At 34.2% G+C, this 72,089-nt stretch overlaps 2 protein-coding genes and 2 long non-coding RNA genes across 6 annotated transcripts; 3 read left to right on the forward strand and 1 right to left on the reverse strand.

Annotated features, from left to right (window-relative positions):
* Positions 1-9,241: 9,241 nt before the first annotated feature.
* Positions 9,242-11,842, reverse strand: LOC138123853 (inositol monophosphatase 1-like). Of its 3 annotated transcripts, none has more exons than XM_069038688.1 (4): positions 11,740-11,842; positions 10,688-10,818; positions 10,064-10,566; positions 9,242-9,642 (listed from the first exon to the last, which is right to left on the reverse strand). In XM_069038688.1, the coding sequence occupies exons 2-4, from the start codon at positions 10,748-10,750 to the stop codon at positions 9,381-9,383; spliced, it is 828 nt and encodes a 275-aa protein (XP_068894789.1). In that variant the 5' UTR covers positions 10,751-10,818; positions 11,740-11,842; the 3' UTR covers positions 9,242-9,380. The 3 variants fall into 3 exon arrangements, with proteins under 3 accessions (XP_068894789.1, XP_068894786.1, XP_068894788.1); XM_069038685.1 differs by lacking the exon at positions 11,740-11,842 and adding an exon at positions 10,876-11,014; XM_069038687.1 differs by lacking the exon at positions 11,740-11,842 and adding an exon at positions 10,872-11,001.
* Positions 11,843-16,011: 4,169 nt separating this feature from the next.
* On the forward strand, positions 16,012-17,360 carry LOC138124990 (uncharacterized). The gene is made up of 2 exons (XR_011157319.1): positions 16,012-16,948; positions 17,003-17,360. It is a non-coding gene; the product is annotated as an uncharacterized lncRNA (long non-coding RNA).
* An 8,786-nt stretch (positions 17,361-26,146) lies between these two features.
* LOC138124044 (uncharacterized) lies at positions 26,147-29,850 on the forward strand. Its single transcript, XR_011156987.1, has 3 exons — positions 26,147-26,323; positions 28,194-28,402; positions 28,466-29,850. It is a non-coding gene; the product is annotated as an uncharacterized lncRNA (long non-coding RNA).
* Positions 29,851-49,662: 19,812 nt separating this feature from the next.
* QIL1 (MICOS complex subunit MIC13 homolog QIL1) lies at positions 49,663-51,833 on the forward strand. The gene is made up of 3 exons (XM_069039420.1): positions 49,663-49,935; positions 50,192-50,520; positions 51,528-51,833. Exons 1-3 carry the CDS (start codon positions 49,797-49,799, stop codon positions 51,762-51,764), a joined length of 705 nt encoding a protein of 234 aa, XP_068895521.1. The 5' UTR covers positions 49,663-49,796; the 3' UTR covers positions 51,765-51,833.
* The last annotated feature ends 20,256 nt before the right edge of the window (positions 51,834-72,089 follow it).

The following is a 72,089-nucleotide window of genomic DNA, read 5'->3' on the forward strand; positions in this document are numbered from 1 at the left end:
TTTGCAATGATTAAAATTTTAAATCAATTCATTTTATCTAAATTTGTAAATAACACTACAAGTTTTAAAACATTACACAGTATCATATACAATGAGCGGCAAAAGTATGGAATAAATTCATTAAAAATTAAACAAATTTTTTTTCAAAAAAATCTTTGGACAGGTCGATTTTAGTTTATAAAAATACATATTTTAATATAAAATAGAAAATTCCAAGCAGTCATTTGTTTTCGAGTTATGACGTCATCGATAGTTTTTTTAAATAGAAACCCCCTATTTTTTTTTCTTGATTCTGATAGCCTTTTTAACTGTCTAAATGACAGTATAAAAATTTTATTATCTTACACAAGGAAATTTTTGAGAAAAAAAAAAAAAGTTACGTTTTGGAAATGCATGAGAATAAAATTTCCGGATATTAATCAATGCACGAGGGCATATTCGGTAAGAAAATCGCAACGACACGGACATTATGCTTCTTAAATTATAAATTTTTAAATCGTACGTCACTCATTAAAGACCAATAGAAAAATTAGTTCACGAGCCATAACCAAGACAACAACAAAATAAATGATTTTGATTGGCTGAAAAAATTTCCACTTATTAATTTCATGTTGGGTTAGTTAGGTGCAAAAAATTTCCAGGAAATCTCAATATTGTTATAGAAACGACACCGAATTCTGTTTTTCTATTGGCTATTTTAAGTGTCGTGCGATTTTCATTTTAATTGGATGCGACAGATAAAACTGAAACGGGGAATTTCTTCATAAACTTGCTTATTGTCAACAAGCTGGGGGATGGCAATTCGAACATTTAATTCCATAATTTTAAGTACTTAACACAGTTTTTGACTTGTTTTTGTTCGTTATAAAATTTATTTTTTCCAACTTTATTTTTTTTTCTCAAAAATTTCCTTATGTAAGGTAACAAAATTTTTATACTGGCGTTTAGACAATTAAAAGAATGAAGAAAAAAAAAATAGGGGGTTTCCATTTAAAAAAACCGTCGATGACGTTATAACTCGAAAACAAATGACTGCTTGGAATTTTATTTTGTATTAAAATATGTATTTTTATAAACTAAAATTGACCTGTCCAAAGATTTTTTTGAAATAAATTTTGTTTAATTTTCAGAATTTCAGAATTTTCTCCTATGTGAACGGATTTTGATAAATGTCACAACTTGTCAAAACGAAACGTCAAGCTAATTTTAAAGGAGCCTTTAAAGGACTCGTCGAACAAAAAAACGTTGTATTCAACTCGTTCGTGTGTAAATTGGGCCTTTTTTGGCACTCGTGGGCCTTTAAAACGCTCGTTTTACTCGCGTTTTAAAATGGCCCACGCGTACCAAAAAAGGCCCAATTTACACACAAACTCGTCAAATAAACTACTATTAGAGAACCATTCCGTCAGTTTCTCTAAACGTCAACTTTGACAACGATTTTTAGTGCAAAAAGTGCCTACTTTTTACGCGATCGTAGATAATAGAAATTAAAGACACTTTATTACAAAAATTGAATTTTTATTCTAAACGATTAAAAAGATATAAAAATAATAAACAACGGAAATTTGAAAACAAACTATTTAGAAATAATGAGAAGTTGTTTTACAAAAATTTAGCAGATAATAAAACTCAAAATAACAATGGTATACCAAATATAAATGAAATTAAAGAATTCTGGTCAAACATATGGTCAAATGAAGTTCAATTTAATAATCAGGCAGAATGGATTCCTAATTTAGAAAATGAGACAACAGATAGTAATAATCGACATAATATTCAAATTCGCCTTGAAATTTTAGTTAAAAATATTAATAGTTAACATAATTGGAAATCCCCTGGAGGTGACCAAATTCATAACTTTTGGTTAAAAAAATTTACTTGTATTGATAAATGCTTACTTGATCACTTTAACGGATTTATTAGGGAACCTAACACATATCCAGAGTTTTTGGCCCATGGTATAACATATCTGAAACCAAAAGATTCCGATACTAAAAATCCATCAAAATATAGGCCAATCACATGTCTGCCTACAATTTATAAAATTATGACATCTTGCATTAAAGTAATAATTTACGACCATTGTCAAAAATTAAATATACTTAATGAAGAACAAAAAGGTCGTGTTAAGGAGTGTTTTGGTTGTAAGGAACAACTCATAATAGATACAGTAATAATGGAACAAGCTAGAAAAAATAATAGAAATATTTATACCGCATTCATAGACTACAAAAAAGCCTATGATTCAGTACCACATTCATGGTTAATTAAAATTCTTAAAATTTATAAAATTAATTTGGATTTGTTTAACTTTTTATCCCATGTTATGACATTTTGGAGAACTACTTTAAATTTATCAATAAACAATACTAAGTTAAAATCCGAGCCTATTCAAATTAAACGGGGGATTTATCAAGGAGATTCTTTAAGTCCTTTATGGTTTTGTCTAGCCATTAATCCTTTGACAAATCTATTAAATAGCACTGGATATGGTTTCAATATTAGACGTAATAATACCACACTATCCAAATTAAATCACCTTCTTTATATGGATGACATACTCGTAAAACTTTATGCATCTAAAAAGAATCACATTTTATCTTTACTAACAATAACTGAAAATTTCTCAAATAATATTGGCATGAGTTTTGGTATTGATAAGTGTAAAACGCAATCAATATGTCGCGGTCATTACGAAAATTTAGAATATACAGGGTAACTGACGAAAAACCTTTGACGCTGTATCTTACTTATTCTTCATCCGATTTGAATAAATGACACATCAAATGAAATAGTTCGAAAAGCACTTCGTTATTATCCTATTCGATATTTTTTTCGACATCTATTTTTTGACTGTCGATAGCCAACTTTTTTTTTCAAATTACACTCTGTATATTTTTTTATTCGTTCTTATAAAGAATGTTCTTCTGAATATTCGTGCATTAAAAGAAAAAACAAAAAATGTATTTTAATTGAAAAAAATTGAAAATCAAAAATCAAGTAATCAGATTTGTAAACAATACAAAATCTATTCTAGTTGCTCAAAATTTCCTCAATGCTGTTGCAGACACTGTCCATACCTTCTAGAAATACCCACCTTTGCATTCAGTCAAAAATTTCGGGGTTTTTCCTGACATACTCGCACTATCCATTTTCTTAACTCTTTGTGGGTACCTGGTGGGGTCAAATAAACATTGTCCGAAAGTTTCGAATGAAGATAAAGAAATCCAATGGATTCAAATCTGGGGATGTAGCGGGCCATCGAATAGCTCTATGAGCACCCATTCATCGTTCACCAAAATGATTTAAATGATTTAAAAATACAAAATGCATGCGTGCATTATGTGGTATGGCGCCGTCCTGATGAAACAGGACTCTATTCAACACTGCTAATGGTATCTCATCCAGAAAGTTGCTTATTTCGTTTGATAATAAATAATATGATATTTTGTTTGATCGAGACTGCTATCAATAAAAAAGGGACCCACTAGTCCATTCTATCCTATCTCCAAAAATGCCACACCACACGTTAACACTAAATCGTCTTTGGAAATTTTCTTCCTCAGCAACATTATTATTATTATTATCAAACTGTTTTGACAAATGAATATTCAGAGCTTACTTAGTCATTTCGAGCATTTAGAACAAACTTCTCTCTTGTTTATTTTGGTCACTTGATTTTTAAATTTTGTACATTTATTCTTTAATTTCTCGACTTCTGTTTAATGAATGGGTCTAGTTCTTTGCATTTTTATATTCAGAAGACAAATCTCTATAATACTGAATAGAAAAAAATGTACAGTGCTATTTGAAAAAAAGAAGCTGATGTTCATCTGTCAAAAACTGGACGCAAGATTTTTTTTTATTAAGTTGGTATTGAAGTGTTTTTAAAATTATTTCATTTGACGTGTCATTTATTCAAATCGGATAAAAAATAAGCAAGATACAGCATCAAAGGTTTTTCGTCAGTCACCCTGTATAACTAAAGAAGGAGAAATCATTAAAACTTTAAATAAAGGAGAATTTTATAAATATTTAGGTATTAATCAATCAAATCATATTCAACATTCAATTATAAAAGAAAATTTAGAAAAATAATTTTATTTAAGAATTAAATCTATTTTAAAATCAAAATTAAACGGTAATAATTTAATAAAAGCAGTTACATATGCTGTTCCATTGTTGACCTATTCTTTTGGTGTTATAAAATGGTCCAAAACTAATTTAAAGAATATAAACATTCAAACTAGAGTTCTCTTTACAAAATTTTGTAAACATCACACCAAATCTGCTATTGAAAGATTTAATTTACCACGCGAAAATGGTGGTAGGGGTTTTTCAAATCTAGAAATTCTACAACACAATCAAATTGCTTCACTAGAAAATTATTTTCTCAATAGAGCTCGTGATAACACTTTTTTTAATGCTTTGGTTTCAGCGGATAATGGTTACACACCTTTAAATTTAAGTGATAATATAATTTCAGATATTGTTGAGCCAAATATACCTGACACTATAGTAAATATAAAACAGAAGTCATTACATGGGAGATATTTTAAAGAACTGGAGCAACCAGAAATTAATATTCCGGCTTCTCATGCATGGCTTAAGAAATCAAATATTCACCCTGAGACTGAGGGTTTTATATTTGCAATACAAGATCGTGCTATCAATACAAGAAATTATAAAAAACACATATGCGGTTACAATCGATCATCGATAAATGTAGGATTTGCGGAACTCAAGGGGAAACAATTGAACACATAATTTCTTCTTGCACCGTTTTGGCTCAAAGCGAATATAAGAAACGTCATAATATATTCGTTAAAATTATACACATGAATTTAGCTGTGAAATTCAATTTATTAAAGGATACACAACCAAATTACATTTATAAACCAGAAAGTTGTTTGGAAAATGACAATTACAAATTATATTTTGATCGCACAGTTTTAACTGACATTCACATTCAGCATAACAGACCAGACATTATTATTTTAAATAAACAACAAAAGCAAGCATATCTTTTAGATATAGCTGTTCCAAATTCCCATAATATAACAATGACATATAACACAAAAATTAATAAATATTTAGAGCTCTCCGTTGCTATGAGAAATCTTTGGAGTTTATAAAAAATTTCTATTTTACCATTTATAATTTCAGCAACGGGAATAGTACCGCAATCTCTTTTTAAAAATTTAAAAATTCTGGATTTAGGGAACACATTGGTAGTTGAAATTCAAAAAGGTATATTATTGTACTCATGTCATATCGTGAGGAAATTCCTTAACATTGACACAGAACATAATACGCAACAAAGTCAAAATGCGGAGGCGAGACGCCGGTAATTATGTTGATAAGCACTGCACTATTACTTGATAGTAATATCCGTAATAGTGTATGTACTCCAGCAAAATTGCCGTGCCGCCGGGTGGCGGAGGGATAGTTCACAACCGCAAAAACTTTGAACAATACTGTTGCATAATAGAAAAAAATTGGTTTGATGTAAAAGCTCACCCAACATTACGATATTTTACAATAAAATTCTGATAACCTCAGTATGGCTGACATTCGTATAGTATTATACAGGGTATTTCACGAATGATAATGAGCCCGACGGAATTAAAAATGCAACCCACAATACCTACATTTTACACAATAGCCAGCTTTTTTCAAAAATGTAGTGTGGGTTGCATTTTTAATTCCGTCGGGCTCATTATCACTCGTGAAATACCCTGTATTTATTTTGCTTGTAACGGCTGGGCTTTGGTACTCTGAAACTTTTTGTTCCAACTATTTTGTGTGATCGATTTCAGACACATGACTAGGACAGAAAATTGACACTTTCACTTATTTATACATGCGTTATAATAACACACACGTCTCTTATACTGACTTTCTACAAGTTTTGTTTTTTTTTTTTTTAAATTGCCATTCCCGTTTTTAGCCATACGGCTTTTTACGGTACCTTTTCGGTCGGCCGCTTTTTCCTTTGCAATTTCCTTTTTTTTGCCTTTCTCAGGTGATGCGACGAGGCTCCGGGGCACTTTCCCCGGCCACCCACGCCCATTCCACCTCACATTCACAGACATACACAACAACATTTATACACCCATGGGCGCCTTTTCCCGACGGGACTCGAACCCGTGCTGACCTCGCGGTGGTGGCCGAAAGAGTGTTGATCTTCCTTCCACCACCCTACCGTCAGCCCCGAGGAGACATACACACACATCCATGGCCCGGCGGAGGTTCCTTCCTTTGAAAAAATCCTCCCCCTTCGGTGGGATTCGAACCCACTAGCATCGGGACCGCGACCTCGGAGTACTTTCTCCGACAGCCATGCGGCCACCGAGCCACCTTTCTACAAGTAAAGATTACTGGCGCCACAGTTTTCCAATCGGTTTTACAACTGGCACAGAATACGACATGGCCTCCGCTATTACCATTCGTGCTAGCATTGGTATCGTAATGCAAACTTTGTCTTTAGAGCTTCAAAGAACTTAAAAAAGAACGAAGCGAAAGCATAGACGAAAAATTCGTAAATTTATATGCAATAAAATCACAGCATTCAAATATTCACTTAAATATGCATTTATGCATACATAACATATGTACATACACATGTACGATGTACGATATGCAAAGTTTTTTAATTATACAGTGCAAGCGGAGAGTAAGGTATAGGTTTTCTTAATAAAATTTTTTTTGGGAAAAAATCCTCAGACTGGTAAATTTTTAGTTGTAAATTGTCATCCTTTGGCATAGATTACACTTATCTATTCTACACAGTAGCGGCGCAAAAAGGAGAAATTCACAAATTTTAAATAACAACACAAGAATTTTTTAAATGAGCAATGGTCTTATTTCTTTACTACAAATCCACATTAACTACAATATTAACTTTCTTAAGTTTTCAGTTAGTGAAAGCTACATTTTAAACGATCTGTACTAACAGGTCCTCTGATGCTGGCATTAGTTTTATTAATATATCTCTTTCAAGTCTTTCCCTAAACTGAATACCTGGAAAATCTCTATTCCTTCGTATTCACGTTAAAAAGCGGCCATTACTTGGCGATTTAGCTTTTGATCGTCCTGACTTCGCTACATAACAGCGAGTTCCATGAAATCTTTGTACTTCTCTTTGAATATTCGAGTGGCTTGATTCGAAATGTCTGTTCGAATGCTGACCTGCATCCACAGACTGAATATAAGGGTATTTGTAGCAATTAGTATTTAAAAGATCTCTTTTGAAGCGATGGGAATATAAATAGTTGAGTCGCCTATTAATATAACTGACTAATGATAACTTGTTATGTATGACGTTTTATCTGCAATAACACTGTGACAATTTAGCTTATTATGTATGTTCGAAGTCGTCTAGTTTTCACTCAATTGGACCCTTTAATATCCTAGAAATATTATATTGTAAATTACTCAGTTTAGTTTAGTTTTAGTTTGCCTTACCTTTGATGAACTAGAAATACTTAAATTTTGAAGAAAAAACGAAAGTGTTTTTTAATTTTTGTTAGTTTATTGGACTCAGCTGCATTCTGTGTGTGAATCAAGTCATTCGACAAGTTCTAGGTGGAATTTTGACGAAAATGTGTGCAGTTGCAAGTCGGAAAACTTCAGACTTGATGTAGACGTATTTGATGGAGAATTTAGATGTCCCATTGTCTGACATAAATCGTAAATTCCTGTACAAGTTGGAATACATCGATCGGTATAAAATGAATAATCTCCATTTACGCCCGTACCAATTTATATAAAGCAGTTTCAATCATATTCAAATTACAATTAGTGGCAAGGCTACAAACAACTCGCATAAGAAGACAAATGTTATTTAGCATAAACTAAGATAAAATAATAAAGCGACGATACTATTCTCAAAAAATTAATTACTGTTGTCGTTAGTTGCTGTACTCGTATGTTATAGAAAAATCTGTTTGATTACAACCATTCTAAAAGCAAAAAAGTGTGTCACTTAGGCTTGATTGTGCGTAACTAGAGTATACATATATGTTTTTTTTGTAGATCATATTGTATTTCAATATTTAGAGATGTTGGTAGAAATCTACTGCAGGGTTCGCAATATTTTGGATTCCATCGTTCTGTATTCCCAAGTCATTATTATTGACCTGTCGTTCAATTTAAAAAAAAATGACAACTGGAATGAAATAGATTTATTAACTTTTTAATTTTGAGTTTTCTAACATTAATGCATTAATTCATATCAATCATACGGGGATAAGTACAGGGTTATTATAAATGATTGACTCATCACAGTTGGCGTTGGTGACGTAGTTGAATATGCCGCAAGCCTCATAACATGAGTGAGACTAGTATCGCCGATAGGTGGCGATACTGGCGGTAGTGGAAATCTGTCTACTAGTTTGTCTTTTTGTCTAACGTTGCGAAGCTGGCGGCACATCCAAAATTTGTATGATTTCAACTCCAACTGCGATGGGACAATCATTTATAATTACCCTGTATTAGAAATGAAGCTGTAATAAACAAACTTAAATTGTTTTTGAGAGGAAATTTAAAATGCATAGATTTAGTCTAACAATAAGACTAAAAAGATGCGATAAAAAATAATTCTTGAAATGTAGAGATCATTAATTATTTGAACATGACAAAAAAATTGTTGAAATACAGGGTTATTCACGAGAGGAGTACTTCTGAATTTTAATTTTGCCGCAACCAACAATACCAATGGCAGTAACTACTAAATCAATGTGTTATTTCTTTTAAATTAAAAATCAAAGTAAGTTGGCCAGATTTGTGAGAAATGTCAGATTGACAGATAACCTGTATTTAATCAAAATTCAACAAATAAATTAAAAAATAAAGTTAATGTAAAAGGTGTTCGAAGTGTCTACCATCGGCTTCCAAACATCCGCAGCGGTGAAAGAATTCTTTCCACACTCCATAAATGGGGAGCATGTCAGTCTTTTCGTCGTTATTGTAAAAACAAATTTTTCGAATTGACAAAGATTTTTTGCTTTAACGTCAAAGAGACAGGACTAAGAGCCGTCGTGGATTCAGTTATAATTATTTTCAAAATTTGAAATCAAGATATTGGTGCAATTTGTACAATGGGTTGCAGCAAAATGAAGTTCAGAAATACCCCACTAGTGAATAACCCTGTACAACAGAAAGTGGTCCTAATATTTATAAATATCCAACTAGATTAATCTAAAATAAAAAACATTGCTTTTTAAGTAATATAAATACATTACATTAAAACTTTTATTACCATTTACTTATTTATTAATTACATAAATCTGTATAATTCAATATTTAAACCAATTACAACTGGTAAGTTCCAACCATTTACGATTAGTTATGTTATAAGTAATTTTGTATGCGAGTACTTAGTCTCGCGGCATTGGATAATACAGAACTAACTTTTCTGATAATTGTTTAGCTAGTACTTGAGAACTTGCAACTAGTACTCTACGCGAAAAACGGTCAATAGGACTACCCGAAGGATCCATAATAACTCCACCAGCTTCTGTGACTAACAATTCTCCTGCCGCTATATCCCATATGTGAATTCCAAAATCAAAATATACATCTGCTGCTCCTAAAGCTACCATTGCCATATCCAAAGCTGCAGATCCTAAAGCGCGCAAACTGTAATGGTAAAATATCACTTTGACATGCAATTTTTTGCACAAGTTCTCTAAACCACCAAACGGATATAAAAATTTTAAATTAAAAATTTAAAAGCGTGAAGAATACGAAAACGTAGAAATCGAATACTACTCTCTATTGTGAATCGCTGCTTAACCCAGAATGCTTGAAAAAATTTAAAAGAATTTCTCAGAAAATACGGTCGTTAAGGAGTCGATTGTGAACGCACCACGGACTAGAGATCACGGATCAGCTGTTTAAATATAACGTCACTTTTTGCGTTGTTTGTGTTTTTACTCTGCAGACGGACGAGTGGTGCGTTCACAATCGACTCTTCAACGCCAACTTTGAGGATACATTTAAATGAACACCCGATACTTGCTACCAAAATACAATTTCATTCTCTATTACACTAACTTACCCATGCACTTGAGTCATTAACAAGTTTTGATTAGCAGCTACAACTTTCATTTTTTCAGGATCTCTACTGGTTCCAAATTCCATAATAACTAGAGCTTTGTTTATAGCAGTTTCACCAGATACTTGAATTTTTCTTCCATTTAAGTATGCGCCGTCCCCTTTCTTAGCAGTAAATAATTGTTCGATCATTGGATTGTAAACTATTGCTAGGGCAGGTTCTTTATCAATAAATAAAGCAATGGATATACACGAATGTGGAAGATGATGAATAAAATTCATTGTTCCATCTATAGGATCTATAATCCATGTTGGGCTGTTTGTTAGTTGGCACTTACTGCCCCCAGCTACTGACTCTTCACCAATAAAAAGGTGATCAGAGAATTGTTCACTGAGACTTTTTATGAGTAAATTTTCCACTTGCATGTCAGTTTCAGTAACTAGATCAATTTCAGAGGACTTTACTTCAGTAGCTTTATTGGTAACGGATATCTTTTCACGAATTAGCTGCAAATGATTTCATTAATAAGTGGCCAAGATTAATTCAAAGATAACATTTTAAAGTATTTTATCAATTTTGCTTAATATTGACCAGTTAATTAGATTGTATGGTTAGTTTTATTCATACCTCGCCGGCCCTTTTTACACATTTTAAAGCAGCTTCAAAAAATACATCATTATTAGTCGTCATTTTTCGAATTTGTAGTTTTTACAACCTCTGGATGTTGATAATCCTATGGCAGTTGCTAATTCTAACAGCTAGAAGGGTTAAAAAATGTATTACTTTTCAATAGTTGTGTAATTCACTCTACCCACAATGCCCGTAGCAATAATTTAAAAAAAGGAGATATGCACACTTTAAACGCGCGCTAAATTCTATAACACAATTTTTCAATATGTTCTACCAAAAGATAATGAAAACTTGAAGAGTAATTGTAAGTTTAGTATAAATGAGTTATTTACATTTGCATTATCTGTTATATATTTTTTATTTATTCAAATCTAATTGTCCAATTGTGTTACAAAAATGTAAACTTTTAACGATAATAACATTTAATCTTCCACTTGTGAACATACGAGTATTTATTTTATACAGTGGTAAACTCATGAAGCTTATACGTGCGTTGTGGTAAATCTGTCTTGATGCCTCTGATATCCACACACCATAATTATGACGGTTTTCGTCGTCATAAGGTAAAAGAGAAAAAGTAATTATTTTCAGATAGAAATGACATTTCGTTAATAAGTGGGTCATTGTTCACCTTAACTACTTCTGGAATTTCCGCGTTTTTTCTGGCTAGACAGCCTCAGGGCGTCCTCCTAGATCGTTTCCCACCATTCAAACCTTGTGCAAATAAATTTTCCTTACCCTTCAGTTAAACTAAGACATTGGCGCGACCTTGACGCGACCTTGAAACACAACAAGAGAGAAAAAAAGGCATTTGCACAAGGTTTGAATGGTGGGAAACGATCTAGGAGGACGCCCTGAGGCTGTCTAGCCAGAAAAAACGCGAAAATTCCAAAAGTAGTTAAAGTGAACAATTACCAATAAGTGTGTAGTCATCCAGTATTTCGACCTGAAATTTTCGAATAGAATAACAAAAATATAAAACGCGAATACAAATTGAAATTGGGGAATGCGTCCGAGTGTACGACCAAAAAAATTATTTAGGTACTTACGTTGTGTTTATGACTAGGTATTGACAACTGATCAGCTTCTAACCTAGTGCAAAAGGGAACTACAAATTTGCGAACTGATATTGTTATGCTCAACATAATCACCCATCACATACGCATTTAACACATCCGTGGAGAAGAGAAGGATGGAGAGAGGATCTTACGATCATCTATTGAAGCCACTTTAATGCAGATGTCTCACAACCAACACATTGGTGCGCCCCAACAATTTAAATAATGGTATAAACTCCGTGTGCTGTAGGCTGTTTTTGTGACCACAATTATTGCGTTAGATAGTAACTAACTTAAAGTGTGCTGTTAATGCACTGTGTGTATTTCTCGACAAAAAATGTATTTTTAGGCACCCTTAATGAAAAAGGTAATTTTACGTACTTCCATGGGGACAAGAAGTAACTATTTTGCGGACGTACTTTTTCGGACGCACTTTTCAGGGCATGGACCGTGGCGCCATCTGTTGGTCTGTGTAGTAAGTTAACAATGAAACTGACAAAACCGAGTAAACCGACTGAAAACAAATGAATATTTGCCAGTTAAATTTAACCAAAGTATGTATTTTATTTGCCCGAAAAAGTGGAAAAAGTGTTTATTTCTGGTGCGTATTTGGTGCATAATAAGAAAATATAATATAATCGATCGTAACAGCGTGATGAAGAAATATCTAATACAACAGTCAAAGTGATGTCTAATGTCTAATACGCCGCCGGACATCGCAGATGATAATCACAATAATTGTCCTGCAAATAGTAAATTTCTCATTCTGTTGGTAAGCTAATAAAAAATACAATAAAAAATTGTTAATATGAATTAATAAATGTATCTATTTGAAAAAAGTACATAGATACAAAATAAAATTGTAATTTTTCCAATGATGTCTTTTGCTTTGTAGTTGGTGCGGTCGCCTCGGCCAAAAAGTGCCTTTTGTCCTCGTCTGTTTTCTTGGCTGCGCCTCGACTAGAAAACCCAGACTCGGGCACTTTTTGCCCTTGTTACACAAATAATTATTTGTCCATATTTTATTCATTGTGTTTTCTTGTATTCTATCAGCATTGATTTTAATCCCGGTTCAGAAGATTTTGGCGGACGAGGTTGGCGCCATTTGATATAATCCAAGACTAACATTAAGTACATTAAGATAAAGACGTTTAACTAACTTTTAGTCTAACTTCTTTTCGCTAACAATATTATCAAAAAGATGGTTTGAAGACAAATTCACAGAGTCTTTGGTAGTTATGTTTTTCTACGAAATCGGTGCAATGCCAAATTGAGAAAATTAATGAAAGAAAGCTTTAGAAGGTTCAGAATTCTGTCGCTTGTTGTAAATCTAGAAATCTGTTAAACATTGTTCTTTAGGCTGGCAATATATCGACGGTATAAAATGAGTGATCTCCATCTTCGTTTGTAGCAATTTATTGGTAGCCGTTTGTATCATGTCTAAACCGAAATTAGGAGCAAAACTACACACAGCTGGGATAAGGACGGCAACTGTTATTCAGAGGAAGCAAAATTAAGTATAGGTGTAAAGTTAATCCAGATTGATGCCAGCAGAACGATGGACGTGCGATCAGCTAACTGAATTACTGCAGCATTACGGGACTAATTTATCGTTGTGCAGATTTAATGTGCTTTGTTTTCAGGCGCCGATTTCAAGTATAATGGCTGAATTTATGTCTATTTTGTACGCATAATCACGTACAATTAATTGCGACGGGATCCCATCTTATTTTTACTATTTTCCGTAACGTCCGTGATGTATTGTCTGCCATTCGTTTTTCGGATGGCTGCAATGACACGCCATTATTTTTTACCCGTTTTGTTTAGACTCGTTTATTATGAATTTTACGAACTTTTGGATCTGTATTCATCTTTTATCGCCTACGTTTTATTGTTGAATTATTATCTATTACTCCCATTTCATATTATACAACGGGCACTAACGAGCAACTTTGCCTCGTTTTTCGAATAGGATGTACGAGCCGGTTTATGCGCCATAAAATTCCATCTCGTAATAGCAAACTCCATATTTAGTAAACTTACGACTATACATTTTTCATTAAAATCTAAGATTAAACGTGACCAACCATTTTTAAAAATTCATGAAGTTTTGTAATTCCAGAAACAGTTATACATATAAAAATTTTATTCACTTTTAACTTAATTCGATAATTTTATACATTTCTTTTAAGTAACGATAATTCCCTTGAAAGAACTATTTTCCTTAATATCACATATATTTTGATATGTGCTAACTTTTTACACCCCATCCACTTTAAAGTTTATTCATACGACAAGACCGATTACGAATAATACAGAAATCAAATCAACCTTTGAGGTATTGAAACTCCCCACAAGCGACCCATCCAAACACTGACCATTCCCGACTTTGCTTAACTTCTAAGATCGAATGATGAAAGTGCTTTTATAGTAGTAGTAATAATTATGAAGACATATATCGGGTGTGTCAAAAAGAAGGTACAAAATTTAGTGTAATCATGGAACGTGAACAATTTTTTTTTTGCTTTTGGCTTTCGTTAACGCGCAAGAGCTTTTGTTGTATCAGCTTTCAAAGCTGCCCTCAACAGGTATCCAAAAATTCCTTTCTCAAATACGTTTGAAATCCGTTTCTTCGTCAGTGATGAAATTCGGTGAGGGGGAGTCGTTTTCAAACGCGGCAAAATTGCCAACATATAGAAACGAAAAAAAAGACACCTTTATAACGCGAAAATTAGCTGCACGGACATACACCATGTGTTTTCCTAACGGAAGGCATCCCAGTCTGAATGTTATTAGGCGTCTTGATCAACGACTGAGAGAAAAAAATTTAACCATGACAACCACATACGGTAGTTTTTAGTTACTTATTGCATTGTTGCCATTTTCATTTTCACTTTCTGAGAGTTTTTTTTTACTGAAAGCTGCAGAACAGTTTTTGGTACAAAATCTGGGTCTATATTATGCTATGCTATGGTACTAAAACGCCTGTGCGTCCTTTTTGATACACCCGATATAATGTGTTGTGTTAATGGGATTGATATTGTCTTAAAACCCGAAACCGCGCTTACGTTATGCATGATTTCGGTTAACAAACGCTTGAATTATTACGGGTGTAGGTCATTTAGTGACGTAATTGGCATATTAATAAGGAAATTAAATGTGGTTGAATGTCCGGGTAATTAAACATGACTGGTAAATTCATTAACGTCGATTTAATTTTAATTTCTGACATTACTTTCCGGTTTATTGGAAATAATTGATATTAATAATTTTAATATCAATAGCTGCTAGGCGCAGGTTTTAAAACGTAGCTCATATAATTATAGGAAAACTGTCAAAATTAGTCGGTTGAAAACTATTAACAAGCATCAATATCAACTTTCAACCTGCTCTCTGAAAATTAAGGTAATGGAAAGCCAGATAAATTGCTAATTTCTATTTATATTTTTGTAATGAAATGTATGCAGGGTGATTCACGTAGCCCGTACGTTAGAAGCTTTCTGATTTAATATGAAAATTGGTAATCGACTATAATCGATTGCTGCAAGTTCAAACAAATTATTTTCAGAATGGCGACACTTCTGGAAATACCGCAAATCGACACCATCTTTGTTTTTTTTAATGGAAAGGCCCCGTTTTGATTTCAAATTTGGAGTCTACGTTAAATTTTGAGTTTAGAACGTACTTTTGTCAATACTTATCTGTCATCCCTTTTGACTAATGTCATCTTTTTCTCAAAAAGCGGGATTGCAGGGCTTCATTAAAAAATGTAAAACTCCTAAACCATTTTAAATAAATAATTGATTTTTTTTAAATTGAATTTCTAAAGGTTTGGCCAATCTTTTGCGATACTAGAGACGTTTTTCTTATGTTTCATAAGCCTACTGAAATTTTTCAAAATACATAATCAAAAAATGTCGAAAACTTCATTTTTTGAAATAGGAACTACCATTTATGACATTAAATATAAATGTAAAATTTAATTTTAAGGTCATTTTTATTAACATTGTGTATACCTATTTCCAGCCGTTTTGGCGTAATTTCTACTTTTTGGATAAAATATTCTTTTTTTTTAATTAATCAATTGTTTTATTTCAATTTTTATTCGAAAATCGCATTGCACTAAATAGTAGATAACAACAGAATAATAAAAAATAAACAAATCAACAAAAACAAGAAATTAAGCATTTGCATTAAAATATTTTTGTGTTAATTTGCTTTTTTTTTTAATTTCTTTGTTGTTATCTACGATTTATTGCAATATGCAATTTTTGAATGAAAATTCAAATGAAACAGATAAAACAGATTTAAAAAACCATTTTATTCACAAAATAGAAATTACGCCAAAACGCCTGGAAAAAAAATAAAATTCGACTCCAACAATATTAAACTACTGTAATTATTTTTTTGCGCGATTGTACTCTATTTGGTTGTTTACCACGTCTGTTTACTCGTTGCTAACGATAAACTCGATGGTAAGTAATTTTTGGTGTTCTAGAACGGTAAGTAAAGTTTATTCAAAATTAATCGATTATTATCATAATTTTTATGTAGACAGAAGTTGAAGACAAGATGTGGGGGCACTTTCTGGAAACTCATAAAGCTCTTGTAGTCGGCTTTCCTTGGCGCTGCAATGAAATAGCATTTTAAATTTCACAAAAATCCGTTGGAAAATAACCGAGATACAGGGTGTCCCAGAACTCGCGGATCAAATTGAAACTGTATATTCCTTGATGGTAATGAAGGTAAAAAACGTTTAGAAAAATATTCAGGGTGCAACAGCTTTTTAGTTATGAATTAATCAAATTGACCAATAGAGCTCGATCTAATTTTCCCTTTATGAGAAAATTGAGTACCTTCCCTCAATTGCCAAGCAACGTATAATTCGATGAATAATAAAATTATTTTCAATATTTATCTGGTCAACTTGTCGAAACAGACGTCAAAAGTGACAGCTATTTTTGAAATAACCAAAAATGGGATAATTTCGCCAAAGGCAAGCGAACAAATGTATAGAATCTAAATCAGGGAACGCAAGAAGTTAGTTTCTTATTCCGGCAATTAATGAAATATGGTTTGTTATGTTATGAGTGAAAATTTCCAGAGCAATTGTAACCTTGAGGGGTATGGCAAATTGACGGGAGGGATATGATGAATTGAACCTTTGTTAAAGGAAGGTAAAATGGCGACGTAGCGTCAAGTGAGTAATACATATTACTACCTTAAAAATCTTAGTAAAAAGTGAAATATGCAGGGCCTGTGAAGTGAATCGGAATCACAAGAAATTTATCCTGACTCCTGTGCATCACACTGCATCTGCAACGTATTAGCGCAGCTACACGAGCGGGACTCGTCATCGTCGAAATCAAAGAAAAGACTTTTAGGAACATTTTTGACAGTGCAAAAAAAGCTGGAGTTACACGTAGGTTTTGAGCAACAGATCACGCATAGTGGCAGTTCTGAAAGAAAGAAGACAAAACTGGATTGAACTAACCTATTTATTTTAGCATCATTATTAGTAAAAATTTAAGATCAAATTTTATAACTAAACGATGTAGAATGCAACAAATGAAATAAGAAACATGCAAAATAAAAAGAATAATTTATAACAAGTGTTCAGTCTAAGCATATTAGGAATAACAGTAGCCAGTCTTTCGTGAATTTGGTCATTTATTTCTTCTAAAATATTGATAGGTTCGCGGTAAATATTGTTCTTCAAATATACTTCTTCTACCGTCGTCATCAAAGTACTGAAGAACAGCATCTTCAGTCTCTGGCGTTCTAACTTCTCGCGGGGGACCACCAATTTCTTGTCAGCTAGGCACCAAGGACCCAATATCTCGAGCACGGTACACCAACCGTAGAAATACGTTATAATTTGGATGTGGCAAACGTCGTGGAAAACGTATTGCATATTTCCTTGCATCCTCACGTGCATTGCGCGGGCACTCTCCATAAATTATGAGCATTTCGGCATTCTCTGCAGCTGTATACATGATTTCAATACGAAGTTTGACAATTTCGAATCAAATTATAACTTGACGTTGTCAAAATCTTCACAGTTGCCCAAACATTTACTTGAAATTCCATACTATTCTTATTAGAATTATGTTGCTAGGCAATTCAAACCTTTGGTTAAATTTACGTGAAATTCAAATTAACAGCGTCCTTCTGATTGGTTAACTTTAATTATTCATTACAAAAAATCGATTATACCCTGTCCTTTTTTTTTAAACGGTATTGCTTTCAGTTATTACCAAGGAAAACGCACTGTACGTTTGATCCGCGGGTTCTGGGACACCTGTATTAGGCTCGAAAGTCTTAGCTGAGACACCCTGCATAAAAACCTTATTAACAGACCCTAAATTTTTAGCATGTAAATCCCTATGGCCAGCGTTAAAAAAAAAGCACCGTATACATAAACATAACTAAACATAAAATACAATTTCAAAATAACCAAAAATAACATTTTCAATTCCTATCACCACCTTCTCTGTCTCTATCCTTGCTCTACTCTTCCATATCTCTTTTATCTATCCTATCTTCGGTCTTCATTCGGTATTTCTCCCCTCTCCTTTCCCTCCCTCTCTCTCATTTCGCCACATCCATTTCAAATGTGCTCAATCGTCTCTCTCTCCTCGTAGCACATCCGTCCCTCCTCTCTTTCCGGGCAATACCTGTTCTCTCTCTTCTCGTTCCCACATCTGAATCTCGCCATCAGGTACTCTGGAATTTCCTCTGTCACGCACCTCTCATAATCCCTGTTGTACCTCTATTCTTGCCCAAGTCTTTGTCCCTTTCTCCCAACTCCGCATTCATCCATCTCTGCTTTCAATCTTTCCACTTCTTCACTGGCATACCTGTTCCTTATTTTCCCGCTTTCACTGTCAGCCTGCTCCTCTTGCACTCTTCCCTCAATATGGAACCTGGCGATTCGCTGTCCACTCCTAGCACCCATCTCGGATATTTTGCAGTCTCTCCAATTCCTCTTGTTCCTTCAATCCCCAGATCTCTGCCCCGTACATCAGCACACTCTCTACCATAGTCTCAAACATCATCATTATCCTCCCGAAATCACTTCTCCACTGTCTCTTTCCTATTCCCCACACTTTGCTGCTTTGTCCGTCTCTCTCGTTGTAGCCCAAGTACTTGAACTCGCTCACTCGTTCTACCTGCCTCCCTTCCTACATTCACTCGCTCTCTTTCCTCTCCCTTTTTCTCTTGTTGAACACTATCATTTTCGTCTTCTCAACATTCACTTCCAGTTTTTTCTCCCTCACATACTTTTCCAGGCTCCTCATCATTTCTTTCATCTCTCTCTCTCACTTTTTGCCACTATCACCAAGTCGTTCGCAAACGTCAGGCTCCATACTTTCTTCTTACCCACCACAACCCCCTCCGCTTGCGCTTTCCTTAATATTTCGTCCACTTCTGCCACGTATATCGTGAACAGCAGGGGGTTGAGCGGGCAGCTATGTCTTACTGTCGTCTCAAACCATTCACCTTCTTTCTGTTCCATCTTCACCTTGTTTCTTGTTCTCGCGTATATCTCTTCGACCTTCCTTTCCAGCCATTTGCTTATTTCTCTCTGTCTCGCTCATACACCCAAACATTTTTTCTCTGTCCATCTTGTCAAGCGCCTGGTTGCGTTGATTATAGCATATTATGATACGAGTCTTATAAGAAACGTTTTGTAGCACGCACGGGTTTGGGGCACGACGAGCTTACAATGAGTCTCATGAAGGAGTAAGTACTACCATACACTAGTTTTTCTACTTTGTTCCTTTTAATCCATTTTTAAGTGAACGTTATTGATAATTTTCAAATTTGGGGAATTTTATATACTTATTTTGTATATACCCCGCCAGAAATATGAGATTAGTATTAGTTAGACACGTCTCATGTAACGATTAATATTTACAACAATTGTACAGGGTGTCCCAGAGTTGCGAAAAAGCTCCATAACTTGTTTGTTATTAAAGATATCAACTTTGATTTTATTTTTGAACTCTATGCTAAATTATGAATCTAATTTATACAGGTCGTTTTTACTTATCTGCCATCGTTTTTAATCAGTGGCTCTTTTCTTACCAGAATTTCGAATTGCAGGGGTCCCTCGAAAATTCGTATCTTCCAAATCGTTGCACATAAATTAAAATGATATTTGCTGCATCTGCTGAGTGTTTACTCAACAACCTGCTTAGTCGCATATGCCTACTGCGATTTTTTAATCATAACGAACTAAAAATGTCAAAAACTCATTTTTTTCAAATGGCACCCCGTATTTATTATTGCACTGGTCGAAAGCTTTTTTGACAAGCTTTTGAACAATATAAGGTTTGTATAGTCGAATCTGAAAATCTAGGGTGCTATCCTAAAATCGCTAAGTTTGGTGCAATTTTTCCGTTAAAAAGACAGTACAAAAATCTAGTAGGCCTAACAAAAGATAATCACACAATATGGTCACTCCATAAAGATGAATCAACCAACAAAACAGTGTTTAACAATTAAACATTTCATTATTTTAGTGATTTTAAGATAGCACCCTAGAAAATTCGTACCATCCAAATCGTTGCACATAAATTAAAATAATTGACGCTGTTTGATTTCTGAATATTTGCTGCATCTGCTGAGTGTTTACTCAACAACCTGCTTAGTCGCACATGCCTACTGCGATTTTTTAAATACAACAAACTAAAAATGTCAAAAACTCATTTTTTTCAAATGGCACCCTGCATTTATTATTGCACTGGTGGAAAGCTTTTTTGACAAGCTTTCCAACTGTATAGGATTTGTATAGCCGAATGTGAAAATCTAGGGTGCCATCTTAAAAACACTAAAAATCACTAAAATAATGAAATGTTTAATTAAACACTGTTTTGTTGGTTGATTCATCTTTATGGAGTGACCATATTGCGTGATTATCTTTTGTTAGGTCTACTAGATTTTTGTATTGTCTTTTTAACGGAACAATTGCACCAAATTTAGCGACTTTAGGATAGTACCCTAGATTTTCAGATTCGACTATACAAACCGTATATTGTTCAAAAGCTTGTCAAAAAATCTTTCGACCAGTGCAATAATAAATACGGGGTGCCATTTGAAAAAAATGAGTTTTTGACATTTTTAGTTCGTTATGTTTAAAAAATCGCAGTAGGCATATGCGACTAAGCACGTTATTGAGTAAACACTCAGCAGATGCAGCAAACATTCAGAAATCAAGCAGCGTCAATCATTTTAATTTATGTGCAACGATTTGGAAGGTACGAATTTTCGAAGGCACCACTGCGCACTGATTAAAAACGATGGCAGATAAGTAAAAACGACCTGTACAAATTTGATTCATAATTTAGCATAGAGTTCAAAAATAAAATCAAACTGGGTAGTTTCCATTTAAAAAAACATAACTTTAGTGTTTTTATAATATTGGGACACTCTGTATATATACCGCAATATTTTCCGAATATGCAGTAGAAGCGTAGCTATCATCTAGAATAAAGAAAAAGTTGATATCTTTAATAACAAACGAGTTATGGATCTTTTTCGCAACTCTGGGACACCTGTATATTGCACGAAAACAACGTAAATTACACTAGTTTGTTTCAAAACGCGAATTTCTATTACAGCACCCAAAATGGGTTTTGTAACAGCTTTCACACAGACGCAAAGTAACCTAAAATTTTATATTTTTAAAATGATAAAATTGTAGCATTAACACTTGCAAACTTATTTTTAATGGGGTTGTGCAAACAAATAAATATATTTTACTCCGGAAATGCTGTCAAATTTGTAAAGCAAACCATCAAGTGCATATGTAAATAAAGTAACCGACATGTTTGTGGGTTTTCCATAAAATGCATTATTTATTACCCTTTTGTGTCCTTTTTTCAGCTATATCCTATTCAAAATACATGTCCTCGAAGCGATGAAGTGACGTAATGAATTAAATAAAACACTCCGAGGGAGCCCAAGTTTTATCATTTGTAGTGTATTTCTGTCGAACTAAGTCCCTTCTTGTGTTCGTTGGAGCTGAAAATGGCCATCACTGCCTCCGGTCATTCGAGACACCCTTCGTTTAAGTTCGGATAAGGTCACAGACTCCTTTTCCTTCTCCTTTAACAATTACGCTGTCCAAAGTAATTAGACAAATTGTTACTCTTTAATTCAAACAGTCTTATATTTTGAGGAATGCTTAATTCCATTCTTTTAATTAGTTCCGCTCGCAAAAATGCGTCGGAGGAATAAATTATATCCATTCCGGTTCCCCTTGTTTTATTACATTTTTAAATTTCTCTGATATCCCTAATATTTACACAAATTCTGGAACGGTCTGAATTATGCAGAGTAATGCCGAAAGTATTCGGTGGAGGTCTGCAGGACACTACTGCGGTTGCTTTTAATAAGATCAACAAGAGAACTTTTCAGCAATTAAGTTTTCAGTCTGCGTGTCGGCCGAGAAACTTAAAGTTTTGGTATTAGGTGTGCTCAACTTAACGAATTGTATTGAAGGCCTTTCTATTAGAGCGCTCGCGAGATAGAAACAACACGAACTTGGGTACTTAAACTGTAAAAAGAGTATTTAGTGGGAAAAGTCCTCAGACGGATCCATACAAGAACACTCGGTGTTTACGAAGGAGGAAACGACAGCTTGTTTTACATCTTCCTTATTGTGACCGTTCCTTTTACTCAAATATATCTGAAATATCTTCCTTTAATAGCTGTTACAGTTTGTACGTGGATTATCCAATATCTACGACCACACAAAAAACAGGAAGCCATTCAAAAGAGATCAAGCTGGTGACGCTGTTTCGTGTTGCTTTTAGGGTGGCTTATTTTAGACCAAATGCAAGACCTCGAAGTGGCAATGATTCAAAAATATAATACAAATAAAGGAAATTCGCTAATTAGCATTCCATTGTGCGAGAGAATGGCATGAATATGGATATCGGTTCTGGAGTTTATTAATAAACTGCTAAAATAATGGGTAAAAATGTCGGAAATTTAATGAAAGTCCAATACTGTGTATTCTACATTTAAAACATTTTAATGTGAAAATTATTTTTTATTTTGATTACGCTTACTGCCTCAAGGAGAAAAAAAATATTAGAAAGATAAAATTTTTATACAAAATCCATTAACATTAAGACTCCATGAAAAGAGCTTGTCTTCTAAGACAAATTACCGATCAACTCTTTGTCACCACCTATTAAGAAGCATGCACTGATATACTTTTATCGATTACTAAAATCTCTTCGCCGTAAAAGCACTTATTTTAGCCCTGACAAAACATCAGCTACCAAGATGGTGCTCCCTCGTGTTAATTCGCTGTTTAGGAAAAATATTTATAAAAGCTACCTCAAACGTAGAAAAAACGAGACATTATCATTTATTTAAAAAACAGAAACATTTATATTTAATTTAAAAAAATATATAAACAGGGTGTATGTAAAATACGTGTGTTAATTTTAATCACTGGAAGAACCCGCCAATTTATGAAAGTTTTCTCTTGGCGAGTTCTTCCACTGGTTAAAATTAACACACGTATTTCAGATACACCCTGTATAGTAATGTTTCGTGACTTGGGTTCTCCGTTTTGTCATTTTTTTGCAAAAAGAAAATGAGAACAGAAAATAAATGCGAATTCTACGTCGTGTTAATTTTTTAAGTTTTGTTTTTGTTAGATATTTGTGAATAATACAATTCCTCAATTTTCAGCTTCTTTCCGTCCTCTCTCATCGTTCAACGTGGAAAGAACGTAATTAAAAATGTTTCCTTTGATCATCGAGACATTTGAAAATTCGGGTCAGTTCATAAGCATCGTCATTGATGTTTTTTGAACGAACACGCTTCCCCTTGGCGCTGCAGCTCGACGCAACATCCCTTACCTTCATAAAACAACTGCTGACATTAGTATGAGTTCTATGAATATTCAATTATTAAGGAAGCAAAAGTGAGAGATTGAAGACATTAAATAATATTGGTAAACGAATTTAAGCCAGAAAGACTGGAAATAACCGTTTGTACAGAAGAGATTGTTATAAACTTATTGGTGAGAAAGTTGAATGTTACATTTTCGATAAGTTAAGCAGTATTGAAGAAATCAATTACCAGACTTAATGTTTACCAGGACTGATTGAAACATCGGCAATTAAAAGGAATAAGAAACGAAATGATGTTCAGAAAACAAGAAATTCTTATTTTTAAAATATCATCGCATGTTGCGTTTTTCCCTGTAAAAATATTACTCTACTTAACACAAAATTCAGGCCTTGATGCTCTGTCCCTCCCTTGACTAATCATTATTATTTCTACAAAATTTTAATAATTACCAAGTGTTTACTTTAGAAGCACCATGAGTCCTTGATCAACATATTGTACGAAAGAAATTCTAGAAATATCTTATGGCATTCGGATTTTAGTTAAGGTGTATTCCGGTAGCACCAAATAAAAATTACATGACATTTAATATCGAGCGATCCATTAAATTTGTTATTAAAGTTGGCGCTGGGACTGAAGCCGTAGGTCTTTTTGAATCGATACACTTATTTGTGTATAAACTAATGTTACAAAATGTTATCAGTGGAGTTAAACGAAGTTTGTGCTTAGAATAAAATGGTAAACACTTTCAGCATCTGTTTAATAAAATAAATATTACTATTGTAACTTTTCTCTTAATTCCTCGAATCTTAATTCGCTATTTTCTATTTACAATTGTCATTAAATGTGACGTTTGTCGCGATAGTTCTAAACTAGATATGTGTTGGCACTTCCAGCGCCAACTCTAATAACAAATTTGATGGATCACACGATATAATTTTTTTCTATAATTGATTCAAAAAATTCACGCATAGTTATCTGTGCCTGAAGTGAGTCATTTTCTGACGTGTATTTTTTTTTGCATTGTTAGTAAGATCGAAACCATAGAAACCATACAAAACAGTGTGTGAAATGCAATTTCACGCATACGACTATTTCTGTTTTTCATTTCACGCACTGTTTTGTATTAGTTACCTAGCAACATGGTCACTGCATTGAAACTTCAGAGTTCCTTCAAAAATTTGAATGTTTCTGTGCATTCAAAGGCTTGTACTGCCTGCCTCGACCTTCGTCTCGGCGTAAAAGACCTTTTCATGCACAAAAAACACTCTCTTCGCGCACTTAATATAAAAATAACTATTTTAGTCGTAATTTAAGCGCCTTCGTGGTTTCCTAATAATCAGTATTTAGCCTACTCATGATGTTTCCAAGAAGACCAATTCAATGTTTATTTAACAAAAATTTGGTAGAATTTGGTCCAAACAAAAACAAGCGCTACAGTTTGTAAAAAATATCCTGGCGCCTCCACCATTTTTGCAAAATTTAATGGATTCAAGTTTGCTTAATAGAAGCAGGTAGTTTTTGTATTCCGTTTAAATCATTAATCAAATTAATCCATCAGCCATAATTTCCGATTTGATCTATCTTGAGTGGCGCTATTATTAAATAATATTAATAAAAAAAGAAAATAGTCATTTATGCAACAAGTGAGTAAAGTAATACTTTTTTTACGAGAAGGAAAATTTGCCGGTCGAGCGAAGCGAGTGCGCAAATTCGCCGAGTAAAATAAAGATACTTTACTAACGAATTCCATACAAAAAAATTTTGGCGCCCGTAGGTTTAGATAACAACACTTTCAAAATTTAATTATTTTCTCTTGTGTGAACCCGTGAAGCTTTAAAACGCTCGTTTTAAATTGGCCCACTCATGCCAAAAAAATCCCAATTTACATACGAACTCGTTAAAAAAAACTACTAATTATGAATAAAAAATGATACAAGTGCGTTAAAAAATTACACTCTATGGCACTTTTTTTAACGAAAAATGCGTGCAAAAATGAACCACTATGGCACTGTCTTTAACACTTCTTGACCGATTCAAAAATCACATATTTTATGAACGCAAACGAATGAAAAACTTGCACTTTTTTGACGGACGTTCAAAAATATATTACAAAGATAAAGGAGTTTCAAATATCTTGCATTTTATTTTGCTTTGTGCCTGCAATAATGCATGCTTTTTTATTATTTTCAAGTGTGTTTGCAATGACAATTTTGAATAATAGTAGTATATATCATTATGAGTAGAAGAGCCCAGTTGCAGTTTCAAATTTTAAGGCACCAGTAATTCCTACTTCCCTTGTTGTAATATTATTCATACTTAAAATTTAGATAATATTAGCAAAGTCTACAACACTATTAAATTATCCCATGTACTTTCTGCAAATTTCCAGATAAAACTTTTCCAAAATGGTGCATGATCGCGATTTGTAATTGTTGGAATATTCAAGCGATTCAACGATTCTGCGTTCTGCGCACCCCGGCGCGCATGCAACACTCCATCACAATACGTTGTACTGAATACACATTTTATTTAACAAACCTTTATCTCGTTACGCTTTACACGTTGTGCAGTTATTGCCTGGAGCCACACACGTTAGTTCCGGATCCACCACAACCAACAGTAATTTTTACTGTCCTGAACTTTTAATAAGATAGCAGAGCCCAAATCTTCGATATCTCCCATTGTCAAATAATTGGTAAGTTCATCACATCTCACATCGACAAGCGCCGGTCCCACGTACAATAATAACCTACAATAATAATTTATAATTCTTCCTCTAGGGAAGTTAGAAACTTTAACTTTGTAGCTAGATACTTTTCATCAGAAGCGTTATGTAGAAATCATATACTTTTCGGGACTTTGGTAGGATTAAATCCTGCATAGAGTTTGTTGCGATCTGCGTCAATCCCGGAAGCGCGCAGTGCATTTCGTTTTCAATAGCATCAGTCATACTTCAAATGACCTTACATTTGACTCGGTCGCTCTATGGACACTTCGACTCCTAGGACTTGAACTATTTCTACTCCGCTTAAAAAAATGCCACTTTAACTGTTTCTATGGAGATACATAAAGGCGCGATTGTCGACCGCTTGAAGATTCATTTATCTCCTTAACTTTAATTTGTCACATTCACTTGGATATTTACTAAGAAACAAAGTTTTCGTAAGCAACATCGTCAAGGCAGCTGTTAACTCAATTTATTAATTTTTTCAAAGAGTATATCTTTCTATCTAGAGACAAATATCCAAAATTTAAATACATAAGAAATTTCAATAGGTAGTGTGTCAATTTTAATTTTAATAGAGTAGATGTTTTAATTATCACAATAATTGGGTGTGTAGTAAAGAATGTGGTACAGATACAAATTAGTATTATTTGCACAGATACCCTCTTGACAAATTATCATCGTCTACAAACTGTTAACAATCACGTGTAGCTCGTCATTCATGTTCAGATTAGTTGAATCTATAACATTGAACTACGCTTATATTGTTTATCAGAGTATGAAAGCGAATCCGTACAATTGTAAACTATTTTAACGAGTTTATTTTATAGGATAAACATCAGTAGAAAGCATAATGTTATACGGTACATGTGAACTGGTGTAACTTTTAATTGGAAAATACTTTTTAGTATTTATCTTGTTCTAACTTGTTTTTAAAATGATGTTTAATAGTTATTTTTTATTTCCAAAATTTTTTGGAATGTCTTCAAAAAATATTTGTCTTATTTTTCATTGTCACATCATAGTATTACGACAAAGAAAATCTATTACTACCATTTTTTTTTAATTGAGTGTAACCCTTTGTTTCAATGCAAAAATTTCCGATAACAATGCGGAATCTGGAAAAGTAAGTATGTTAATTTAAATTTCAGGTCAATGTTGGCGCTGAAGAGTCGATTGTGAACACACTACGGATTACGGATCACGGATCAGCTGTTTAAATCTTAGCGTTGTTTGTGTTTTTACACGAGTGGTGCCAATTTTGATCGGAAATTTAAATGAACACCTGATAGTTGGTTGACTCATTCATTCAGGTATTAAGAATTATGCGGTCAAAGATTGTCCGATAAAAAATATTTAAATCCGCAAGCAAATAATGCATAAAGTCCATTTTGTTAAAATGCGGTTATGACTCCGTAATAATTCCAAATCAATGTTCCCAAAACGGTGAAACTAGTGGAAAAGCTTTTAGCCGTCATTAAAATGTATTCTGTTTGGAAATACAAAAAACGAAGTTTAACAAACTGCAAAACTGCAAAATCCAATTTCCTACGTAACTTACACAAAGGGCAACTTTTAGGTACGTGACAGCCCATTCCGTTTAAAAATATCTGAATCGGTCGAGGCTTCGCCGCCTCCTCGAGTCCTGCATGGACGATAAGAAGACTCACCAGTTTGTCGCTTTGTCCAACTTCGTATCGGTTTTTAACTTGCGCACAAGTTTTAAAGAAGCGAAATTGTTTATTTATATGGGCCGTCGTCGCTTCGAAACAAGCGTGAGATCGGCGAGAAGAGAAAATGGTTGTCATCTCTGTTGGATTTAATTGATTTGTATTTGCAGGGATCAGGTGGGGCGCTCTCCTCGAGGGTGTATTGGCGTCGGCTGAAGTGGAGCCTTAAATCAAGACCTTGTCGAATGACACCATTATCAAGCTTTTCAGGACTCGCCTTAGGACCGTTTGATGTTATCAAGTCCGAAGTTTGTACACACCCTCTTCTCTTTGTTCTCTTCTTATTTATCTGGCCCTTTACGATCATCTCGTCATGCCTGTAAGATGACTGTGAATTAGATTCCGAATAATTTATAACCTATAAAATGTTTCTCGGTTTCAGCAAATGCGTGCAAAAGAGTTTATGACGTCGTATTTCTTTGCCATTATGGCCTACGCATTATTCGATCAACTATCAATCAGCGCCAGCATAAACTCTACCCTGATATAAAGCAAATATGATTATGTTTTATTTGCCTTCAAAACCGTCCATCCACTACCGAATTAGACCTCTAAACGCCGAAACACTCAACTTTACGGCACTGTAAAACCTCTGTTATAATAAATTTTCATAACTTACGTTCATCAGTTTAAAGCTCTTAACATGTCTCGTACCCTTTACAAATTACAAAACTCGTACATCAATAAGAATTTTTTTACGCTTCCACTTATGTTTATTGAGTTTTGTGGTGATCGGTGATGCGTGCGAAAGCTCGCAATTTTATTTATGCATTTTTCGTTCTCCGAAATGTTATAAAAACAACATTATTAAAAGTTGATTTTCGGTCGCATATCTTTATGAAACATAAAAAATTTTAGCAAACGTTTAAGCTGTAAAAGTTATCATTCGATACACAGTCCATAAAAAAATGTCGTTTTAATACCAAAATATACATTAAGATGGCGGTGATTCTTGCATCTATTTAGGAAAAAATTGAAAAGTTGTTTTAATAGAGGCCGTAAAATTTTATGTTGATAACTTTATTTGGAAAGTTTCAGCAGGCACGTGATGCTGCTATAAAAATATTCATGTAATTAATTTAATTCGATTTATGAAAGTTGTAGACGGCTTTTAAGAATATGTATTTTAAATCTTGTTCCTTTTAACATTTTTCTTATATTGTAAAAACGTTTTAGATGTGGATTGTCAAACTCAAGGTCGCCTAAAACTTATGATTGAACTGTACGTTAGTGAGAAATCTGTCATAAATTCCACATACCTTATAAACGCGTCTAGTTACTGTTCCTGGTAGTGCCAACTTAACGACAAGTACCCAATCCACATCTATAACGTTTCGACTATATTTGATGAAATTCTTTCGATGTCTCACGAAATAATAAAAGTACTTGTATGATATTGCAAATAATTATTTCTTAGTTTTGATTCAATCTTGCGAAAATAATTCCCATTGTACTTAACAGAACATTTAACACCCTTGAGTGAAAAACGATATTTTTCATTCATTAATTCAATTATAATTATGATTATTTAGAGGTTTGGTGTTAATTCTGTTAGTTTTGTATTAATACAATGTATCGGGTGTTTTTTTTACCTTATTTCACCTTATAGTAGGCGTTGAAGAGTCGATTGTGAACGCACTATACGGAGTAGTGCGTTTACCATCGACTCTTCAGGGCCTACTATGGGGTAAATTTTAAAAAACACCCCATATTTCCGTATTTATTACTCTATTTTACAGTTTAATTTTGTAAACAAGGAAACAAGTGCTTGGGACACCAAGTGCTTTACATTTTTGATTTTTTAATAAAACTATATAAACGTAAATATTTTCTTTCTCATTGAGATTTTCCGAATAACTCGAAACCTTTCCGAGAATTTTTAATTCTTTTATTTTGACGGAATAACGTCATCTTCACTTTCTTAATGGTTATCTCCATTTTTTTCCTTTGTGAATAGGATAGACCATTGAATTCTGATTTACGCCCATTTTACATCAAAAATATATTTTACTTTCATCTGCAATTATTAAAATAAATAAGAGCAATTCAGCCCAAAATTCTACAATAACTATAATTGAAAGAAACAGTCTCGTTCACCGCATTACTCTTAAAACAGAATATTTCTCACTGACGCATATAAATAATAGTTTGAAAAATTTCTTTCGCATCTCCTGCAGCGATAAAGCTTTCTCTAAAAATGTCTAACAGATGCTCGACAGTAGGGATTTTATTTTAATCGTATTATGTAGGGCGTTTGGTGGCAAATCCTTTTCCATGCTCCTGGGACGCTATTATAAATTCTCTACGTATTTCTGTAACTTAATTTTATTGGGGTGACCTACTGATTTTTGTATTTGTTTTAAATTTTGTAAACAAACATTTTTGGATCAAAGCAATTTTTTATTTTACAAAGGTCAAACTTAAAAAAATATGAAAGGCAACAAACCTGCACTTGTATTTGAAGCTCAAACCGCTCTCTTGATAATGCGAGTTAATTTGCAAAACGAAATAGACATTCTTCCGGATTCTGTGTGGCTTATTCGTTTTAATTGGCTTTATTTCGCCGGATTATGAAAATTCCGGGTGTCGGAATTGCTCATTTTTCGATTATCCGACAAATGACTGAGAGTCTTTGACGTCGCTTCGAATCGGATCTAATACGTTCTATTCCATTAAGCGTAAATGTCGCTTTTAACACGAATTGAGATATTGGACCGGTTGACGATAAGAGTGAACTGAAACGGAAAAAGTTTAGAAGGGTGACCCGCAAAAGATAGAAAAGTTTGTTTTCTCTCAGACAACAGTTGTAAATCTTCGAATGACACCTCTGGGCCTCTCCCCTCGCCAAGTTCATACTCAGTTTACCAAAACACGTGTAAATAAAACTTTTGTTTTTCCACATTTGTGTGCATTGTTGCAATCTCCCCGAATGGCAGTAATAAAATTAATCGATCGTTTATTCCGATCACGAGTCGTTTGTCTATTTTCGCAGCGGATGAAGAACTGGAATAGATAAAATTTGGACGGAAGTCGGGGAAACCCTCGTAATTAACCCCAGCTCTAAACCAAAGCTTAACAATCCGCCATTAAAGTCAACTGAATTCTTACTTCTACAGGTTTTATGGAGTCGTTTCCTTCGCTCAATTGGATACGTTCTTGAACTTAAGAAATCATTGAACTCACTTATCAATGGGAGTTGCAAGACGAAACCATCGACGGGTGAAATGTTGCCCGATGCGGGTCACCAACAGATAACCATCACAGAGAAGCAAAATTCCAATTTTCAAAACTGTTTAAAGCACTTAACCAGACTTAACGTTATAAATTATTCATTTAAGAAAGTGTAGTAGTTTTTTTTATTATCGAGATATAATAATTTGTTATTGCAACAAAATTTGCACAAAATTTGAGTTTTTAAATATGCTAATACTAATATGAAGAACTTTTTTACGTAAAAAAGTACATAATGAAGTTGCTCTCAATTATTATCGAAAATAAAATCTCTCTAAATATTTTATGCGTGGGTTTCTTTTTTATTAAAATGCGTACAAGAATGGTAGGTACGAAATAATTTTGGTTCATGTTTTAATAAAAAAAGTTGAAATTAGTCTTTGTTTATTTTTAAAGTCAAATCCTTTAGAAACAAAGCGTTGGAGAGACCGTTCAACAGGAAAATTAAAGCAACTGACGGATTAAATATATTCTTAGAATCATTGACCGCAATCAGCCCTGTTTTAACCTTCAAGGCAGAAAGCTGTTTTGATAAGCGGCTCTCAAAAGCATTCTACATTCTTGTACAAATTATAAATTCTCACTCGTTCTCATACGCATCTGAAGATAAAATTAAATTCCTCTTGAACGGGTTACAATTAAATCAAGATGTAATGTTCATAGCTTGCTAAACAATTACGCCTGATGGTTTTGAAACAATTCTCAACATTGTTTTTTTTTATTTGTTATCACATGAATGTGGAAGGAGATTGTATAATGTAACAAAGGCAAAATATATTTGTTTCCATGATTATTGAATTTCAGTGGTCTTTGTCTTTGCTCACTGAAAGTAGTGAGCAAAGATGTCAATTGAATTACTAGTGAGGAAAAAATATTTTCTGACTAGTGAGCAAAGTGAATGTTTTGCGAGTTTGTCGATAGAGGACGCCAAATATGTTATACTGAAAGTTTTTTTAATTTGTTTTTAAAATACTTTCTGAATATTAATAACTAAAGCTTGTCTTTTTTTGACTTACTTATTTAAATTTTTAACCTGTTATTTGGATTTCAATTGACGAAAAAACGTGAAATTGCTTGGGGTAAACTTCTGGAAAAATTCATGCTAAATGCATTATGTGTTGGTATCACTGATTAAACTAAAATCAGTAAACCAATCACAAACACGCAAAGCCTAAGAACATAAACTCTTTTGTTCGTAATTTTTTTGATCCACGTTTTGTTGTGAAAAACCGTTTTCGTGAGTTCCCTCGTGAGGTGAAAACGATGATTTAAATACACTTACTGCAATTAAATCAAAATTCAAAAAGTGACAAAAAAATGCTGCCCGAAATTTCAATTCCGCGACTCTGTTTTATGATAATGGAAAAAATCAGATTCAACACGCATGAGCAAACGTGCATTTAGTCACTCGTATTGAAAATAGCTATCAGGTTAGATTTTTTTTTATTATCGGTACTAGTGCAACAATTTCCATGAACATTTGATAATAATTAAGTGACTTACTTGTGCTTCTTGCTTTCCACAACAAAAGTCAAGGTGTTAATATTTACAAATCATTATTCCCGGGCTTCGTCCCTCTTGTATCAACCCACAAATCCACGTTATAATAACCTGAGCGATGTTTTAAGCAGATTTGAGAAAACTGCGTTTGAGAAATAAACAGATACCCTCGGGTGTGTTCTGCATGCATGATCAAGTACAGAGAGACACTTTCAGCAAACGTTGGTTGTAAAACACACCGCAGGGTTTTGTAAATACGCCGACATATCCAGACCGGTGGATTTTTGTCGTTGATATTTTTAAAAAATTCACGAAACCTTTCGGTGGAAGCCGTCACAGTTTCCCGCGACGTAAATCTCCTATTAGTATTAAAAAAATAAACCAAGGAAGACGCACCAACGCATAAATCTAGCGAAAGCGGGCCGAAACATAACCGAAGTGGCAACCTTTTGACCCCGATGAGGGATTAGGGCGATGCTTGAGAAAATTCATCCCTTCTGAAACGAACGCTTCTGGGGGAGCACTGAATAAGAAAAGGACACACCGTGACAGTGGAGCTTAGTTCCTGCGAGAATGACTTAACCCAGCTTTAAGACTATGGTCGTGTTGGATTTACAGCGATTTGACTGTGCAAATGTTTGAGGTCGACTAGAATGACCCGTTTGAAAATTACTAAATTGGGTTTTAATATTTAACTATGCCAGATCTAACTTCAAAGGTTCCAAAACAAACAGCGCTCCTCCGGGGTTCTCTCCAATTAATGTGCTTTGACATTTTTACCAATAAAACAGGCGCCGTCTTTCATTATTGAGCTGGAGATTACCATAAAAAATGTGCCCCTCTTAGCAGATCCCAAACCAGAGGGGCGCAAAAATGCTGAAAAATTAAGTGCGTCTCTAAATTTCGAATGTGATTGTATTAGTGGCCTTACACAATAAAGTCTAGAAAATAAATCAATATGCAAGCCGCAATTCCGCGGAAGCAATTTAAAGTTAAGCTAAAATAAACTGATGCAAGAACTTTTATGTTCATAATGATTCTTAGGAATTTACTCCACTTTGAAAGTTCAACTCTCACATTTGAAGTGGTAATTTTTAAGGTGGTTTGTTTACAATCTTCGAAGTCAACCGCTAAATGGGAAATGTTGTAATATCTTAAAGCATTTTTAACTTTGAAAATATTCTATTAACAATATCTTTTTGTTTATTTTCTACCGAATCGCAGACCCATACGAGTAATATTAAGGGTATAAGGTATTAAGTAATATTCATTGCACTTGACCAGGAATACTAAAATAATATTTTTCATGTTCGTTTTCCTAGATACATAACGTGAAAAGTGGTATACAGGGTATTTCACAACTGATAATGAGCCTGGCGGAATAGAAAATGCAACCCACAATACATCAGGAGGAAGAGCCGGATATTTATGGCCTCCATGTCCAGGTTTACGTTCCAATGTATTGTGGGTTGCATTTTCTATTCCGCCGGGCTCATTATCACTCGTGAAATACCCTATGTAACTAAATATATAACATTTTCAATTTATATAAGTACCTAACTTGACATCTGTCAAAGATAACCTAAAATTTACAATTAATTAATGTTTTTTAAGACTTTGCCCAAACTGTTTTGCATCACTCGGCAGACACCTCGTGCTTCAAACTTCGGCCTCATACCTGAAAAGTAATCTCACAGCGCTACTCATATGGAAATAACTATTTCAACATGGTCACCTAAGACAGACATTTGATATAACGCTACTTAATTGCTTCTATGCCCTTGTGCCTGTGGCTGCTCATTAATCTCCGACCTTTGACGTCATTGTTTTGTGTCCAAAAACTGAAACAATTACTTTTAATTTTGGGAATAAACAGTATTGGGGGTTGTTTAAGTATTTATAACCAACAAGGGGACAGCACTCTTTACAAACGTATTTCTCGTCAGAATATGCATGCTGGGAAAAACTGACAAGCATGCTCAAAATGCTCCCAAATATTTTTTAAATATTTTTTAAATATTTTTTAAATTATACCTAGTTCACATTCTAGTTGACTTACAAAATAAGTCACACATTATCCATTCTAATATGGTGCGATCAACAATTACTTAGATAAGGGGCGGCTATGACTTTGACAGCGTCAGATGTTTCGTATCGTTGCTAATTCAGCTAATTAACATCAAACTGTCACTCTTTTATGTTACTTCAGAACATAAAAGATTAATCTCACTTTCGTAATGGTGTTTTCAATAACGGAGAATGCCTGTTTGTCCAAATTTCGACAAAAATTTGCAAATCAAAATTGAAATACGTATATGCAACCAAAAATACTTCCGTGCATTCCAGAGTATTTGTAGACATACGTCCAAAATCTTAAAGCCTTTGATCTAAATAATTGTTGATTGCACGGTACTTCATACGAAACCTGCCGAGAGACACTTTCCTTTCAGATGCATTTTCAAACTGTTGATTTTTGTTGATTTCATCCATTTTAAAGAGACAAAACACCAACCAAACTTCATGTGACCGTCAATACCGTTTTTCGTTTCTTAGCCTTCTACCTTGCAAGTGAGGTACAATAAATGATGGATCACAATGGTACATGATAAGATAAAAAGCTATTTCAGATAAATCTAGTTAACTGTAAAATAAAATGAGAAGTGAAATACTACATCGACAAAGCGACGCCACTAATCAGAAAGAATTGCACTGAGAAATTATTTCGTTCGTACAAATTCAATTTATCTCTGTCATATTTGAGAGAGTACACAAAGGTAGAAATATTTACGACGAAAGATACAAACTCTCTGTATTGAAAACTAAATTAGGTACTTATTTTGCAAGAAAACAAGCTACATGAATTTTCTACGAAATGAAAGAGTTCTATTGCAAAGAAAATATTTGAGTTTGATGTTATTTTTCATATTTCCTTGAGTTAAATATTTATAATCAAATGTGGGTTTATATCATATCCTATTGATTCTGAGATCTAAATTTCAAATTATAGTAACGTTTCGCTGTTCTCATGTATCATTAGCAGTCTTAGGACCTGTTATTTAAAGAGAACCAGCTGAATCGTGTTTATATGTGAGCGGGGTATTACGCAAAATTGTACTGGTCGACTTGTCGGGGACTATTTTATCCTAAGACTGATCATTAGAAAGACCAAACTAAAATTTTCGAAAAAGAAAAATCAATTGATCCCTTGTTGCTATTCAGGTTTTACGAGAGGTCCTTGGAAAAGCCGCTTCCTTTAAATTTTATTTAATAAGAAAAATGTGCTTTAGTGGAGTTGTGACCAAAAAACACTAACTGGGAGATTTTAAATTATTTTTGGTGGAAGTTTGATTTAAGTCTTGCTATGAATGAAATTTCATCTGATGAAGAATGAATCGAAATTGATTAAATAAATAAGTCCCCCCTTTTCAGCAAAATCTGAAATATTTGATAATATATTATGAGAAACATTAAAAGTTACAGTTAACAAAAATTTCCCAGTAAATGATATTTTAAGGACGATTCGTTTAAATTAAGTATATCGAAGAAATAACACATTTTAATTTAGCAAACGTATCCGTAACATTACAGTATTCAGTCAAAAAAATTATTAATAGTTTTATAATGAGAAGGTAAAATTTAGCAGAAAAATTTTCTCTTTAAGTTTAGTGTAATGCAATTATCCAGCTTCAGGTTGCTACGTAATCCAGCGGATTAAGTGGAAACGTTTAGAAACGTTATTTCATCTTTAGATTCAGAGAAATTACTTTAGTTAAAGAAGGTCACACCCAGCGGTTTAAGTTTCAAATAGTGGAAATTTCTCAAAGTGATGTATCGAAGATGGATGCGGCATTGGTACTTACAAACTAATCCTGTTGCTTAACAGACGTAGTAATTACAAATTTCGTATTGCTAATGACGAACAGATTAATAAAACGAACGAATAAAGCAATTCCTTACCTATTTTCCATTTGAATTTGTCTTTTCATTAACATTCAATTTGAACTGTAAACTAATTTCGAAACACTTTGACAAGCGATCGTTATTTTTTAGACGTTTTTCACCTGAGTAACATAGACAATTGTTTTTAGCATTTTTTTACTTCATCTTATTTCCTTTGCAGATCATATTTTGATGGTCCATTATGTTCTTGATGTAGAAAAATATGCTTTAATGTGTCAAAGTATTATTTCATTGTGAACACCTGTTTTGTGTTTACAGAATCATTTGAGCTGTTTTATCTTTTTTTTTTCGTAACTTCTCTCCTATGTTTTATGTTATACAGGGTGTTTCTGAAATAGGTGCATTAATTTTAACTGATAATAGAACTCGTCAAAAGGAACAACTTTTCTATCTACCATTTTGCCGAAAAACGATGTTTAATTCCAAAAAAAAATTGAAGAGATTTTTGGCTAAAATAGCCCTACGCCACTAAATACTGCAATGGTTAATTGAATATGAAAAAAACATCCATTTTCATCCAGAAAACGTGTTTTAACGCCGAAATCGAAATTCAAATAAATCTACCCGTATAGCAAAAAATCCACTTTGTAAGAGTCTGGTTGTTTCACGTTTTTAGGTAGCTTAGTTTTGGAGATAGGATGAACGGTTTTAGGAAAATCTTTCCTAGTTTTTTAAGCCATTACGCAACGTTTTTCGCCAAAATGGCAGAGAGAAAAGTTGTTCCTTTTGATGAGTTCTATTACCAGTTAAAATGAATGCACCTATTTCAGAAACACCTGTATGTCATGAAAATTAACTTTCTTCAGTAGTTGCTCCTTTGTTCAACTTTTTTGAGAATGCATTAAATTGTAAAAGGGATATAAGTAAAAAGCTTATGCCAGATATTGTATAAATTTGCTAAATTAGTAGATTTATTCTCTGATAAATGCTGTTTGATACAAATAACTAGGACTAATATTTACCTATATTTTTGGCCGAAAGAAAACTTCAAAGTTTAACACATTTTCAATGCAGTTTCTTTTATACATTTAATAATTATAAGAACCTTTCTAAATCTTTGTCTTCCATGTGGTTTCCAACAAATTCTGTTCTCTAAAAGGAACCACACTCGGGAATCTATTGGTTTAAGATCTGGTGAAGACTATGGTCATTCTAGCAACTTATAAGTCACTCTTACGTTGAACTGACCCTATATTCTAAAAGCAATCAGAATTTTTCAATGACACAATTTCCACTTATGCATTTTGACAACAGGTATTCACTACAGACTCTTTAAAAAGATGAACTAATCACATTCACTTATTTGTTAGTTTATTAATGACTGTACTCTGATAACGAGTTTTTCTTCAATAAGTAGGATTTTGCGTCATAAATTGCCTCACTGCAATATAAATAACAACATGCGATATCTTTCCTAGTGCAGGCTTGAAGCTCTTGCGATTGGGAGACATCATAGGGGTGCATTTATTCCCTTTCTGGACAATCCCCAATAAGATCAAGCACTCGATATCGCTAAATTGGATAAAAAACTGTTTACTTAGATACCCCAAGAAGACAAACTACTGTGTACTGTTGTTCATCTCCTCAGTTAAATACATACAGCAAGTACATACCTAATAAGTAATAACCTCTTACATATTATTTTTTAATTAATTACAAATAGTCTAAGTTATTTCTGGTAACTTGAAACTTTTCTGTAAGTTGAAAATTTGACACTAAATAATAAACTGTAAATCTGATAACTTTTAACTCTTTTTAACAACACTTTTCAACGATTTGTCTTGATTTTTGACCGTATTCCAGCGAGCTGCAACACAAAATCCTCCAAAACATGATGTAATCCCTACTCCCGCACTATTAGTTTTTCCCCTAAAACTAAATCCCATGTTTATACTGTATGTTGGGACACGGGACAATACGCACGCATACATTGTTTGCTGATTAATTCCGGTAATTAGAGTGAGTGGGCATGCTGATTCTGTAAGTACATGGTATTGATTACTATTGATGTGCTCTGTCGCCGCTAAATTGGTTGTGGTCCTTCGGAAAACAGCTGTAAATAACCCATGTGTCCCTCCAAAACTAACAAATAACGGGGAACAAGTTTAAACAGGTGCCGGACGAATAGCTAATAGACAAAGTGCTCATCGCAACGAAAAATTAGCATCGATCAAATGTTTCGGAACGAATTCCGCAACAACAAATCGCCATTGCGAATGCACAAATCTGCTCCGAACAAAAAAGATCATCATAAATCTAGGATTTTGTTGTGTTCAGGAGATCCATTTATCGCTGCGAACCGTGAAATAAATGCGATAGAATTTGTGACTGTGAACTAATAATTAAATGTAATCAATTAACAAATTATAATTCATTTCGGCCGTAATGACCGACAATAATTATGATTAGTTTGAAATATGTGGCTGAATTATTGTTCGGTGCATATTAATATTTTGTTAATTTCAATTGTAAAATAATTAACAAAAGTAATACAAAAATGTCAATGTAACATGGGAAGCCCTAAATAAAAGCGAACTAAATACAGTGAGTAAATATATTTAATTAACAAGTGATTAGTTAGTAGCTTACGTTTCCTCAAAAGGTCAGAATTTTTCAAATACAAAATAAGTGTGGAGTGTGCCTTTCGTAGATTTTACATTTTTAAGAAAATATTTTTTAAATTATGTTCTCAAAGATTCAGAATGTTGCTCTTCGAATAGATGTTATATAGGTACATTAATAGCAACTATACGTATATTAGCAATTATTAATTTTAAATTTTTCAAAAAATTGTAGAAAATTTTCTAAAATTTAGGATCGAAGTAACACATTAGTCTGAAAAATATTTAAATACAGAATTTACAACTACAGTAAACTTCTGTAAACTTTGCCGAAATCGGAAAGTTGTTTTCTAGGTTAACGCAGCACATCGTTGACGTTTCTTTTCTTTGACATTTCCTGGAAAAATCTCCTTACTAGTGGCGTTGTGTTTGGCAATAAAGGTGGTAAATTACCCATTCTTACCAATGTGAAATATTGCTTTTGTTTATTTTATACATTTTCTCTATTATCAGATAATAATAATAAATTGCACAATTATAATTCCAACTTCCAAAGTTCATGAGAGATGATTTATTATAAAGTAGCGTTTGATTTGTTTACGCCCATGCATTGAACCCTTATTTGCATAGAATTCCGCTACGACATGGCCGATAATTTGCAACGCCTCCTCTGATTTGTTTTCTTTTTGATCACATTGTACACATTACTGTTAATCTCTCATGTAAGTGCATTCCTTTGTCTTTATAATTTTCTGTTAAAACCGAACACCTTAGATGAAACGTGATGCAACTTGCATTTGAAGGAAAGTTTCTAATTTATAAATCATTCATAAATCAATTTCTGTTTAATAGTTTTTATACAATTTCTTTCTCTATCAGTGGCTACTTTCGCCCCACAAAGTCGAAAAATTCTAATAAACATTTTCGGAGCGAGTTTGTTTAAAAGTTTTATGATCCGACTTTTTCCTGTTTATTAATTTTTTAATGGTGCGGTTTACCCAATTAGGCTAGTCCGAAATTTCAAGAGTTTTACATTTACAGCATCTCGTCACAACATTAAAAACTCCCGACGAACTCTACTACACCAAGAAAGTATTTCAAACGGAACAATAAACTAACGCAGTAAGTTTTACTTAATAGACAGATATAAAGTATTTTCAAAATACATTTATGGTCACATTCTGGCAAATATTTCAAAAAATGAAAGTATTTTACTTTGAAGGTTTAAGTTTCCTTTTTACGACAGTTTTTTTTTTAAATTAGAAGATGATTAAGGATATTTAAATGTATAAAATGGTAATTGTGCGTAGCCCTCGAGAAAAACATCTTCCTCTAGATGTGCTTTTTAAAAGTAGGAAAAAAATTCCCGGCATAACAACATTTCAAAATCAATGAACGTCGAGATGTAGTTTCTCTAGATGTACATGCTGTGAATTTATTCTGATTCTTGATGCTTGGGTATTTCATGAGCAATCACTCATCCTGTGACGGTTCGAGGACGCATAAAAGGAAGACGTACAAGGACTCGAAACCGCCGTCGACGGATGAAGACGATGGGTACGACACAAGTGTGACACGGTGTTATACTGTATAAATAAGGTGATGATTTTACGACGATAAATTTTTTCTTTTTCAGAACGTCTTGCAACCCCGATAAATCCGACAATGTGCTGACTCCGAACAAGAGCGGGAGTTTGTGTAACGCCTTTTGTGCATTATTGCACGAGATTCAAAAACCAAAAGTGGAAAGTAAACATCACAGGTAATAGCACTTTGCATAAAATTTGACGAAAACAAGTTACTACACTGCCCTCTAGCTGCCTTGAACATATTTTCACAAAATGTTGTATTTGCATTTTTTAAAATACAATTTCAATTTTTCCTTCCTTATTTTGCACAAAACAGTTAACAATAATAATAATATTAAATTTGTTAATTTTAAATCGCATTATAGAAATAATTTGTTAACTATTGGCAATTATTGTACTGTAATGTATCACAGTCATAATTACCAGATACAAAATAAAAATAAAATATGATCTCCAAACAGAAGCTTCTATAACGAAAATGAATATGAAAATTGAAGTGAGATACATGTTATCGATAAGTTAACTTTTCATACAAACATATAACACCAAATTGTTATTTAATATTATTGTTATCTATTACCTCAGAAAAATTAAAATATCTGAAATTTTAGTCATTTTAAGTAAATTCCTTTTACCGACATTTTAATAGAGAATATCCTATACTATGAATTGCATAATAACGTGTGTTTCAAAAATGGCCAATACCAGGTGCTTTATGATCTCATATATGGAGTGTTCATTTAAATTTATCATCAAAGTTGGCATTGAAAAGTCGATTGTGAACGCACAACTCGTCAGTCTGCAGAGTAAAAACACAAACAACGCAAAGAGTGATGTTAGATTTAAACAGCTGATCCGTGATCTGTAATCTGTCGTGCGTTCACAATCGACTCTTCAAAGCCAACTTTGAGGAGAAATTTAAAGGAACACCCGATACTAGCTTTTGAGTAAGACCAAACATACAAGTAGATCACAAGGAGTTAAGTCACATGAACATGAGGACCATGGAAATTCTATATTTCGACCGATGAGCCGATTATAAAAAAAATTATTAGTGTATCCAAAGTGTCTTGGGTACTATGAGGTGTTGCTCCTCTTGCATCTCACCATCAAGCAATATTTCAAAAATTGGTTCAACCGAGCTCCTGTTACGAATATGTCATCTAAAACTATTACCATCCTAACTTCGTTTTGTTACAATGATGTGTATTGTCACCTTAAAAAATGGTCATATTAGTGTCATATCACGAATGGCTATCCATACACCAACTTCCTCCGGATATAAAGAGTACTCACTATACAAGCGTGGGTTTTCTGCACTGCACGTTTGCATATTCTGTGAATTCACATATCCTGTCCAAGTTTCATTAGTAAAAAAGTTTTGGATTTGTTTAGCGGTGCATTATCATTATGCAGCTTGTTTTAAAAAGCGTTTCCAAAACTGAAGCCTTTGCACTGGATCACCAATTGACAGTTCGGAAACAGGCATTGTTTGACCCGGTGAGGTCGAATGTTTTTGAATAAAGACTTGTTAATAATAATAACAATTTATTAACGTTTTACCAGCTCACTCCGTTCGAAGTGGTTGAGGTACAGATCTCGAATGTTGGTAAAAGGTGGACAGGCTTAAACTAAATTTACAATTGCAAGGGGGGAGGTAACGGCCCTTTCAGGTAGAATTTCTAGGATTATACAGGCATGCAGTAGAAGTACAAATTTAAATCCTTTTTTATAAACTTAACATAAGGCATAAGAAATTCATGATACATGCAGTGGATATACTATTAATTTTTACGTAACTTATGAGAAGTGACCTCAGTGAACATTGTTGTTGTGTACAAAAAGGCATGAAGAATCATATTCGAGTTATATGGATACATAAATTATTTTCCAATTGCCCAAATTTACAAATTATTCTTAGGTATTTCTTATGTATTTCTTATGTCTTATGTCCATTGTAAATAAGCACTTATATGACAGGTTTGCACTGAAAGACTCATTTCTTGAGATAAAGGACGAAGGGATGTTATTGCTTCATTCTCCGTAATTTCTTCAACTGCATCAACAGCTTCTGAAGTATGCTTCCCGCTACCGTTTTTCTTGTTATTTTTCCATAACAAGTACACACAAGCCGAAACATCTTCACATCACGATCTAAACGTTCTTGATATCATTTATCATCAACGAGAACTTGTGAAAACAGGAACAGAAATTCTTGCACTTGTAAGTCCTCATAGTGTTAGTTTCGTAGCGTATTTATCTTTTTGTTTATACAGTCGAAGAAATATAGCCCCTCATCATAATGAACGTTAGTAGGTACTACTCGATGCTACGAAGTGCAGTTCATTTTTACTATGGCATAGTTCCGTCTTATTAAATAATTACCTATTGTTGTTTTTAGTTCCGTCTGTTTGAATTAATAATGAAGAAAGTTAGATGTTGTCTTCATTTGTTGAGTCACTATTGTCACTATGGCAGTATTACCCTACAACATAACTGTACTAGTACAGATATGACTTACCTACCATCTAACTTTTGTGAACGTAAACCAAGGCTTACTATACTGAAACCGGTAATAGTTATTTTTGTGCTGCCGTAGTTGCAATAGGCATTTTAAGTGGACGATTAGCGTGCGGCAATGGAAATGAGAAAACTCTAGTGCTGCAATGGACAAACAAGAAATCTAAGGCAAGAAAAAATAAACTAATTGTGGCAAATCAAGTATTACTGAAAGACAATTATGTCTCTAATGTTATAAAACAAAAGGTGCTTCGTAAATATTTAAAAAATGCTAAAATGTGTTAATTTTAGGTTTGGGGGGTTTATTTATAAAAATTTCGGTTGGTGACCTTGCAAGCTATGAAGTTGCGTTTGAATTTGAAATTCGAGCACTGATAAATTGACATTTGACATATTTAGTGCTAAATTGGTTACCAACATAATTTTGTTTAAGTAATATTTATTATGTTAATGATTCAAAAATATGTTTTATTACAAAAGGCAGCACAAAAAATATTGTATGGTACTCTTGTGAAAACTCCATTGCTTTACTCACTCACATACAGCGCTCGACTGCGTCTCGCGCCATATTACCGTTCGTAAAGCAATGGATCGTTTTCAACACTTGTAACATAAATAACTATTTCATATCACTTTTCAGGTATGAGGCCGAAATTTGAAGCACGAGGCGTCAGCCAAGTGCTGCAAAACAGGCCGAATATTGAATATTGAAAAACATTTTTCGTGTTCGTTTAGGTAAAGTTTTAAAAAACATTAATTTATTGTAAATTTTGAGGTTATCTTTGACAGATGTCAGGTTAGGTATATAACCGGGAAAGTTTATATATTTAGTTATATACCACTTTCCCGCTTATGTATCTCAGGAAACGAACACGAAAAAATATAAACCTGATCAATGCATGTCTAGCGTAATATCATTTACACTTAGTCCATGAATTTAACTAGCAATAGGTAAAAAACCATTGTTTATCGTTTATCTTGTACTTCTTGAGAAATCAACTTTTGTTTAAAATGTCTTAGTTTTGAAACAACTATCTTTTTAAATAAATACACATTTCGAAATGTTCTGAAAGACATCTAGTTATAAATTAAAAGTTACACTTGGCAACAGTGACAGCATCTGGTGATAGATACAAGATTTGATAGACTACAATAGAAGAGAAATAAACAGAATTTGTGACACCCAATCTTGACCAGATGTAGATTTGAAGACGCGATAAGTGTTGCACCAAAATTAATAAATCTTGAGTCCTTATTGAAGTTGTTATTAATTGAAATGTTTGCCACAAAGAAACATTCAATTCACTGCCTTTTTGCGGAGGTTATCTTTAACGAAATTAATTGCATAAAATTGTGTATATTTCCAAACCGATTGGTCCGAGTGAAACCAAAATCAATAGGCCTGGAGCTCATATTGAAGCAAACACTTTGTACAAAGAATTCAAATCGGCGCATTTTAGCGGAAATATCATGAACGAAAAATTTCTACTACCGGACAGATGTTGCACATTTTTTTCTATATGTTGCAAATTTTGTTTTTTTTTTTCTTTTTCGTCTAGAGCAACGGTGGCCAACCTTTTTGTTCAAGAGTGCCACTTTATTTGACTAACAATATTTGACGTGCCCCTTTTTCATTCTTCTGAAAGATAATGTATATGTACCCCTGCCCTAAGTCATCAGAATCGAATAACAGAAAAAAGTTTTTACTTCGCGTAAGTAGGTATTATGATGAGATTATGACCGCGTGCCAATAGTGGCACGCGTGCCGCGGGTTGGCCACCTTTGGTCTAGAGAGATATCAAATGGCCTTATGACAATTTGCAGGTTAACAGTTTAACAGTGTTGGCAATTTGCTCTCACTGCATCTACAAATTATAAAAATATAATAAGAAAAGTACAAGACATTATTGTACCGTGCGATCAACAATTATTTAGATAAGGGGCGGCTATGCCTTTGACAGTGTCCGATTTTTCGTAACTTTGCTAACTCAAAGATTCATCATTAAATCATAATGGTGTTTTCAACCCAATATATGCAACCCAAAATACTTCCGTGCATAGAGAGCATCTGAAAGGCGAGATTTGGAAATACGTATCAAAATCCAAAGCCTTCTTTGATCTAAATAATTGTTGATCGCACGGTATAAGGTAATTTAAAGTATTTCTCCACTAAATAAAAATTTTTTTACAAAAAAATAAATTTACTTATGATTTTTAGAATATATTTTGTAAAACAACATGCAATGGCAATTATGCAACACAGCAATTTTTTCGTCTCTAGGGAGGAAAAACCAACTTTCCTCACTATTTTGTGAGAAGAAAGTTGAGCTTTCTGGGCATGTCGTAGAAAAAGAGAGTTTCTAATAAAGCATTGAAGATCAGATATTTGTTTGAACTTCCTATCTTCTGATACATAAGAAATAGTTGCAAATAGAGCTAACCTAAAAATCTGAGTTATTTAGATAAGTTTATGATTGTATTACTGAGCATTTCAGAGACAGGTGTTATGCCAGAGAATCTTTATACAATTTAGACGTCTTGTCGATAAATTAAGATTTATGACGCAAATTTAAAAACCGGTATTATTATATTCCTGTCACATTGCTGGACATTTTTTTAATACGGGGGACGACGATATTGCAAGTGTGGTTACAAACTTAGTTCTCACGTTAGATTAATCGTGATGTGGACAGATGTTAAAGGCAGACTCATCTTAGACTCCACTTAGTTTCTAATAAATTAATCCAGCCTGAATGCCATGTGACTGGATGTGCAACAAGTCAGATCATAAAAATAATAGCAATATTAATTTTAACTATACAGTGCCTTTTTTAAAGCTGGCCATAGGGATTTACATGACAAAAACTTTGGATCGTGTTAATAAGCTTTTTAGCAGGAATTTTCAAGTGAAATTTGGCAGAATATTAGATTAGTATTTTATAAATCAATTTAAGTTTATTTTATACTACAGAATAAAATAATTACGGAATTAACTAAAAAAAAGTACTTTTAATTTATTACATTATTTTTTGCCCAGAAGGTTTTATAATCGTTAGACAGTTACAAAATGTTCGACAAAATGTTTTTGATCGTCTTCGTTAGTGTTTTGCAGCCCATGGAAGACAGTTTGAACAATTTATGAAATGAAAATTCAAAAATAATTAAAATTGTTTAAAATTGTTGAAGTAGAATTTTATTTATTTTGATTTAATTATGATTTCCTATGTTTTATGTTTATGAATTAAAACTGAACATTTTTCAAAGTCTATCCCATCCAATCATTTCTTTATTTGAAAAGGTGTCCATTGAAAATGATTACTGTTTCACGTTTGTTGAGTTTACATTACGTCAGCCTACTTGGCAAGCCACGTGGTAAATTTAATAAACCTATTTTTGCTCTAATTTCGTGATTATTTTGTTTTGTACGATGGGCCGAACAGAAATTGATTTATAAAATACTAATCTAATATCCTACCAAATTTCACTTAAAAATTGCTACTAAAAAGCTCATTAACATTAACATTAACTTTTTAGCATGTAAATCCCTATGGCCAGCGTTAAAAAAAACGCACTGTATATATTACTGAAGAATGATTTACAAAATCTTTTAGAGTGAAATTCAAAATTATTATTCCTCTAGGGTGTTGATTAACATTTATTCAGCAGCCTTCCTGTTAAGTCCACATTTTGTATTTTTTCTTCTCTAGGAGCAAGCCGGTCCCGTCATTGTTGATTGCACAGTACCGAATTAATTCCGGCCCTGAACAGACTTATGCCCGTTATAATTTCCGCGATGACGGCGAACTCGTTAATTAAACTTAACGAAATTAGCCTGCTTAAGCTCCGACTTAAAATATGCGAAAATTTCCATAATGCGGTGTGCTGCTGACATAAACAGAGCGGAGCGGTGTGCTCGAGTGTAAAATCTTATACGTTTTGTGTTGTTCTGTGCGACGGCGGTTCAAGATTGAAGCATAATATTGACAGAGATCTCCCGATGTGTGTACTCAGCCGTGTGTCAACACCCCTTGCTCTCGGCTAACGTTCCCTCTATTTTACGATTCCACACACCCACACGGCCTTTTTTAACATATCACGAAATCCTATTACTTTATTAACAGTATTGCTTTTATGAGGGCTCCTAGAGCGGAAACGGCCGAAACGAAACATGCTTTGGGGTTGTGAGAGGGTTGCGATACGTCGAGCTAAAAATAAGCGAATGGGAAGAATTTCTATATAATTTTTATAGAAGTGACTGCGACGAGGGTCGCCCACTCGAAGCACCGATTACTAAAAATTTTCAATGAAATTCAATATCGCTTTTAGTTGTCTAGTACGCTTTAAGATGTTGACGTGCCAAGGACTGCATGTTACAAAGAATTTCTCCTCAAGAGTGGCTGTGAAATACAAGAACAGCGAGCAAATTACAATTGGTTATAGTAAAGATTAGTACATGTGACTCATTCATGTAAGAACCACTTTCAAGCCACTACCGTGTTTGATCTTGCTGAAAATGTTGAAACATGTACATATGTAATTGTCCATTTTTTGTTTGTTCATGACAACTGACAATTACGAGATGTCGGGGAAATTTTTTAATTTTTAAGTATTTATAAAAATTATTTAATTTTACAGTGAAAATGTAATGATTGGATAACTCAAGTTTTCAAATCTTTTGTTCTTCACAGTCGCTGCTGACCAGAATTTTTTTGAAACAAGGAATGTAATTATTTAAACTTCCTCCACTTTCTTAGGAAGATATCGAACAAAACCAAATACAGCACTCGAGAATAATGTCGCTTTCGTTCACTTGAATTCCATGGCATCACGCAATTCGCGTGAACGAAAGCTTTGCCTTCCTCACTCTTACCGTAAATAACTATTGTTATCGTAACATTGTTTGTGGTAATTCTATTTTATTTTTTAACGTGGAAGTTTATTATTTATATAAACATAAATTTTATTATTGAAAATGAAAATCGTGTGGAGATAATAATTATTTTTCTAATTTTGACATATAAAGTGACACTTTTCAAAATTAATTGACGTTTGGAAACGTCACACTTTTCGTAACTGGTTACGAAAAGTAAAATCTTTCCTAACTGGTTAGGAAAAATTTATTGTATCACCAATTGACACTGTCATATTTTTTGTTTTTAAGCCTACTTACCTACTTGATATTTTAACACAATAATAATTTATTATTAATGAAATTCATTACTTCGTTTAACGTTTGAAGAAACTTTTTTTTGTCAAAATTAGAAAAAATCTTGTATGTAACACGTTAGGAAATGCAATTTTGTGTAACTCGTGTGATTTTGCGGGATCTCGCTGCGCTCGTCCCGCAAATATTCCACTCGTTACACAAAATAACGCATTTCCTAACTGGTTACATAAATAGCTATTATTACATAGAAGAACCAAGGCTGAGCAAATTTTGACCTAAATGAGCAGTTTTATCTCCTCAGAAGGAAAATGCTAATATTTATTTGTTAATGAATTAAACGCCAGCTGATGTTGTTGAATAATATGCTCACGAAATACTTGTACAAATAATCGATTTCTATCAATCGATAACCCCCATTAATGAGATTTGAAAAGCATCTACCTACCTAACTATTTTTGGAAAACACGAAACAAACACGAAATCCCATTTATTTAAATATATCAGAGGGCGATTGAAATCATACACATAAATATTTGCAAAATATAATAGAACAAATGTCTGATAAAGTAAAATCCCGCCTGAAAAATTTGGTTTGTTTAAGCGATTGCTCACTCGGTAATGGCAAACGTAACACTGGAATAATATGCACAAAATAGCGTCATTTATTCTAGCAGTGTACGCGAGTGAAATTGATTTATAATCTTCTCTCGTAGTGTTTCTCTTGATATTATATTTTTCAGGGTTTGTATTGATTTTCGTGCTTTTAAAGTTATTACGCCGGCAGCAGATGTAACTTTCATTGGTCAATTACCGTGCAATCTACTTCAAACTGCTAATGAAACAGCAAATGTATCCCCACGTTCGCACTGTTAACAATATAATGTTAGTTTTATGGATCTCCTCTGTAAGGTGTAAATGCAATTGTCACTTGCTTGCAGAATATGAGTGGCTTCTTAGTGGCAATCCTCACAAGAGATTCAAAAGTATTTATAGTAAGAGAGCGCTTGATAATTTTCAAAAATAATTAGTTAGCAATGTTGCTAAGTGATCAATTTGTCAGTTTGTGTTCAGAATCGCATATTTAAAGCGGGCAGAAATTTTGTTCGTCGAGTGACAGTAGCTAAGTTCGCAAATAAAGGAGAGCTGTCAAAATTTTCCTGTAACATTCCCGTGTAAAGTTATAAGATGTCTAAATCTCGTGTTTGTGCCGAAAGAACTGTGAACTTAGCGAAGCAAGCTTGCGCAAGAAAGACAAATTTACTAGTATACGAGAGACAAAAAGGAGAAGGATGCAGCAGACCTCAGCCGAAAACCTACATACCCCGTAAGAATTCATTTAGTCAGCAACTCGGCAAACTCAAGTATAATTATGAATAATCGTACCTCTTCATGCGTAATAAGACATTTAAAATGTTGTAAAGTAGACTTTTAGTGAATTTATTTCGCGAATTAAATTAAAATCTAATTTTTACGGCCACGATTTATGTGTCACGAAATCGTCCAATTTAACGGCGCAATTAAAACAGCTTGTTATGAAATTTATTTGTTTCCGAGTCTCTTTCCTGAAGCTTCTGTTTCAGCGATATCTTGTCCGCAAGTCAAGCGCATCAAGATATGCACCGGAGCGGAGCTGAAGAAAATGTGTCCGCCACCTCCGTGTCCTTGTCCTCCGAAGCCTCCTCGAGTCGGGTTTTTACAAAGGTTGGCGAAGATTTTGGGCTTTGGGGCAAAAAGTCTCTTGGCTTTGGGCGCCATTTATGTAACTTATGATATGGGCATTTGGGGGGACTCGCAGGCCACTGGGGAGTTGTACAAGAGCATGTGCAACGCGATATTGCCGCACATTGTGGAACCCGCCAAAGAGAAGCCGATGTCGCCGTCGTGCAAGGCGGAGTTAGAATTATTTAATGTAAGTGAACACTAAGTTAATAAAGGTAGCCATTATGTGAGTTTTTTCTGTTATTATTATATAAAACCAGACATGTGGACATTTTCGCTTCCTAAGAGAAGTGTGGTGTTCTGCTCGCGTGTAATAGCTATTACTCGCTTGGTTCGTCACAGTACTCGTCCACACCTACGGCTACGGCTCGTGCGGCATCTACTCTCGTAGTAATAGCCATCATTACATATTCATTAAATAATATACATGTCATTAATATACGTATCAACCATTACAACAGAAAAGGGTGAAACTCTCAAGAAATATACTTACTTTTAGTGATCAATGAACTCTCTTTCAGATGGGTTTTTATTTCTTTCTTTTTTGTTAACTTCTTTAGGCTAAGTTTTCTATCCTTTGACTTGCATTTCTCATTCGTTTGTTGCTCTTAGGTCAAGTTGGAGCACAAATGAGCAATATAAATTTGTGCTAGTTGTGTCAAACATATTATACAATTTAAGCAACATGAAACTTACTTAAGTGGTTCAATCGACCATTAAAAACTCACTTGATCGTGCTCAGCCCGTGTTGAACCAATATTTCCTTGCTTTAAATTGAATTTAGCGCGGATAAATTGGCAATTAAGTGGTCGTTTTTTGCCAAGGTAGTTATGTCTAGAATAAAACGATGCCGGAGAATTCGGGAAAATTATAGTGCGGCACGAGGGCAAGAAAAGCTTCGCAACCGACAACAGCAAACTATTCCCATAGAGCTTCCGCAACAACTGTCTCTGCAAGTTTGCAATCCGTCAGAAATGCACTGACATCACAGTGAGTTACGATCCCCAGAGTTCTAAGTAGTTTTCCATTGCGACAAAGACAAACGCCCCATTACCATCCCCGGCCAAGTCGCTATTCAACCGTGAAGACGCCTTAAACGCTATTTAAACAAAATCAAGGGCCCAACAATTGAGCGCAATCAGCTTGGGTGATTTATTAATGAGGTGCATAAAACACGGGAATGTTTTATTGTTGCAGATGTTCGAGAGGGATCCGTATTGTTGCGACAAGTTTCCTATAGATCACGAGAGTGGGGTGTATGAGATGCAGCAGAAGTGGAACAAAATTGTCTCTACCACCTTCTCCGCAGTCTCCGGATTTCCGGGTCGAGTGAAGACTTGGTCACAAAGAATGTTTTGTAAAATGTTCGACACGGAGAGCTGCAAGCAGATGAAGGCGGAAGAGGAGGAGGAGGAATGTTGCCCGTGCGACTAATTTCATTCGAAAACGTTTAATAAAAATAGAAAAATTATGAAATATAATAAAATTATAGTAACTGCGCCATTGGAGTTTTGGAACATTTTGTAGTTTGCAACAGCAATATTGTCATATTTGGTTGCGATTTCTGCCGTACGAAAGGGTGAGACTTACAAATTAAAAACAAAGTGCTTCATCGTAGAAAATAACAAAAATCATAAAAGTAAAAATGAAGTAGAAAGCATAAAAAATAAGTAATGGTAACATCATTTAGTTTCGTAGAAACAAAATGTGAAAGTGAGAGAGTGAACGAAGATTTCAAACTCTTTAGACGGGTTTTCGGACATTCAAACAAAAGTACAACAATTCTTAGAATTAGGAGATCGACGAAATTCCATGTGCATGGCATGGCAAAAGTCAAATTCTTAGCATTTGCGTAAGAGCATTTCAAGTCCAATTTAGGTTTTTTAAATGATATAAATTTGTTTCATTTTATTTCCGATTTGTAATTCAACAACAAATTATGTAACATTATGCTCCTAACAAAAATCAAATCTCAAACATTCACATTATGGCGGAAGAGAGGTTACATAGAAATCTCTAAAAATATTGGAACGTTATTGTGATTGGTTAAACTAACAGATTTGGAATCTAACAGAACTGCTTGGACATTTTGGTCAAGAAAGGCATGAGCAAGTGGGAATAATTGAAGAAAGCGAAACCACTACAAAGAACTTTGAATTCTGAAGTAGGTACCGAAAGCAGGTGTTTGTACGCATGTGTTGTAAGGAAAATTATTTTTAATTTTTTTAACTCTTATTCTCGATTTAATTTCACCATCTTTATCAGGTCTTTTCTTGCACTAAAATAAAATAAAAATAATTTCTTTGAGAAAATATTAAAAAAATGTATCTCAATCGGTGAAGAACCAGATATTTTTCATCATTCATTCATTACAATCAGTTGTGAATTATAGTTCTTCCTCTTTGGTACCATCAGGAAGCTTTCTACAGACTATCCCAGAACTGTCTCCCCAGAGGAAAAAAAAGAGTATTAGGGTAAATCTGATAATCTGAATTTTAAAGAAAAAAAGTCTTCTTTCAAGCGCTAATCGAGAAAAGACATCTAAACTTGACCAATCAGAGTTGAGTACCATCAAGGTAGGATGGCCGCAATTTTGGGTTCCGTGGCTTCGAAGTCAAAATTCCAAATAAACTTTTCGCTGATTGTTGCGATATCAATAATTATTTTTGCTGTCTAACAATCTGACCGATTTTTTAGTAATACCTGAGGACGAGCTTCTGGGATTGGTAAAATTGAAAACTTTATGTGAACTACAAGAAAATTTATTTTAGTCATCTTGAAGTCTCTTTGGTTGTCGGCACATGCCTGTTTTTTATGGGGAGTCAGTTTGGAACAGGCTGTATTTTAAGCCAAATTCATATGCAACATTTTTTAGGAACTAATTATACATATATTTTTTAATTATATTGTTAAATACGTTGAAGTAACAGGATGTACAAAAGTAGCTTTTGTCACATTATTAAGAAATGTATTATTTACTCTTATTTTAAAACAACCTGCTGTTGCAAGCGTCTATCACTGTAAGTCTTAATATTTTATTAGTTAAGTTAGTTGTCTTTACCTTCAGAGAGAAAAGACGTAATTAAAATCATTAAATAATGCATTATGCAGCATTTTACGGCAATAAAGTTAGACCAAATAAAAATTTAATGATCAAAATATGTATTACATTCTGTCGACTTATCTCACTAAGCAAATAAAGCTTTATTAACTGAGTCAGTCATTTATGCTCGTTAAAGATAAAATTTTCATTATTGGTTAGGTACATAAAGAAGATATTATGTAACATGTTTGCTTTCATTTTTAATGTGTCTTTTCAAGTTTATCAAAATTTTCAGTATTTGATGTCAAAATAAGATATTTTACCAACAGCAAATCGTTGATAAATTGTATATCGGGTGTGTCAAAAAACTGTTCTGCAGCTTTCAGTTAAAGAAAAAACTCTCAATCGTTGATCAAAACGCCTTATAACATTCATACTGGGGTGCTTTCCGTTAGGAAAACATAGTGTATGTCCTTGCAGTTAAATGCAGCTTTATTTTCTGCGGCACCAAGAGCTAAATACATACTCACTTGCGGTAAAGCTCATTTTGAAAACAATTTGAAAACTGTCGCAATTTCATCGACATTTATTTTATAAAGGTGTTTTTTTTTCGTTGCTATGATATGTTAGCAATGTTGCCGCGTTTGAAAACTACCTCCCCACAAAAAATTTCACCATATTTAACATTGACAAAGAAACGGATTCCAAACATATTCGTGAAAGGAATTGGATATCTGTTGTGGGCACCTTTGATATTTGACACATACAATTATGTTCCCACGTCAATAACAGGATCATTTAGTTTTATGGGTAGGTAGTTTAGTTGTAACTTTCAAAAGCTCTTGCGCGTTAACGAAAGGCCAAAACCACACAAAAAAAAATTCTTCATGTTCCAAGATGACCCTAAATTGTGTACCTTCTTTGGTGTTCGTCCTTTTTGACACACAAAAAAAATTAATGAGATTCGTGAGAAAATACACAAGATTACAAATAAATCAAGATCAACTTCTTATTTAATCCAAAGAATAAGTATTTCAGTATGGAACAATACAAGATTCAAGTACATAATGATTATGATTATAATTATTATGTAACTAACACCAAATTAAACAATTTAGTATCTGCAGTAAGTGAATAAGGGGAAAATGTGGTTAAACATTATCAATATTTTAATGAATAGTCAAAAAAGTCGAAGTAAATATTTTTTTAGATAGCTGTTATTGATGTTTACTTGTTACTGAGGTTTCACTATTAAAAAGTTCTTGGGAAGTTTATTAAATAACTATTAAGTGATCCTTAACTTCAATAATCATAAAATTATATAACATGAAGAAAACCGTTTCCAACCCTTGAAAGCCGGTAGACCAAGATAATCCACAAGAAATATTGATTTGAAAATCCGAAATCTGTTTTGTCAAAACTTGGTAGTCTGGACAACTTCTTCTAAACACTTCTTTCAATATATCCAACGCAAAACAAAATATAGAGAATTGGCTATATTCGTGAGATCGTAATTGGCTGGGTTTACTACTTACAGTTGTCTTAAGTACCTGAAAATATGCACCTGATCAAGTTCTACGACTTCAAATCTAAGTTCTTCCCAATATCGAACATATTACTTTAAAAATGCGACACACTGTATATGGATAGATCTAACATCTGATTTATTTTTATTCGACTACGAGTATGTTGAAAATTTCGAAAAAATCCACAGAATTTTTAGTATCTTATGGTGAGCTACGACTATAGCAATGCGTGACAGAAAATGGCAAAATAATATTTTTATTGGTTGATTTGATAGGAAATAATCATCAACCACTAGACAGGTTACGTCATTTAATTTTAAAATCCTTATAAATGGTCTTGATCAGTAAATAGAAATTCTAACTTCTTTTTGACTCTTTTTGTTCAAATATTTTGTTCTTCAATTTGTGGTGTGCCTGCTTTTAGAAAATATGGACAGCGTCAATGAAAAGCAATATTTTAAAGTGGATCTTGGAAATATTTTTTTTAAATAATTTTAATTTCCACAATCAGAAAAGTAAGCGCCATAAACTTGGAAAAAACTGAATTTTAGTGCTATTTCAGCACACCATGAAACATTTCCGGTGGCGCTTTCGACGCTTTGACAAATGTAGCATCCCAAAGATTATCTGCGTATGTAGTAATCTCCGGAAGGACCATCCGGAGCGTAATCCCTGGAACGTAAAGTTTTTGTTGAGAATAACTCTATACCGTTTTAAATAAGTGTAAATCCGAAACGACATCATTACGACGAGTCGTGTGCTGCGTATGAGCTGCAAACTACATAAGCGCAATCCCAGCAGACTCAGTGATAAGAGATAAGGGAGGCTGTGCTGTTCATAAAGCCGTTACTAACGCTATCATCTCGCACCATAAACTGGCTGACCGTAAAAATGACAAAAAGCCAACGCAACGTCGGGGTTGCCGCCCCGTCTTCTTCTAGGGCGGAATTAAACAAAATACGTCTTTAAAATTTCAAAAAGCGCTTTTTATTATATATCTCTATACGCGGGTGGATAGTTTCATAAACGTGTTTTTACGACCTGACCCCGGCATTTTATTAGAGAGCATGTCATAAAACTAAGCTACACAGCCACCGGGCGCCATTATCGTTCCATATATAGTTATGGTCTTTAGTGTGTGCATCCACTTTGAAAAATTTCGTCCAGGGAACCGCCCCAAATGCTAATAATTAATGTTTTCATGTGAAACGCTAAAAACCGGAATGTTCAACACTGGTCGATTTAAACTGAAATAAAAAAGATGTTATGACGGAAAAGTTTCTGCTTCTCGTATATTATGTGTCCGCGTGATTGATGAAGGTGTCTGCGCTGCTGCAAGTTTTTTTCATTTTGCTAAATGTACAACCGAAATATTTTTTACGGCGACTGTCAACTAGTCCTCGATGATACGGTTGCTAATGCATGTTGAGGTTTACTGTATCGACTTCTTCCGCGAACTGTCAATCTATTTTTCAGCAGGCCGAATCTCTGACTATGATTATATCTTCAACCGACAAATTCCTATCAATTTACTCTTATTATAACTATTTCTACTAAGCACTCATTTCTGCATTAATAAATGAAGTCATAAATAATCTATTTTCTGCTAACAATAACTTTGTGAACTACAAAATACACTTAATAAAGTTTTTGTTACAGGCAAACCTCTACCTGAAGAAGCTAATGTTTTATCAGTAATAAGGGCAGTTTTCCTTCTTATATGAAATAAAAAGGTATACTGACATAAATATAGGATTTCAGGAAAACTATACATCAACAATTTATCTTCTTAAGAATTCCTTATAGATACATAAAGAGGAACGAGAAAGAAACTATGAAGTGTCCGTTTTAGAGATATTTTATTATGATATACATAAGTAGTATTAATTATTGTGTAGCAGATTTGGGACACAAGGGAATCTGTCTGTACAAGGAATTGTCTGCAATAGTTGGTACCGATAAATTTATACTAATAAAAAATTAGTGTATTAACATTTTAACATTTTTTTATATAATAGGAGTATTTGTTATCAGCTTGCGAACAAAACTAGAAATTTACTGTTTGCAAAACACTTGGCTGTTTACATAAATTATGGTGACAGGACAATTATCGGTTTTGTCGGCTTACTTATTAAACAGACCAACAGATGGCGCCACGGTCAACGTCCGAAAAAGTGCGTCCGAAAAAAGAGTTACTCGTCAGTCGGCCGAGTAAAAAGACAAATAACGCAAAAAGTGAGGTTAGATTTAAGCAGCTGATCCGTGATCTGTAATCCGTGGTGCGTTCAGAATCGACTCTTCAAAGTCTACTTTGAAGATAAATTTAAACGAACACCCGATATAAAATAATATAGATGGAAATATGCAAAATGTATGGTGTAAACTATAAGGAGTATTTTGAAATATTGATAATCTGCATTGATAAATGATAATACATAATACATTTATCTTTTTCAAAAATTATTGTCTTTTCAATTATCAAAGTTAACTAATTAGACTAAATATGCACATAGGTAGTCTAATGCAAACCAATATTGACAGAATTACATTACTAAATCTTCCATTTTGATTATAAAATAACGAATTAAAAAATTATTCAAGTCTCTCAACTAAAGGTTTAACAACCCCTTAATCAAAGTTTAAAACACTTTAAGTCAGTTTAAGTGAACATTTATTCACTCTGAGATTGCGACATTTTGATAATCAATTATACCTCAGTAAGTTTGTTTTTTTAGCTTTGCAGTAATTCATTTTGAACAATCAATTTCTTTCATCTAACGGAATGCAATTTCAGTCGCATGACATTCGATTTAAATAATTCATTGTAAGTTCTGTTTTTATGCCACGCAAACTATTCGCGCTGGAGCAAAATACACATATAGTGTATTATTATTTATTATACGAGTTTTAGAAGACTCTTGATTGTGACACGAGTTGTTTGGGGCACGACGAGGGGCACGACGAATACAGTGAGGAGTGCTCCAACGGAACGAATGTCACAGTGCGTCTTATAAAAAGAGTGTAATATACAATTTTTTCTACTCTGATTGCATTAATTTCATAAAAATTCGAAAATCTAATTACGAAATAATCTAGGGACTTTTGTATGGCATGAGTTATGACGGCATTTGTGTGAAATTTATGTCAAATGTCAACTCTTTTAATTGTTAACAGGAGCTCGCTAGATATGCCGGCCGCCGGCCAGCGTGCTATTACAGCAATACCAACGTAATGCGTATTAAAAAAAAAAACCAAAAAACAATTTCTCTTTTCTTCAGACGTCCGTAAATTATGACATTATCCTGCTGCATTGATAATGCTAAAGTGTCACTTCATTGTCATGGCATCTGACGAGCGGCAGATAAAGTTATTATCTCCGCTGAGGGCGTCCGTGAAGTTATTATCTCCGCTGATGAGCGACAGTAAAGTAAACTAGCTAAATCATTTTAAATTCCTACCTGGTTTCTTAACATGTCTTAAATAATTTGTTATGAAGGTTTGAAGAAAAAATAGTATATGTTATTCGGAGCAAAAATGGTTTTATGTGCTTTGGCTGGTTTGTTTGCCTCACTGCGTTCGGCAGTCAATCTACCAGCCGCAGCACATAAAACTTCATTTTGCTCCTCAATGACACTACTTTTAGTTTCACAAAGATTCACTTAACATACCAAAGTAGAAAAACGTTATTTATTACTCACATTTTTACCTGACTGGAAAACTTCTTACTGAGTTATTTAATACATTTTTGAATAACTTTAGATCAAATTCCTTAAAGATTAGTAATCTCTATAATCAACTAATTGTAATTAATTAAAGCTAATTTTCTTACATCAAATTCATTAATTCAATTTGCCCCTGATTTAACTGAAATTCCCAAAATATTGAGCACGTGCTTTACTGCAACGTTTTTGTCATAAACCTTTATTAGTCTTATACCTACCTGCTTTTGTTCTACGGGTCGTTCAAAATTTCAAAGAAGTTTGGGAAATTTCATTTGAGTGCTAAATCACCACTTAAGGATTATTGTGCAGAGAGGGATTTTGAAAAAGAAAAATTTACAAATATTCCACCCCAATAAATGGCTGTTAAGGATATTTCGTTGAAATGATGATTTAACTAACCTATTGTAGCCATTACAATGCTTTGAATAAAAAAATATATATGTATTATGGCTTGAGCTAACCAGACATTTTACTTACAGTATTCTTTCGTAGAGGGAACATATTTACGAAATTTTTCGAAATCCTTTATAATCTTATTGGTTGGTTGGGGAGCAGGAAATCCAAATTGCCTTCTCTCTCCCTGATTGGTTTACTTATAAATCAGTTCTTAGAAACCTATAACTTAAAAGTACTAAAGATGTTTAAAATTACATTGAAGTTCATTACTTTGCTTGACGTCAATCGAAGATGAGCCTTCCAGAACTTTGTTGTTCAATATTACAGGAGTTGAGAAAAAAATTTACAAAACATTTTTCTTTTCGTTTCAAAAAGCGTCGTCTCCATCAAAAAAACATATCCACTACGGATTCAAGAAAAGGAAAAAGATAAAACAGAAACTGGAAGCAGGTGGCGTGTGACACCATGTAATAAGCCTGATTACAGAAAACGAGCTCTTTTAAATGTTATGATGGACAGACTGGGAAGCCAGGAAAATTGGGTAATAATAATAACAGCTAATAAGTATTTTGAGTAGCTCTATCTATCTACCTATCACAGTATATGAAATAGTTATTGCACTACTTATTGTTATTATATTATTTTTTCCAGGACCATCTTTGTGACTGTCCACCTAGCCAACACAGTTTCAAGCGACTTCAACTAGAGAAAGACATTCTTATTTTAACAGTTAAGAAAAATTTCAATTCAAAGTAAACTGTTTGTAATGTCTATTATATTACTTGTTATTATAATTACATGGAGCCAATACACCGTACTAGATTAATATGGGTAATGTTTTACAATAAAGTTTGCAACAAAACTATCAAGGTTGTTTATTTGTCATCCACTCTATCGCATACTGCTGAAAAATGCAAACAAAGTGCTGTGGACAGAGCAAGTCTGCTATTACTGTTACATGCCGAACCTCTTATGAACTCTGAAAGTTTTTTGTTAAATTACATTAAAATGCCATTATGTAGATTACAATCTTTCCAAAGAAACTAAACAGCACCAGCCTACGGCTTTGTTCGACGACACTCGAGAGCCTTCCATAACTGTTAAGTCCATATTGTAGTTTGCTGATCCAATTTTTGTACGAAACTCTGCTCATCTGAGATAATTTAAGCGGTAATGTTACGTTATTCGAAAGTTTTTCTTGCGGAAGCCGAATTGTCCGGTGTAAGTTACAAAGTAAACCAGAGTCGGCGCCTCGACCATAAGTGATGTCACGATGCTTGATAGGATTACGAAGGTCGGCCATTGTGAACTCTCAAATATCTTGGGATTTATCAGAACAGATTGGAATTTAGGACAGCGACTTTTAAACTCCGCAGATTGTACATCATGCTACTTTATTTTTATTCGACTATAACGATAAAATGTGGTGTCCTAGCTTCATTCCGGATTTATTTTATCATGGCTATGATTGATTTATATTACTGAAAAAAGAGCCCAAGGGCATATCGGGGACGGTTGTGCCCTTGACCCCACCAGTCGAAGTCTTCCAAACGATTTATTGTGGGCTCAACTAGTCAAAACTGAAAAAATATTCAGAATTCTACAACAAAGAGACACAGCATCGAGGCCGAATTCATGTACCCTTACGGATATTTCTATCAAATAAAAATAATTCTTTTGCAGGCATAGTTTTTTGTATAAATGATGACGCTATGAGGCATTGAAGTTACAACGAAACGCGATTTCACCATGCGGTCTCCCATTCAAAAATTGACCTCATCCGACACTGCTTATTTCACTGATCGAGTGAACCAACAATATGTATTAGTTTTATTATTGTTATTCATGGTAAATTTAAAGTGACCAATATTTGCATCAAACTAAGCCGAGAGTATTTGGATGAAAAAATAATCGTTCGGAATTAAAATGCATATCTTGCAAGTATGTTTTTTTTTGTATGTTTTAAACCAACTAGGAACAGAACCTGAATAAATTGGATCACTATACATGCAAACATGATTAACTATTACGCAAACTGAACTCGGTTTAACTTAAGTAGATCATCCCGAGCATAATCCTTTGAACTTTAGGTTATTTCGAATTTTGCTCAAAGCTGAATTGTCGCGGGGCGTATATATTTAATTCAATAAAACGACATCGAGAGTTTCGAAGACGGCTCAAGATTTATCTCGACCTTCATTTACTGAATTCGTATTAAGGAATCTGATGTTAAATTAGCTGAAGTATGCCAGATATTGAAACTCACTAAAGTAAACGTAATATCCTGATATTATTAGTTCGACAATTCTGAAGGTACTATTACCCTTGTTTATTGTCGAGATTAAACCACTCATACTCGTATATTAGAAAATAAAATATTTTACTAGTGATGAAAATTACTCAGGCATTAAAGTTTGTGCTTCAAATTATATACAACGTGGCAATCCACATTCTGCCATTAATCCAGTTTCTCAAAACTACTCTTGAATACGAGTACACTTGTGTGCAACCGTACGCGAAATAAGCATTTTGCGTACCGGAAACAGGCCGCGAAATCCAATTTTGCAATTTTCAAAATGTTGCAAAATCTGAAAATAAATACATATTGTGAAATGTGTAGAAGCTGTAAAACAGTATTTCCTAGATAGGCGGATGACTCAGCTGTCTACAACATTTTCGTGGATGTAGATAATCTTTGTTATTATTATTAATAGACGTAGAAGCATTTATCCTGTCCAAATTATCAATACAACCTAGAAACCTGCATCAGAGATGTGTCAGAGGAGCTAAACCACTTGTTCATTCGAACAAACAATTTCATTTGGGTATGCAGACTGTCTTTAAACTACTTTTAAATGCTCTTATTGACGATACCCCATTCCCATCTTCTAGGAATGGGTTGCACTCGTTAAAATTATTGAAAAAGTTTTACCCTAATTTGTTTTGGATTTTTCATGATAGAGCTCTAATGAATGTTTCCTTATTATGACCGTCACATTTATAACAAAGAGCGTTTTAAATTGGCAGACTACTTATTTTTCAGGATTGCAATCGTCAAACAGGCCAAGCAAATTTAAAATTTGTTTTCCTCGATTGTACGGAACCCGTATAATGGAGAAAACTATCTTCCTAGCTCGCCGTTGTTTTTTTTCAAAAATACGGATATAATTCTATCACGCGACATTAGCGTATTGTAAAAGGTCATGGATATACAGTGTGATTTTAAAAGTTGTGTAAATATTTTAACCTAAGGTGGTACGTGTTAAACAAAGGCAAAATAACCCAACTTGCCTAATATAAATGTTAAGGGTTTACAAGAGAATCAAAAAGTTTTGACGTACGACCAACCAAAATAAAAATCAAATTTTTATGTCATTTGAGGTTATGTTTGATTTTTATCGTTTAAGTTTTTTGAGTTTCATCATGAATTTTTGATAAAATTTGTAATGTGATGGTTAAATAGTGCCAACATCTTATTCAGAAAACAACAAAGGCTTAAACAATAAAGTAAAATGACTGTAATTGTGAGTAAAGCATTGAATGAAACGTCAAAGAAGTTGTTCAAAATACTTGCCATCGTTTGGAATGTGAGCTTTAGCACGACGTGTCCAACAAAGTTAAACTTGATTCAGAATGTCTCTCTCTTGAATAATTTCCTGAGCGGCATTTTGAACTCGCAGCTGAAGTTCTCCAACAGTATTTCCTGGAGTGGCACACACAAGTTGCTTCAAATGTCCCTATGCGAAAAAATCGCACGGTTTTAAATCTGGCGACCGAGGAGGCCACAAAATTGGACCGGGACCGTCACCCTCTATCCGACGATTTGGAAAAGAGATGTGTTTTTTTAAAAAGATAGCTGGTTTTCATTTTTGCGAAGAATTTCTTCTTCTGCAACTAAAATGCAATCTCCTCGGTGATGGCCAAGATCGCGCTTATTCATTTAGAAACGTCCGACGTCGCGAAGATGCTGCACAATGTTTACATTGCATTGGGAAGTATCCTTTGAGGAAACCTTTCACCGTGCTAGCTCGAAATGTCCACAGGTTTCACTATATCTATGGCTTTGATGATCTCAAAACCGGTTTTCTCCAGGTTGATGAAAGCCATTTGTGATTTAAATTGATGTCAAGATTGTGGTTCTTGTCAAAATGGCTCAATTTTGAATTAAATGACAACAGAAAAAGTCTACTACGATCTTTTTTGACCCATTTTTCGTAAAACTCAGTGACTGCCAAATTTTTTTGGAAAAACTTTCATCTCCTTTATCCCGAAAAATATCAATATTTGTATAAGACATTATTGGCTCAATCGTTAGTTTTTTGGGGTTCTATCACAGGTTAAAATATCTGCACAACTTTGAAAATCACCCTGTATATACTTTGTACAGTTAGGTGGAAGATCTTTCGTTCAAAATTTAGAAAATTTAACTATACAAATTTCCTTGAGAGAAAACCCTGTATCATCGGATAGCACTCCAACTTTTGGTCAGGTCGGCACTAAATAATTTGAAAATTATTTAGTAATAAACAATATAATTAAGTACCTACCTGTTACATAATAATTATTATTAATGTCTGATTGTATTGTTATTGAACGATAATGACACAGTTTTCTGACACGTTATTAGGCTAGAAATAATCCCCCAGGGCATTATCTTCAAGTAACAGGTTCTAAGGCGTTATAAGATCTTTGTTACTTAGTTACGACCAAATTTTGACTGATTGGTATAAATTAATCAAATCATTGTCAATCCAAAGAACACGAAACTAGTCGGATATTAAACGTTGAAGGCACCATGGGTGTTATAATGATACGGTCGGCGTACTCCACTCGGGCTGGACCTCGCGCGTTATCAACCTTATAACACCCTTGACCTTAATAACTATAATATAACAGTTAACAGAAAATAAATGTGTGAATTTTTGCAATTTTTTTTAACTGTATCTATTGTCAATTCAAACATTTTATGGCATAGGTATGCTGATTCTTTTTAAGCGCTAAAAAATTATATCGCATTTTTTCTACATATAAATCCGACCTTTAGATTACACGCTGTAGCCAAGAATCTGAAGCCGGTCCCGGTTCTAGCTGTTTGTAGATTAGTAACCCAAAATGTTAAATCAGAATACAATTTTTGTGAACGACCCAATGTAGTGTCAAAAAAATCACACACCAGTTGTGTTTCCATTGTCTAATTCTAATATGTCCCTACCATGATTCGCTATCCTTAATGATATTTATATCGGGTGTTCATTTAAATTTCGGGTCAAAGTTGGCGTTGAAAAGTCGATTGTGAACACATTACGGATTACGGATCATGATTCAGTGTTTAAATCTTACCGTTGTTTGTGTTTTTACAAGAGTGCTGTGTTCACAATCGACTCTTCAACGCCAACTTTGACCGGAAATTTAAATAAACACCCGATATTTTTAACTGCTGCAGCTGCAGTTAACCCGTGAGCCGAAATACGGGGTCAAAATTAGAAATACATTAAAAAATAATCAAACGGAGCAACGCCAATAACCATAATGTACATTCAGTCCTCTTCAGCAAATGTACCAATCACAAATTACCTCTCTTTCATTATTAACAGCTAATTGGCGACCGGATGTTCTTAGGGGCATTTTTGTGTTAATTTTCAGCTACCCTCGTCGGCTCATTTCTGACAGTTAATAAATTATTTGTTTCCTTTACAACATCTCCAATCTCTCCCACATAGCGAGAACATTCTGTGGTAAGCATAAATATTTAACAATGTGTTTTAAATAAAAATGACGCTTGTGCTAAAATATTTTTCCGGCAAATTTGCAACGCAACGCTAAGGATAACAGACAACGTCTGACTAATAAACATTTATTTATATGTATAGGTAGTTTTACAGCTCGAACCAGCAGAAAAGAAATCCGGTGATCATTTACATTTCCCGTCAAAGTTGACGTTGAAGAGTCGATTGTGAACGCATCATGGATTCTGGATCACGGATTAGCTGTTTAAATCTAACTTCATTTTTTGCGTTGTTTGTGTTTTCACTCTGCAGACTGACGAGTGGTGCGTTCACAATCGATTCTTCAACGTCAACTTCGACGGGAAATTTAAATGAACACCCAACACTTTAGACCCAGAGACCAATAAAAATATGACATCTGAAAATTTTTGTAGATACGGAGGTTTTGCTAATTATGACATCTGATCTACAAACAGATAATGAGTACGAAGGTAATTTTTACTTTGGGGCAAAAATGTAAACCCACATCAGTATCAGATACTGGAAATATATTTAACAACATATTTTCTAGGTTAATAGTCCACTATTTAAAACAGCAGCAGAATGCAAATCTTTAAAGAGTGTGCTTTAGATGTAAAAATCAAAACAAGAATAATTAAGATGTACAGCCACTCTAAAATTTTATGTATTCCATTCTGTAAGTATTTTGTATTTTTAAATCCTTACTACTTTACTGTAATAGCTATTTATGCACCAAGGGCGTTACAACGATGATTACGCCCGGAGAACGATGAATCCAGCTCGAGGGCTTTATAGCCCGAGAGATGGATATCGATCGATGGGCGTAATCATTCGGTGAGGCCGTGGTGCATACAAGATTTTATTTTTCACTATACGTGTTCTTAAAAAAAAAAAAAATTGGCATCTTTGCAATTATGAATTGATGAGGGCGTTATGAATTCATTACGCCCGTTTATTCTTATTACGCCCGCTTATTCTTATTACGCCCTGTTTTATTCCCCGGTTGTTATGGACATGTTTACGTATTTCGTATCCTAGGAGTTATCATGCAATTATACTAAAGTGAAAAATAAAATAATTTGATTATTTTCAGATAAAACTATGACGAATCACTTTCGAGAAGTAATTTCAACAAACCGAACAGAAACTAATAAATTTTAAAAAAGAACTCCGCGTCTTCACTCCCACTTAACTCCCTGTGCCATTGTTGAAACCTATCCCCTGATTGAATTGTCCGAGAGCTCGCCTCCAACTTTTCTATTTGTCTCTTTGTTGATTTGCGAAAGTTGAAGGACTCGTCCGGAGTCCGCTATCCTTGAGGGTGAAAATCACGCATCCCGCCCGTCGACACGCACACCTAAGCGGCGACCATGGGCCGCTTATGGGACATTCCCGCCTTTCATCCCCTACTGGATGGGGAGTCAAAGGCCTCCGTCGTTCCGGAATCGGGAGCAGAGAGATCTGGCGCTGTCGCTGTCAGGTCGCATTACTCTCCCGGAGCTCGCCCACTCATCTTTATTGCGTCATGTTTCTTGTACGTGAGCAGGAATACCACACTGCAGACAACAGTCGAACACGAGTGTCCCCGGACTGCCGATGAGGGATGGGGCGATACGATATCGGTTGTTTTTCAAGATTCCTGTTTTTGTTGGATGCGGTTTGTTTTTCCACTTTGCCCGTGTTATATGGCGGCACGGATCTGCGGATGATGGCGGCCTTAAGGATCTTTTAAAATTTCCAAAAGAAGGTCGCGGGATGCAGCTCCTGTTGTGCAACATTCCAATTCCGGGCTGACGTTGGCGGTGTTTAGTTTCCGATGCGAGTGTTACGCCTTCATACGACGTCGTTCGGAACGTTTAATTAATGTATTTATGTACGGCTTGTTACGTCAAAGAATGACGACTCAAATTGCAACCTGTTGACTTCAAAATGAGATTATGATTTTGTTAAGGATTCAAAATGCGATTTTTACACAACAGATGTTAACTAAAACTGAAAACGTCTACGTTTTCATGGGAACCGGTGATAGAAAATATTACGGTAATTTTACGTACTCTCAAGCGGACGAAAATAACTCTTTTTCGGACGCACTTTTTCGGACGTACTTTTTCGGACGCACAGTTAGCAACGGAACCGAAAAAATCGATAATTGTCCTGTCACCATAAATTATGTAAATAAGTAAATTTCTAGTTTTGTTGACAAGTTGACAACAAATACTATAAAAAAATTGTTAATAAGTATTAACGAATTTATCAATTTGGAAAAGGTAGATACAAAATAAATTTGTAATTTTTCCAATGATCTCTATTGCTTTGTAGTTCGTGCGATCGCCTAAAAAATTTTATGGGTACCTCTGCAAAAAATTCCTTTTGTCCTCGCTTGTTTTGAAGCCTCGGCTGCGCCTCGGCCAGAAAACTCAGACTCGGACGAAAAATATGCACTTTTTGGCTTCGATACACAAATAACAAATGGATTAATTTAGAACAAAAAAAATGTTTTAGCTCTAGTTTCGAACATACAGCGTTAAAATAACAATATGTTAGTCTCAGTATGTATAGGTAAGATTTGAATTGCGACATTGTTTCTGGAGTGGAAAATATTCAAAATAGTTCTTTAGTCGAACAAGGAAGAACATAGCTGTTCTGACGTTAATCAAAAATTAAAAATTGAGTGAGCAACACACTGATAATATAATGTAGATGTTCACTCATCACATTAACACATTATCTCTCAAAAGCCAATGTCGAATTCTTGGGTAAGCATGTCGATACGACTTGTGAGCATCGTCTGTAGCTAATTGGTACAACAATCCGGTTGTGTTTCTCGTATTGTTGAAATTTCAAAGATCATCCGTGCGTGTTGATGGAAGCAAATGGGAGGAATCAGTCGAACGTGTGATTAACTTTTCTATTTAACCTGAAGCCAATAGAGCGAGAATTGTAGATAATAAATATTTTCTCATAGAAGGTAGGTAGTATCGGCGGTGGAACGGATATATGCATTCGCATGGCTGTATAAATCTATCTAAAGCGCTCGTTTCTCTCATAGCCCGTAGATTATGAATGTGTAATCCCATTGTCGTGACACAATGTACGGTAGCAGGAGAACTCTCCACCCAATAAAATGTACAAAGCGCATAGGAAAGTGTTATTACCGCTCCTGCTACAATGGAAGCTTCGCGGTCCGACTGCGATAAATATGAGATATATTGTAACGCCCTCACGGACTGCGTTCTCCTGAATACAATATTGGCTCATTCGGAAATTTATATTGTCTGCGCCGATGATAAGGGTTCCAGTAATAAATTACGCCAAAAAATGCCATTTGTAAAAGTCCCACGCCAGTTCCGTTTGTTTTAGAAAGGAGGTCGTTCCCTTTTTTTACCTAGGACAGAACGCCTCAAAACGCTATTACAATGATATGGGTGATACATCCGCGGCTAATAAAATTTTTAAAACTGACTTTTCTCTAATTCAATTTGGTCGGAATATTTTGCCGGCCTCCCCAAACGCCATTTATCATGCCACCGATAATTACCCAACACACTTTTTATTTTTACCTTATTTCTTTCATTCCGTCTCACTCGTTATTTCAATCATTTGTATCTTGACTTCCAGAGTCCAGACCGAACTTTCTCATTATGGGATTCACTGCTAAGTGATTAATTAAGGATACATAAATAAAAAAGTAATCGCTAATGTTATTTATTCTACCGCACCGTTCCACGTCCTGGCTATAGGAGGAACTTTTGGGTCCCGTAGGTCATTAGGATATATTCTGTTTAATTCCAGCGCGACAACTAGGTTTTAGGCACGAGCGACGCCGAGTGCCTGATTAGTTGGAGCGCTGGACAATACCCACCGTACGACATTTGTGTTAGACTTTTCGGCTGACCAAATGTTTTATTTGGCACTTTTGCAGATTTTTATGAAATAACAAATGTCAAACTTTTTGACATACAGAGCTGCCAACCCAATAGGTTAACATAACAACAATACTCATATTATTTTGTTCTTTCGTTGTAATTTTTGAACTCGAAGAAATGTTTCTGATTCATTTCTAGAGTTGTTTAGATTTAACACACTTTTAGAATAACAAGAAAACTATCTCAGTCACAAACATTTAGCATTTTTTAGAATGATCAAGTCTTTCTCATGCGGTTTCAGGTTCAGGAAATATTCGATTTTCAGCATTTCAGAAGCAAGTCAAGGAATTGACAGTTTTATTCTTTCGGTTAGGCAGGTGGGGCACCCAGAAAGAAACAGGTGCACAAACGATAGAGGGCGTAGGTAATGTCCTCGTAAAAGTGCGTTATTATCAATCAGCTCGCTTATGTTCGATTTGTTTTAAACGACATTACTATAGAAAGTAATTTGGCAACGATTTACGGCACTTCCTCGTCATGTCAGTAATTTTATCTGTCTAGTTTACGATTTTGTACCGTCTACTTCGTTGGATTAATTTCGTTTTGAACACGTTCGATCACTGTTGATTTTTACTGTTTTCAGCGGCGACATTTTCAGACACAAATTTCAGCGCTGTCATGTTGTTTCTCTTTGCAGGAGGTGACCGTTAATTATCGCCTGGCGATTGTCGGGACGAAAACGGAACGATTTTGACGCGTAATGTCTTCTTCGGGGTCGAGTTTACAAATGCAGTAGTCGAGTGACGACATTTGTGCAAAACGAAAGGACGTTTCGGGGTATATATCATCGTTTTCGTCGCGTTATTTTGCCTTTGCGCGGTTTTATCGCTTTCAGTCAGGCGGTTTGCGATGCACTTCAATCCTCGAACGGTTGCCATACATCAGCCGGAAAATAAAACGGTCTGATACTTCCAAAGACAGTGTTTTATGTCGCTTGTTTTCGATGATTTGTCAGTGTTTCTGCGAACGCCCTGTACTTTTTCATTCGCTGTTAAAAGTTTAAACAGCACGGTAAGGGCTAATGGAAACGCCAGAATGAGGCGCTTTCTCCATAAATGGAACAACCACTTTCAATTTCCGTATTTGGAATAATAAACACTAGTAATCTAAAAGTTTTACTTATTTACTGGTTTCATAGAATAAACGTGAGTCTTTCAACAATGGATTGCATAGAGAGAGAAATTTCGTGCCAAAACGCCAAAGTGATCATACTAAATGTACAAGGTGATCAACAAGAAAACAAATCAAGAGTGCTACCTCATCTTTTATTTTATCGGAGCGTGTTTCTTAGCTTGATCGGCTACGCGTCGCGCGTGGTTTAAAGGCTTCCTTATAAACTTGTATCATAATATACTATTACACAAATCTCTTGTATTGGTTTTGGAATTTATACAATTAAAATTAAAACATTTGTTATAATGAAATCCTCGCACTTTAATTTTGCAAACTTAACAATATTAACCACATCTTTTGCAGTTTGGCGTTAATTGGACAAATCCAAAAAGGTTGTTCCTCATTGGCAACCATATATTTACGACTATTACACATTTGTGTTGTACACAGTAATATTAATTTTATTGGCTGTTGTGACTGCAACTCATGCAGAACACACAAAATTAGCGCCCGTTCTGTTTATTTGATGAAAAATTAATAGATCAAAGCTTGTACTTGTGATTTCGTCATTTACAAAACACGAAAATTTCATTACAAGTTAATTTTATTTCAACCGTATTCATTCAGAGCTAGTTGTTTGCGTTTAAACTTTGTTTTTATATTTTCCCATTTGAAGCAAAACGGTCTTTAACAGACAAAGTAATTAAAAGCAGTTAATTACACGGCCGGTTCTTTTTATTTTAATATTCAGTAGTTAAGCGTTTTAAAGCATTTATTAAACAATCTTGCGCTTTTTATTCAAGATCGTAAAGGACTTCATTTAATTGTTGTTCGTGTCCCCTAACGAGCTACAATTTATCGAGATACATTTCCGTGATAACGAGCGAATCCGCTGATACAAGCCGACAAAGTGGAAAGACTTCGATTAGCATGCGTGAGGAATATCCCGTAGAACCGTTTATAAATCGTTCTGGTTTATAGATAACATACACATCAAATACAGGTCCCCGCTGAATGTCTAACTTTGTGCAAAAGAGAATTGGTATATTTCTTTTATACTACATAATACACGGGAATAAATGACAAATAGAGGAAAAAATCCCATCTGCCAGTGACACGACATTTTAACCGAGTGAGTACACGGTCTGCTCGGAAAATAAACTGATTTCGCTGTTTTAGCCCGTGGGGTAGGTCGAGCGGGGGCAATGTGGGGGCTCAGGTGTCGGTACTCGGCCAAATTCGTTCCCTGCTATTACAATATCCATTTTGTTTTGCATTACGCCAACAGTGGAATCAGACAGCACGTTACCGGCAAGATTCACCGGAAACGAAACGATCGTTTCTGATCCGAGTCCGTGAAAGTGTACGTTTTTGAAAATGAAAATGGGAAGACGCTAAAACAATACTTTTATTTAATTGGTTTCACTACAATGCAGCGACACATTTCCAACCTTAAAATAGACAGTATTTACTTTGTGTCCTGTTATATATTTCTGAGATATACAGGGTGTTAGGGAATGGTCTCCCAAGAATTTCAGGGTGAATTTATGGAGGAAAATATGGTCGAAAACCACCATTTCTTCCCAACATGGGATGCATCCATTTCCAGCTTTACGTTTCAAATGTATTGTGAGTTGCATTTTCAATACCGTCGCGCTCATAATTAATCGTATAATTATGGAAGAAAATTTGTTGTACAGTTTTTCGACAATTTTTGTTGTCTTAGAATTTCTTGAAAAGATTGCAGATTGCTTTTCGAAAATAGTAATTATTATTTCATGGACTTATATTTAGATCTGAGGAAACCCTCCTGTGTTTGCTACTACTACTGTTTAATCTTTACCTATTAGAGGTCTTGGATTTTCTCTTGGGCTATGAGTCATATCTGCGCACACGACGAATATCGGTCTCAAGTAGGTGCTACAAACCGACTGGAAAACATCGTCATTCGTTACGTAAGTTCCGTCCCTCTCTCGTCTATTTGTATGTATTTAAATTTGAAAATAGTCGACGTTTTCAGTTTTCACTTTTCAGTAAAAATGTGTACAAAATAAGTTATGTCAAAATAAATGTAATTCAGTGACTATAGAACGGGGTCTTAGTAGATTATAGCTCATGGAGTATCGTAGAGGTCTAGTTTATTTAATTTATTTGATTTATTTAATTCAAGTTAATGTAAGATTCTGAGCATAATATTAATTGTTACATATTTCAACACCATTCTCCTTTTTTTTATGAAATTTGAAAAATGACGATGTTGCCGTGTTTTCTCTTAAGCTGATGTAT

This window comes from Tenebrio molitor, chromosome 2 (genome assembly GCF_963966145.1).
Source record: "Tenebrio molitor chromosome 2, icTenMoli1.1, whole genome shotgun sequence".
Lineage (NCBI taxonomy): Eukaryota > Metazoa > Arthropoda > Insecta > Coleoptera > Tenebrionidae > Tenebrio > Tenebrio molitor.

Bases quoted from the DNA above. Each gene is read 5' to 3' on its own strand.
- LOC138123853 (XM_069038688.1), bottom strand. From the start codon at position 10,750: ATGACGACTAATAATGATGTATTTTTTGAAGCTGCTTTAAAATGTGTA. The intron at 10,567-10,687 runs GTATGAATAAAA...AATCATTTGCAG, and splicing joins GTGTAAAAAGGGCCGGCGAG to CTAATTCGTGAAAAGATATC. The intron at 9,643-10,063 runs GTAAGTTAGTGT...TTACCATTACAG, and splicing joins TTAATGACTCAAGTGCATGG to TTTGCGCGCTTTAGGATCTG.
- QIL1 (XM_069039420.1), top strand. From the start codon at position 49,797: ATGTCTAAATCTCGTGTTTGTGCCGAAAGAACTGTGAACTTAGCGAAG. The intron at 49,936-50,191 runs GTAAGAATTCAT...CTTCTGTTTCAG, and splicing joins GCCGAAAACCTACATACCCC to CGATATCTTGTCCGCAAGTC. The intron at 50,521-51,527 runs GTAAGTGAACAC...TTATTGTTGCAG, and splicing joins CGGAGTTAGAATTATTTAAT to ATGTTCGAGAGGGATCCGTA.